Raw genomic sequence first — 72,089 nt, forward strand, 5'->3', positions numbered from 1 at the left:
ACACATATGTGTATAGATATGTGGACCTGAGATATATATATATATAGTCTACTACATAGTATCTAGTATATAGATACATATACCATATATATATATAGTACAGTAGACTATATTTATCTCAGATATATATATATATATATATATATATATATATATGAAAAACTCTGACATATGCACACCTGGAGGCCTAGAAAAGCAGCATATCTTATAACAGCAAAATAACACCAAAAAAAAAAAAAAAACCCACAAAAACAAAACAAAAACCTGGGAAAAACCTAAATACTCCAAAACAAAAGAACAGTTGAATAAATTGTGGCATATTCTCATAATAGGACATTTTATGCATTGGTGAAAATGAATAAGATTACATTCTATGCAATATCTATGGCTAATGATTGAGTGAAACTCATGTCTCAAAGAGTACATAGAGTGTAATTCCATATTTTGCCCCTAAAACAAGCAAAACTAAACATTTGCTTAGGACTGCTTATACACATCTAAAAAATATTTTTAAGAAAAGAAAAAGAGAATTTCATACCCCCAAATCAGAATTTTAATTGTTTCTTAAGAGAAAGAGACTGGATAGGAGAAACATATAGGTAGATACAACAGATTAGTAATATCCAGTTGAAGTGGACATAATAGTGAATTCATGGTGTCTTATTATTAAGACTTTCAAAAGAGAGACAAGATAAAGAAGGAAATTAATTCAATCTTGAAGGGCATGGGCAATCTGTAATAAATGTAAGCCAGACAGAGAGTCCATTTAAGGCCTTCCATGATTTCATAGGCTTTCTCCCAACCCCAAAACCCCTGTGCTCAGCCAGACTATTCCCCCCAGCTCCCAAGGAGAAAGAAAAATTAATATCTTTTAAAATGTAACTTCTTAAATGAGATTCATAGTCTCTACACAAACAACTAAAGTGTTATAGCTACTGATAAAAGTCTACACAGTCAAAATGGAGGCCAGACACAAGTAGTGGCCAGGATGGCCTTCTAAGTAGAAGGGTATATACCAATTCCACAGGTATGACAGTCTGATGTGACTGTGGAGCTTTTTGGTATTTTGATGACTGGACTGTGAAAAGCAGAGGGGATTCTGCTGAAATACAATCTGAAGGTTCACCAGATGGATCATTTCACTAATTGATAATTGGCCTTGCTTCCTTTCTAACACATGCATTAGAAATTATAATGTATGTTATTCATTCCCTTCTGGGACCAGCTTTACCTGCATCCCACAAGTCATGAAATGTGTTTTCATTATCTTTCAATTTCAAAATACATTCTAATTTCTATGAGTTAGTTTTTAAACTCTAAGTCATTTAGTAATATATTCATTGCTTTCAAACTGATGGGGATTTTCAAATTATTATGTTGCTATTAACTTCTAGCCTAATTCCATTATAGTCCAAGAATACGCTCTACATCATTTGAAATTTGACACTAATTGCTTAATGGTCAAGAAGATTTTTTTAAAAGATTTTATCTATTAATTTGACAGATCACAAGTAGGCAGAGAGTCAGGCAGAGAGAGAGAGGGGGAAGCAGGCTCCCTGCTGAGCAGAGAGCCCGATGCGGGGCTTGATCCCAGGACCCTGAGATCATGACCTGAGCCGAAGGCAGAGGCTTAACCCACTGAGCCACCCAGGTGCCCCACAAGATTTTTTAATGTTCAATGTGTACTTGAAAAGAATGTGTATTATGACATTATTTGCTACCGAGTTCAATATGTATAAATTACATCATTTTTATTATGTTGTTAAAATTTGTCTACTTATTAATTTTTGTCTTTTTTTTTCTAACATATACTGACAAAAGATGGGCTCAAATCTTCCACTATAGGTCCTAATTTTTTTGAAAATCCCCAAATCTCCCCCATGAGAATCCATGCATAAATTTGGATAATAAAACCAAAAATCTGGAGTGCCTGGGTGGCTCAGTTCTTAAGTGTCTGCCTTCAGCTCAGGTCATGGTCCAGAGTCCTGGGATCAAGTCCCACATCAGGCTCCTTGCTCAGCAGGAAGCCTGCTTCTCTCTCTCCCACTCCCTCTGCTTGTGTTCCTTCTCTCGCTGTGTCTGTCTCTGTCAAATAAATAAATAAAATCTTTAAAAAAAATCTATAGACAATATATTATGAAGCAAAATATGAGCCAGAATATAAAGTACCTATACAAACCTCCAAGTTTGAATGGTCAGAACAATCCGCAGACAACTGCAAGGCCTGTGCAGCATCAGTGATTGTAGAAGAGATAGCAGAGGGAAAAGAGAGCATTTGATATATGCAAAATTCACCAACATGTTTATTAGGGAATCTTACTAAAATTTGGAAAACAGATGAAACTGGCAGGGATTTGTGCCCCCTATCAGTAGGTGACTACAAGCTATCTGGAATTAGATCTGAAGGTGCCAATCAAAGCCTCTTCCAGGACAGAACTCCACACTGACTAAAAACTGCTGGGAATATAGGAATAGAATCCAAATTAGCCTGGCTGAAGGGGTTGGGGGTGGAGGGAGGCAGATTAAAAGGCAGGAAAAAATGTAGTATTTCACAAGACTAACAGAAGAGGGAGCTCAAGAGTCATAAAGTTAAAAATCTGTAAAATCGCGCCCTCCCCTGATCTTTTTATGCCTTATATGTTTCCAGGAGCACAGGACATATTATCAATAAAAGTAACAGATGACTCACAGAGCTTGGATTGATGAAGTCAAGATTTTTTTTCTATATAGTTTCCCTAGATAGATTATAGGATATAGCAACAAGACTTGGTCCAAGATACAAACTATAATATTAACCTTTCTTTTGGTACCTAGAGAATATTTACCCTGATTGTCAAGTTCCATATCACTGTTTCTTTTGGGGACAGATACCAAGTGTGGAAACCAATCAATGTCTGGATAACACAGCTAGAAAAGAGAATGGAAATTTTAAGTGACATGGTATGGGATGTAATCAGATAGTCCCTTATATTGCCAATAAAGAAATTAGAGTACATGATTTTGCTTGGAGGTTTCCAATCTTTTTAAAAAGATTTATTTATGAGAGAGAGAGAGTGAGCAGGGGGAGGGGCAGAGGGAGAGAATCTTCAAGTGGACTTCCCACCGAGCATGGAACCCAACTAGGGTGGGGCTCAATCCCAGTACCCAGGAGATCATGACCTGAGCCAAAACTAAGAGTTGGACACTTAGCTGACTGAGCCACCCAGGTATCCTGGATGTTTCCAATCTTGATGGCTTTATCACAGTGTTCCAATACCACCACATAAAAGACAACCAATTTTGGGAGTATAGCCCAGTGAAAATAACCTTATAGCATGTCAACAGAAATCAAAGGTAGATAAAGTCACTGGGGAGCCAAGAGCCTAGTGTCAGAGATTGCAAAGGAAGCCTGTCTAGAAGTGGCTTTTGCAAAATGTCTCTCTTCCAGGATGTTCTGAGACTAAATTTACAAAATAAATAAATAAGGATTGACTGGGCTACCTTAGGATACATTTCTCCCACATGCTTTTTTCCTCCCACATTCTTAAGTATCAAAATAATAAAAATAAAAATTAAAAAAAAACATAAAGGAAAAGTGCTTTCCTACTCTGTGGAATGTAAGGCTTTTCAGGAATTAAACACTTTGACCTTTTCTCTAGCTGTGAGCCAGCCTTCCTGTCCAAGGATATGAAACTATATGCTAGGGAAACTACACACTCATGCTCACAGTATTGAAAGAGGCTTTCATCTAGAATCACTATGAAAAATATTCAGACAGTGAACAATCAACAAAATGTGCTTTCTGGAAAGCTGCACCTTTTATGGTTTGCTCACATATCAGTTATTTTTGCTGAATGTGCTATCATAATAGTTTTCTAGGATGTTGTATCTGCCCTGATTAGAACAGGTGGCCAGTACTAAATGATGAGAAAGAACTGGAATCAGATTCAGTATCATTAAAAAAAATTTATAACAACTTAAACATTCATTTTAAAAGAATTTAAAGGAAATTAAATCAGAACTATGACATTATAACTTGTTATAGGATCAACTTTCCATATAGATTTTATAAACCTCAAAGGAGAAATATAACTGATTCCAATGACATTCATGTTGTTCTCATTTGTGATAATTTTAGATATTTTTCCATCCTTTAGGTGCTGAAAGTGAGCTGAAGAAAAACTGCTCTTTGCACATACTTACTTTCTTTCTGCATTAAGAAAAATTATGAAAAATATATATGAGTTTTTAGGCTGTTGAAATTGTCATTCCCAATTGCCTGCTGAAAAATGTAGGATGGATATAATGTTTGTTCTTAACTGAACAAGTTAGATATCTCAGTTGCTCTTGGGTCAACTAGCTTGTAAATTTTCACTACCCCTACCACATACACAGACATGCACAAAATTTCTTGCTACATTTTTAACTTCTTAACTTGATTCAACTGGTTATACTTAATATCCAACAGTCATACTACTATACTACAGACATTTTTTTCACAGCAAAAAATCTTTAGTTTTAGTTTATGGTTTCACTCAACAAGAGGCATGTAGAAGTGATTTCTTCTTTGGGTATTTTTAGATGACATATATGACAGTTTTTTGAAAACCTTGTTCACTCCATACTAAGCTGGGCTACATTGTTGAGTACATATTTAGATTAGAATGAATTATAATGAATTATTATGTTGATCTGTTGCCTTTTTAAAACATAACATTTGACTGAAAATGTGAAAATCTTTCTTCCAAAAGACATCTAAATCCTAATTCCTGTGAATGTTACTATACATGGAAATTAAGGATCTTGAGATGGGGTTATTATCTTGATTACTTTGGTGGACGTGAATTGCAAACACATGTATCTTTCTAGAAAGGAGGCTGAGGAAAAGGCCATGTGAAGATGGAGCAGAGAAAGATTTGAAGATGATAATTTTCAGAATAATATTATCTGACTACACCAAGGAATACCAGCAGCCATGATATGAAAGAGGTGAAGAGCTCCATTTAGAGCCTCCAGAAGGAATGTGGCTCTTGCCAACACCTTGATTTTGTGACCCCCCAGAACTCCTGAGAGAAAACATTTGTTGTGTTAAGCCATTAGATTTATAGTAATATGTTACAACAGCCACAGGAAACTAATATGATTACCTTGTAACTCTTTTTTTCTTTTTCTTTTCCCATACACTATTGCAATTTCTGTGCCTGCTTGGAAACTATATTCTCCAGTTTACCAGTAACCATTCTTATTTCTCAACTTTAATAGGGATCAGTCCCTATTGGGACCAACATAATTATGATCAACTATAAATGAAGGGATTAAATGCATTTTACACGTTCAGGTTCTGTGAATCAGAAAAATTAACCAGTTCGAGGACATACTGTAACTGTTATAACTGATTTAAATCTAGAGTCAGACAACACAGATGACATTGTTCTTTGCACTACAACTATAAAATATCACAAATTACAATCCATTTCCTGATGGTCATCTATATTTTATACATACTATATTCACAAATTCTTACCCAGCCAACTAATATACATATCTCTCATCCTCAAACCTAGTTGTAAATACAGTGGTGATGCCATTAATGATAAAGCTGCATGGATTCCATTCTCAATATGGTCATGAGTTACTTGAACTCCAACATTTTGAAGTCTTGAAACATACATAAGTCCATCATCCCTCACAAGATCATTTTGGCAAGTAAGAATATAGGTTCGTGGCAAATTCTGTAACCAGGAATCATTGGCTAACAAGGGAGAAACTCTGATATCCATAAGTCCTGGCAATGAATAATTGTATCTTCCAAGAATTGGTTCAGTATAAACATAATCCTTTCTAAACTTCTCAGGTAAGAGAGTACTCCAATTGACAAACTTAAACAGATGTCTTGATTCCAGAGGCATATGTTCATTTCTTCTCATTGCCTGGGGAAATGTTTCATCCTCAGTGAAATACAAACTCATCAATTTTAGGGCTAAGTCCCTTGTTAGGATTATACCATGCTCATTTTCTTGGTGAGATGGCAAATAAAAATCAAGTATCTGTAAGGAAGGGTAAATTAAAGCTTGTATCTTGACTTTATGTTTAAATTCAAGATCATTCTGCACCTGAGAAAACACAATAATGTCCTATAAGCAAAGACTTCCAAAATACCAGGAGGAAGAGATTTAATTATAATAATTTAAGCAATCCTTAATTAAAATGATATTTTAATTATTTTCACAATACTTACAATGGTTTTCAGTGATAGGAAAAAAGGCCAACCTCCTTTCAACAGTAATGTTTTAAAAATCCTGATGTGTGTGGGAGAAAGGGAGAGAGAGAGATACAAACTCCCAGTTATAACATCAATAAGTCATAGGGATGTAATGTGCAGCATGGTGACTATAGTTCAGTAACACTGTATTGTATATTAGAATGTTGCTAAGACAGTGAATCTTAAAAGTTCTCATCACAAGAAAAACAATTTGTAGTCATGTGTGGTGGTAGATGTTATCTAGATTTATTGGGCTGTCAATTTGCAATATGTACACATATCAAATTATCTTACTGCACATCTGAAACTAACATGATGTTCTATGTAAATTCTATATCTATATGCTTTTTTAAAAACAGACGTATGGCAGGAGGTGAGGCACTATTAGGTTGTACCCAAGAGCAATTTGAGAGACTGGGAGAAATGGACATATTGATCTCCTCAGTCTAAGGCAGTGACAAGAGAAGCAACCTTGCTTCATAACCACTCACAGAGCAAACTGTGCTAGATTTGCCTTAGCAGGCTGACGGTTTATCATCAGTTGGCTTAGGGCATAAAGTGAGTTCAGTACAGTGGGCAAAGGGAAACAAAGAGAGAGACAGGGGAACAGAGAAATACATGCAAGTAATGATGCTTTTGTCAAAAATCACCAATGCAAATAACCCAAATAGTATATTCCTGAGGGAAATTGACAGTACATATAAATTTGTAAAAATTCTGGACTGAAAACAGCCACAGTGAATGGAAGAAATAAATGTAATTATTAAAATAATATTTTACCTTTAATTTAAAAATAAAATTATAAATTAATATTAAAATAAAAATATTTAAAGTTTAAAGTAAGATTATTTGGCTATTAAGCAAGTTCCCAACATCATACCATAAATTTTAGGAAATGCATTTAAATGTAAAAGTACTCATAACCATGTACTGTATGTTGGCTAATTGAACATAATAAAATTAATTAATTAATTAATTAATTAATTAATACAATGTAGAAGTACACAGATAAAAAGAAAAAGAGAAAAAGCCAACTGATAGGTAACTTATTTTCTGAAAGAATGGTGATATTTGGACAACAAAGGGATGAAATTATTAAAACAAGACAACAACAACAAAAAACCTTGTTGATATTTACAGTTTGACATGCAAGGAGAAAAATGTGAAATAAGGAGCCCTTTTTTCTTTCCAGAGGTGAAGAGTGTCCTGAGGTTCACCTATGATCCAGTGGACCATAGGAGAGAACCTCAAAATAATCTCCAAGGAGCAAGTGTTTTAGCTAGAGCATGGCATCTGAGACAATGGTACCTGGACAAATGAAAAAAACCTGCTGCTCCCTAAGTGAAAAGCTCAGGACTAGAGGATGTACCTATAAGTCAATCTTTCACAACAATGGCAGGCTGAACGCAAGGAGGGAATAAACGGAATTCCAAGAGCTACCTCAGAAAGGCAAATAGTTTCCTACCACCTCCTTGATGGTCTCTGAAGGTGTCGAGGCTTCACAAGTTTAGAATGAAAATGAGCCAAAACAATGTTTCCTGACGAAAACTCCCAAATCTCTTCAAGAGCCCTCAGGTAGATGATTTATTGAGCAAAAGTCCACCATGAACATCCCACTGCCAAAATCCCAAACCTAGACAAAGAAATAAGCAGGACCACATACCCCGGGATAGGGCAAAAACGAACCCACTAACCTCCTTATCTGGCCCTAACTGTCCTTTCCGGAATGTCAGATGAAATAAATTGTTTCCCCACAAATATGTCACAAATACAAACTATTCCAAGTTCCCTATTACATCATTTGTTGGTTGGTCATTCAATGTCTCTTCCTATTTCTGAGTCATCCTTTGATGACTCATTTCAAGCTCATTTCAAAGTCAACCCCCTTCACAATATTGGAAGAGAACCTGCTGGTCAGGTTCTCCAAGTTTGGCAATTTTGCCCTAGTTTTAATAACTATGTTCTCTGTCTGGTATGAATCTTCTCAGATGTTTTCTACACACTATATATTTATAGCCATGTAAATGTGATTATGCATTGAGCACCTCAGCAAAGTTCACTTTTCTTTCTCCAAGCTCCTCTAAACTTCCAAAGCTCTCTACCTCTTTGTGGTCCATGATCATTTTCCCCTTATATTATAAAAATGTACATAATGGATCTTTCTACTGGATTTTGAGTTACAAAAATGCTGATAATATCTAAGTTATTATTGCATCTCTTACTGAGTCTAGGATAATGAAATGCTCAGTCTAGTATTAAGAAAACAAAGAAATGAATAAATCAATATTGCTGCTCACTTTATAATGCTCTTGAGAAGACACTATCAGGGACACCTGGGTGGCTCAGTGGGTTAAAACCTCTGCCTTTGGCTCAGGTCATGGTCTCAGGGTCCTGGGATCAAGTCCCACACCGGGCTCTCTACTCAGCAGGGAGCCTGCTTCTTCCTCTCTCTCTGCCTGCCTTTCTGACTACATGTAATCTCTGTCTATCAAATAAATAAATAAAATCTTAAAAAAAAAAAAAGAAGACACTATCATTTGAACCAGAAATCATAGGATGTAAGAAGCTGTAAGAGAATATATATAAATAAGGTCCCAGCAATAATACTGAATTATTGAATTATCTATAGCTTTGTTTTTTCCTTCTAGACCCACACATACAAATGTGCAAGTAAGCATTAATATTGATCCATAAACATTACTACTGAAAGACCTAGGTGGACCATCCTATAATATAAATGTGAATATCACATGAATGGATATATGACTCTCATTTTGTGGGCATCTCGTATGTACCTGACCATAAAAAAATGTATAAAACATTTATTTCAGGACATTATTCCTCTGAAAAGAACAAGAATGAAAATACAAAAAAAAAAAAAAAAAGTTGAGAGAATCTATCTTGCGGCTTAAACATAAGTAACTGTTCTTGAATTGTCTGTTTAAATTTTTCTTATTCTTATTTTTTTATTTTCTTATTCTTATTTTCTTATTCTAAATTTTTCTTATTTCTTTCCCAGTAAAAGGCCATGGAATATGTTCAACAAAACACGTCCTTATTCTTAATCCTCTTTAATCATTAACATTACTTCAATGAGAACACAGTGGATATGACTCATTTGAACTTCCCTTTTATACTTAAGTACCATTAATCCTAAATTCGTGAAATCTAAAATAGAATTCTCCCATATAAACTATCCCCTCTGCTTCTCTTTTATTAAACCATGTAATGTGAATCTCTAACTGATTTTTCAAGTTACAGGTCACACCACTGATACTATTGTTATCACGAGAGTAGTTTATTCACACCGTGGTAAAGATTGGTCTTTTAAATCTACATATGTGGGATCGAATTTGGAACCAGTTCATAAAAGGCTTCTGCATCATGCTAAAAAGCTTGGAGTGACATGTGGGTCAGAACTATTTTCACTCCTACATTAATTTCTTTGTTTAAACCATCCTCCATGAGTTGGGAATGGTAGCTAAGGAGTGGCTGATAGCAAAGTTAGAGAAAATATGCTTCATGACTTTATACCCTGTGCAGAGAGGCCTACATCAGTAGTTGTCTAAAGTAGCTGTCAAAGTAGTTGTCTCTCAAAGATACTTGTGCAAGACATAAAGCCTGCTCCAGACAGTCTGAAGCATTACCAAATCCTCTCCCATTCCCCAGATGTCCCAAGACCGTCTATTAGGGCACGGTGCTTTCCTAGAGAAAGGTAGGTTCTTCCTGTCAAGGTCCTATACTACAGTTCCCATACTGAGTTCCTCATTATCCACTGCCCCTTTAAAACCAGTCACTGGTTCCCAAGGATCCCTACCATCTAGCACCCTGGTTTGGATGTGTGTTACTCCAAGTTCTGCACATACATAGCATTGTATGTGTCCATTGACTGTCACCCACAGAAGGGTAGGTGTATGCAAAATATTAACTTATATGCAGTATTCCTACATCACTAGTGCTAAGACTTGTCCACCAAGTTTAGCACATGTGCGATGTTTAACCCAGCAATCCCAGCTCCACAGTAACTGGGGTTGTTCCTCCCACTAATTTTCCTTTTCACTCATCACCCCAGCCCACACCACACCCAATTTCACCAATATATAGATAGCCAATGCATATTTGGGTGAACTATGAACCATCATGAAGGAATTCCAGTATGAGAGGCCTTTGGCCTCGTCCTGGGGTATATGTTCTAGCTGCACTGGAAGCTGGAGAACTCCCACATGGAGCTCACTATACCCTGAACATTTATGTTCCTCCAAATCCTTATGTTGAAAATCTAATGATCAAGATGATGGTATCAGTCAGTGGGGTGTTTCGGAGATCACCAGAGTGATCTTCCTGAAGATTATTTCCTTCAAGATTCCTTCCTGAAGATTATTTCCCTCATTGAATAATCTTGAATAATCTTGAAGATCACCCCAACCTTCCTGAATGGGATAAATGCCCTTATGAAAAATGGCCCAGAGAGCTAGCTTTCTCCTTCTACCACCTGAGAATATCATGAGAAGCTTGTAACCTGGAAGAAGGCCCTCACCAGACTATCCTGACACCCTGGTGTCAGATTTCCAACCTCCAGAATGGTGAGAAATAAATTTCTGCTGTTTATAAGCCACCCAGTACCTACTATTATGCTATAGAAACCCAAACAGATGAAGACAGAGCCCTTCAAAAAGCCCAAGATGATCAACTTGCTCTCCTCCTTAAGGATTTACCTTGTTCTTCCCTGCACCTTATTCCTTCCTTGAAAATTGCACCTCCCATTCTATGTCTTAAAAATAGGAGTGAAACAGTGTATGACTCAGCAGTGCTGGATTCATGTGACACCATGTCCAGATACAAATCCAATCAACTGGGGAAGAAGGGCCTAAAATCAGTATTGCTTAATGGTTAAGTTTTTCCTACCCAAGTCTGAATCTTGGATTTATATTAACTCTATGAACTTGGACAAGACACTTAACTTTGTAAGGCTCCATTCCCTGATCTCTAAAACTGATATAAATTAATAGGTACCAGTTTTGTGGGGGTGAGATAAAGCATTGATAGATAGTACGTTTCTGGACATTCGGTAAGCACTTGGTAAATGATACCTATACTTATTGTCATGAAGACAAATATAATAGAAATCCAACAGCCTATCTTTGAGATGCTTCAGAAAATCTTTGTTAGGGCACTTGGGAGGCTCAGTTGGTTAAGCATCTGCCTTCAGCTGAGGTCATGATCCTGGGGTCCTGGGCTTAAACCCCAAGTTGGACTCTCTGCTATGCAGGGAGTCTGCTTCTTTCTCTCCCTCTGCCCTTCCCCTACTTATTTGCTCGCTTGCTCACTCTCTTTCAAATAAATAGATAAAATCTTTAAATAAAAAAGAAAAGAAAATGTTTGTTGATCTTCCACTGGGTAAACCGTAGGAAACACTGGCTCAGCTTCAGTCTTGTTTGAGGATGCACCAGTGGTGTCTCAAGGGGACAAACACCTTAATAATTCTTGGGCAAACCCATGGCTCAGACCACATAAGTCTTCTAAAAAACATACCTTCTGCCCAACCCTACTTAAGTATTACTATACAATAGAGGAGCATTGCCATAAACTGCTTCTTTTCGCCATTTCAGTCACTTGCTTAATCTAACCTATTAAATAATTCTCTTTTATTTTCATTTCTCTTCTTTTGAGTAGGTATTTTTTGACCAGCCCCACCTCTACTTTTAAACAAAAGCATAGCTCCCAAATATCAGAACCTATCAGAACCTGCTTTTTGAGAATTCATGATTGCTAATAGTCCTTGAGCATTTGCAACAAGCAAGATATTCTGGTTAGTGTTTTACATTGAATTTCTTCTTGTATACATCACAAAACATTAATATTCACTTCCCATCAACCATACTTGACTACTTTTTTTTATTAATTATCCCTAAAATCTAATAGTTCCCCAGGCCTGTTGATTTCACCTCTTTTTATTTCACCAATCTACCCACTATTCTCCATTCCATTGCCACTATCCTAGTCCACAATATTCTCTTTGGTCATCAAAGTTCTGCAATTCTTTATCATGTTCTCCTTCTCACCCTCTTAACTACTCTATTTTGAAACAGTATTTTTTTTTTTTTTTTTAGTTTTTACCTAAATTGCAGTTAGTTAACACACAGTATAATGTTTCAGGTGTACAATTCAGTGATTCAGTACTTCCATACAACACCCAGTGCTCATCACAACAAGTGCCTTCCTTAATCCCCATCTGCTATTTAACCCATCCCCCCTCCCCTCTGGTAACTATCCATTTGCACTTTATAGCAAAGAGTCTGTTTCTTGATCTGTCTCTCTCTTTTTTTCCCTTATGATGGTTTGTTTTGTTTCTTCAATTCCATCTGTGAGTGAAATCATACATACAATGGAATACTCAGCCATAAAAAAGGAATGAAATCTTGCCACTTAAAATGATGTGGATGGATCTAGAGTGTATTATGCTAAATGAAATAAGCCAAACAACAGTCATTTTTAAAATATAAATGTGATTAAAATTTTTCTGAGTTCACAATGCCCCTGGAGTCAAGTTAAAAAAAAAAAATTCCAAGGCCCTTGTATGATTTATCCCTGCCAAACTTTCTAACATCATTGTTCACCATACTTTCCTCTGATGTAATAGCTATGAATTTGGGGGGGGGTGTCAGATTCAAAGAGAGAAATAAACAGTGACTGCATAAATAGGGAAGGGACAAAAATGAATCTACTTGTGCTCTTCTTAGGCAAATAGCAAAATCGACTTGATTCCAAAGACAAATAATCAGTTACTGCTCATTTTAGCAGTGTGCAGACCAGTGTCTTTATTTAATCTCTAAATTTTTCCCACAAAAACTTGTTGAAGATAATCTGTAAGACTGTACTCTGTTACACAATAGGACAAGTTACAGAAAGCTGCTAAGCAGGTAAAACAGGCTGAAGAGAAGCAAAAGTCAAATCCTGGAGTATTCTGAATGGTAGAGGAAGAAGGCAGGAAGAGGACAGGTATGATGTCACAGTTTAGATCCATAAGGGTTTTTTAAAAATTGTTGTTCCCAGATTCTAAAACACTTAGAGTCTAGTTGGGAATACGCATATACCACAAATGATAGAATAATCATTAAAGAGTGACTGTGTAAAACCGCTTCAGGTAATAGAGAAGAGGTTTCCCTGTGGGAGTTTCTAGAGCTTATGAAATATCCAGGTGGGGAAAACTGTATATATAGTTTTTGAGCTCATGACAGTGGCCTTAGTGGAAGACATAACTTTAAGAACCTTCCCCAGATCAGTCAGAGCTGAATCCAGGAAGCCAAGTAGAGAGCATAAAAGACAGAAGGACCAACCAAAAGTTGAGTTTTAAGGAATCCAGACGTAAAGGAGTGTATATACCAACAGTTTGCCTCACATAAAACTGGAGGGAAGAGAAGTAAGATGAAAACAGAGAGAGTGCTATTGCAGACTTCATGGGAAAAAAGAAGTATTCTAAGGCAAAGGCTGGAAAGAGTTTTAAGTGATGAAAGGAAATTATATTAAAAAAAAAATAACAAATATGCCCTTAAATGGAGAAATAACGAGATCCTTGACAAATTCAGCCACAGGAAGTTGAAGAAACGGCCAGGGGAGAACACAAAGGTAATGAATTGAGAAAAGTATACATTATGAATATGTAGAAAAGGAGCATAATTTGCTTTTAATTCAACTGGGTGCAAAAGGGAAGACGAGTAATAGAATAGAAGTTTAGATAAAGGGTTAAGAAAGGTTTATTAGCTCTTTCTTTTGGTTTTGATTTGGCGATGAAAAGGCCCAGATGTGGTTATATGCTGAAGTAAAACAGCAAATAAGGTTTGAGATTTTGAAAATACTGGGAATGAATAACTTCCGGGTAAAGACACGTGAGGTGGCAGGAGGTGGGAAGGAAGTCATCCAGGAGAGGTGGTGGGATGATTCTGAGCGGGAAATACAGGCTTCTAGTTATAGAATGACTAAGTCACAGGAATAAAAGGCACAGCACAGGGGATATAGTCAATGATATTTCAATAGTGTTTTATGGTGAGAGATGGTAGCTACACCTGTGATGAGCATAGCACAATGTATAAGGAAGTTGAGTTATTATACTGCACACCTGAAGCTAATGTAACATTGCGCATTGACTATGCTCAAATTTGTTTTAAAATTAAAATAATTTAAAATAATTATAGAGACAACTAAATAAAGGTTTCAGTGGTGACCATCCAAACTGGAAGAAAGAAAAAAAGAAGGAAGAGAAATGATTAAAACATAAAAATAAACATCACTAGTAATAAAAAAATGGAAATTAAAATGCTGTTTTTAATCATAAAAAGACGGGGAGAAGACATGTAAACATATATTGAGGAATTTTTTTTTTTTTAATGTTTGGTTAGTCAATTTGTCAGTTGGTTCTGCAGACAATACAGACTCTAAAAGAAGAACATATCTGGTGGCCATTTTCTGATTATCTCATTAAGAAAATGTATTTCAATTCACAGATGAGAGACATAAAAATAAGCTTGTGAATCAAAACTGATTTCAAGCTGGATATCTCTTAGAGGACAGAAGGAAACCAGGGAAAGAGAGAGACACAGGGATAAGTAGAAATTCTTTTTATTACATAAGTATCTGGCTAACATAAATATCTCTTCCCCTTATACTTCCTTATTAAAATAATAATAAGAAAATAAATAAAAATAAATAAAAGCCTGGCTACTTAAGGAAACTAATGTCTCAGCAAAAGCATCTTCAATATAATCATGGACCAACTGGAATCTAAAATTCTACAACGTTGAAACAGATAAAGTTCCTTGATCTTTTATGAGTTCACATAAAAAAATAAGTATGTAAGTCATTGTCAAATTAATTAAATAATTTCAAACTGTTTTTCCTACTGATGAGGAAAACAATTAACCCAAATCTGAAAAAAACCAAAATTATGATAGTTGAATATGGGATGTTACGCTGAAGCAAAACAACTTTCTTATCTACCAAATGGACCACCATCTGTAACTCCAGAGTGAGGCAAATTCGTTCTTATACTGTCTTAGGCAAATAGCTTTCAAACATTGAAAGGAATAATTTCAAAGCCAGATTTCGGACTTAACTTGCACTATTAATAAAGACCTTTTAGTTCTACAGACCTAAAGAAGTTAGCCAATCTTTTATTTAATCTAGGCAAATTTACTGAGACATTTCTTTCCTTAAGATGAAGATTTGTATCCCAAGACAAGTTCCTTTTCCTAGACACATCTTCCACTTGACCAACACAGGGAGAGAAAGAGCTATTGTTAATTAACCCATAATAGAGGAATGGAGCAATTTCTTTAGGTCTTAAGTGAAGGATACTCCGTTCAAGATCTAATAAATGATGACAAAGACTCTCCTGAAACTACATAATGGCTTTTGCAATTTATCTTGATACTGCTAGCATAGATGGATAGAGGATTTCAGAGCAATGGTGATACAAAATTCAAGTTAGAAGAGGACAGGTATATCTGCTTTCAATGGATTTCAGGTACTCTGGGTGACAATGGATGTTGTGATTACATAGAGATAAATAAACATGGCAGAAACGAGTATACTCCACTACTGAAAATATCCCAGGTCCAGAGGTGCTGATGGTCAAGTTTTCTTTAAAGCATCATCATCAATTACAGTCTCTGATTAATATTTACTATTAAGGGGGCGCCTGGGTGGCTCAGTGGGTTAAAGCCTCTGCCTTAGGCTCAGGTCATGATCCCAAGACTCTGGGATCAAGTCCCATATCAGGCTCTCTGCTCAGTGGGGAGCCTGCTTCCTCCACCTCTTTCTGCCTGCCTGTCTGCCTACTTGTGATCTCTGTCTGTCAAATAAACAAATAAAAGCTTTAAAAAATAAAAAAAAATTACTATTAAGGCTATTTTGTAAAGAAAAATTTTTTAATATTTTTAAAGAGGGGTCAAACATACAAGACCATATGTGGCCATAGAAACATGATATAGGGATGTCACAGAAATATTGCTGTAAATTGGATCACAAGTCCACATGAATGACACCTTATGACAAATGACATAAATTAGGAATGGTGTATTTAGAAAGGCCAAAACTATAAACTTTATGAAATATAGATATACTACATATTCCTTGTTTTTAAAGATTTACTTATTTAAGAGAAAGAGAGAGAGCATGAGCAGGAAGGGCAGAGGGCAAGGGAGAGAGATATGCGAGGGAGAGAGGACCTCAAGCAGACTCCACATTGAGTGTGGAGCCGGATGCAGGGCTCAATCTCAGGACTCTGAGATCATGACCTGACCTGAAACCAAGAGTCAGGCACTTAACCAACTGAGAAAGGAATTTAGTAATTACTTCAAAGTATCAAATCAGTCCATATTATTTTCTAAAATTAAGAAGACACTTAATGATCTAAATAAACAAAAATAATGCATAAATTACTTTTTTTTTGGCATTTGAGCAGATTTTTATTTTTATTTATTTATTTATTTATTTATTTATATTTTTTATAAACATGTATTTTTATCCCCAGGGGTACAGGTCTGTGAATCACCAGGTTTACACACTTCACAGCACTCACCAAAGCACATACCCTCCCCAATGTCCATAATCCCACCCCCTTCTCCCAAACCCCTCCACCAGCAACCCTCAGTTTGTTTTGTGAGATTAAGAGTCACTTATGGTTTGTCTCCCTCCCAATCCCATCTTGTTTCATTTATTCTTCTCCTACCCACTTAAGCCCCCATGTTGCATCACCACTTCCTCATATCAGGGAGATCATATGATAGTTGTCTTTTTCTGCTTGACTTATTTCGCTAAGCATGATACGCTCTAGTTCCATCCATGTTGTCGCAAATGGCAAGATTTCATTTCTTTTGATGGATGCATAGTATTCCATTGTGTATATATACCACATCTTCTTGATCCATTCATCTGTTGATGGACATCTAGGTTCTTTCCATAGTTTGGCTATTGCGGACATTGCTGCTATAAACATTCGGGTGCACGTGCCCCTTTGGATCACTATGTTTGTATCTTTAGTGTAAATACCCAATAGTGCAATTGCTGGGTCATAGGGCAGTTCTATTTTCAACATTTTGAGGAACCTCCAGGCTGTTTTCCAGAGTGGTTGCACCAGCTTGCATTCCCACCAACAGTGTAGGAGGGTTCCCCTTTCTCCGCATCCTCGCCAGCATCTGTCATTTCCTGACTTGTTGATTTTAGCCATTCTGACTGGTGTGAGGTGATATCTCATTGTGGTTTTGATTTGTATTTCCCTGATGCCGAGTGATATGGAGCACTTTTTCATGTGTCTGTTGGCCATCTGGATGTCTTCTTTGCAGAAATGTCTGTTCATGTCCTCTGCCCATTTCTTGATTGGATTCTTTGTTCTTTGGATGTTGAGTTTGCTAAGTTCTTTATAGATTCTGGACACTAGTCCTTTATCTGATATGTCATTTGCAAATATCTTCTCCCATTCTGTCAGTTGTCTTTTGATTTTGTTCACTGTTTCCTTTGCTGTGCAAAAGCTTTTGATCTTGATGAAATCCCAATAGTTCATTTTTGCCCTTGCTTCCCTTGCCTTTGGCGTTGTTCCTAGGAAGATGTTGCTGCGGCTGAGGTCGAAGAGGTTGCTGCCTGTGTTCTCCTCAAGGATTTTGATGGATTCCTTTCGCACATTGAGGTCCTTCATCCATTTTGAGTCTATTGTTGTGTGTGGTGTAAGGAAATGGTCCAATTTAATTTTTCTGCATGTGGCTGTCCAATTTTCCCAGCACCATTTATTGAAGAGGCTGTCTTTTTTCCATTGGACATTCTTTCCTGCTTTGTCGAAGATTAGTTGACTGTAGAGTTGAGGGTCTATTTCTGGGCTCTCTAGTCTTTTCCATTGATCTATGTGTCTGTTTTTGTGCCAGTACCATGCTGTCTTGATGATGACAGCTTTGTAATAGAGCTTGAAGTCCGGAATTGTGATGCCACCAACGTTGGCTTTCTTTTTCAATATCCCTTTGGCTATTCGAGGTCTTTTCTGGTTCCATATAAATTTTAGAATTATTTGTTCCATTTCTTTGAAAAAGATGGATGGTACTTTGATAGGAATTGCATTAAATGTGTAGATTGCTTTAGGTAGCATAGACATTTTCACAATATTTATTCTTCCAATCCAGGAGCATGGAACATTTTTCCATTTCTTTGTGTCTTCCTCAATTTCTTTCATGAGAACTTTATAGTTTCTGAGTATAGATTCTGTGCCTCCTTGGTTAGGTTTATTCCTAGGTATCTTATGGTTTTGGGTGCAATTGTAAATGGGATTGACTCCTTAATTTCTCTTTCTTCTGTCTTGCTGTTGGTGTAGAGAAATGCAACTGATTTCTGTGCATTGATTTTATATCCTGACATTTTACTGAATTCCTGTATAAGTTCTAGCAGTTTTGGAGTGGAGTCTTTTGGGTTTTCCACATATAGTATCATATCATCTGTGAAGAGTGATAATTTGACTTCTTCTTTGCCGATTTGGATGCCTTTAATTTCCTTTTGTTGTCTGATTGCTGAGGCTAGGACCTCTAGTACTATGTTGAATAGCAGTGGTGATAATGGACATCCCTGCCGTGTTCCTGACCTTAGCAGAAAAGCTTTCAGTTTTTCTCCATTGAGAATGATATTTGCGGTGGGTTTTTCATAGATGGCTTTGATGATATTGAGGTATGTGCCCTCTATCCCTACACTTTGAAGAGTTTTGATCAGGAAGGGATGCTTCACTTTGTCAAATGCTTTTTCAGCATCTATTGAGAGTATCATATGGTTCTTGTTCTTTCTTTTATTGATGTGTTGTATCACATTGACTGATTTGCGGAAGTTGAACCAACCTTGCAGCCCTGGAATAAATCCCACTTGGTCGTGGTGAATAATCTTTTTAATGTACTGTTGAATCCTATTGGCTAGTATTTTGTTGAGTATTTTCGCATCTGTGTTCATCAAGGATATTGGTCTATAGCTCTCTTTTTTGATGGGATCCTTGTCTGGTTTGGGGATCAAGGTGATGCTGGCCTCATAAAATGAGTTTGGAAGTTTTCCTTCATTGCTATTTTTTGGAACAGTTTCAGGAGAATAGGAATTAGTTCTTCTTTAAATGTTTGGTAGAATTCCCCCGGGAAGCCGTCTGGCCCTGGGCTTTTGTTTGTTTGGAGATTTTTAATGACTGTTTCAATCTCCTTACTGGTTATGGGTCTGTTCAGGCTTTCTATTTCTTCCTGGTTCAGTTGTGGTAGTTTATATGTTTCTAGGAATGCATCCATTTCTTCCAGATTGTCAAATTTGTTGGCGTAGAGTTGCTCATAGTATGTTCTTATAATAGTTTGTATTTCTTTGGTGTTAGTTGTGATCTCTCCTCTTTCATTCATGATTTTATTTATTTGGGTCCTTTCTCTTTTCTTTTTGATAAGTCGGGCCAGGGGTTTATCAATTTTATTAATTCTTTCAAAGAACCAGTTCCTAGTTTTGTTGATTTGTTCTATTGTTTTTTGGGTTTCTATTTCATTGATTTCTGCTCTGATCTTTATGATTTCTCTTCTCCTGCTGGGCTTAGGGTTTCTTTCTTGTTCTTTCTCCAGCTCCTTTAGGTGTAGGGTTAGGTTGTGTACCTGAGACCTTTCTTGTTTCTTGAGAAAGGCTTGTACTGCTATATATTTTCCTCTCAGGACTGCCTTTGTTGTGTCCCACAGATTTTGAACCGTTGTATTTCATTATCGTTTGTTTCCATGATTTTTTTCAATTCTTCTTTAATTTCCCGGTTGACCCATTCATTCTTTAGAAGGATGCTGTTCAGTCTCCATGTATTTGGGTTCTTTCCAAACTTCCTTTTGTGGTTGAGTTCTAGCTTTAGAGCATTGTGGTCTGAAAATATGCAGGGAATGATCCCAATCTTTTGATACCGGTTGAGTCCTGATTTAGGACCAAGGATGTGATCTATTCTGGAGAATGTTCCATGTGCACTAGAGAAGAATGTGTATTCTGTTGCTTTGGATGAAATGTTCTGAATATATCTGTGATGTCCATCTGGTCCAGTGTGTCGTTTAAGGCCTTTATTTCCTTGCTGATCTTTTGCTTGGATGATCTGTCCATTTCAGTGAGGGGAGTGTTAAAGTCCCCTACTATTATTGCATTATTGTTTATGTGTTTCTTTGATTTTGTTATTAATTGGTTTATATAGTTGGCTGCTCCCACGTTGGGGGCATAGATATTTAAAATTGTTAAATCTTCTTGTTGGACAGACATTTTGAGTATCATATAGTGTCCTTCCTCATCTCTTATTATAGTCTTTGGCTTAAAATCTAATTGATCTGATATAAGGATTGCCACTCTTGCTTTCTTCTGATGTCCATTAGCATGGTAAATTCTTTTCCACCCCCTCACTTTAAATCTGGAGGTGTCTTCAGGCTTAAAATGAGTTTCTTGGAGGCAACATATAGATGGGTTTTTTTTTTTTTATCCATTCTGATACCCTGTGTCTTTTGACAGGGGCATTTAGCCCATTAACATTCAGGGTAACTATTGAGAGATATGAATTTAGTGCCATTGTATTGCCTGTAAGGTGACTGTTACTGTATATGGTCTCTGTTCCTTTCTGATCTACCACTTGTAGGCTCTCTCTTTGCTTAGAGGACCCCTTTCAATATTTCCTGTAGAGCTGGTTTGGTGTTTGCAAATTCTTTCAGTTTTCATTTGTCCTGGAAGCTTTTAATCTCTCCTTCTATTTTCAATGATAGCCTAGCTGGATATAGTATTCTTGGCTGCATGTTTTTCTCGTTTAGTGCTCTGAAAATATCATGCCAGCTCTTTCTGGCCTGCCAGGTCTCTGTGGATAAGTCAGCTGCCAATCTAATATTTTTACCATTGTATGTTACAGACTTCTTTTCCCGGGCTGTTTTCAGGATTTTCTCTTTGTCACTGAGACTTGTAAATTTTACTATTAGGTGACGGGGTGTGGGCCTATTCTTATTGATTTTGAGGGGCGTTCTCTGAACCTCCTGAATTTTGATGCTCATTCCCTTTGCCATATTGGGGAAATTCTCCCCAATAATTCTCTCCAGTATACCTTCTGCTCCCCTCTCTCTTTCTTCTTCTTCTGGAATCCCAATTATTCTAATGTTGTTTCATCTTATGGTGTCACTTATCTCTCGAATTCTCCCCTTGTGGTCCAGTAGCTGTTTGTCCCTCTTTTGCTCAGCTTCTTTATTCTCTATCATTTGGTCTTCTATATCACTAATTCTTTCTTCTGCCTCATTTATCCTAGCAGTGAGAGCCTCCATTTTTGATTGCACCTCATTAATAGCTTTTTTTATTTCAACTTGGTTAGATTTTAGTTCTTTTATTTCTCCAGAAAGGGCTTTTATATCTCTCGAGAGGGTTTCTCTAATATCTTCCATGCCTTTTTCGAGCCCGGCTAGAACCTTGAGAATTGTCATTCTGAACTCTAGATCTGACATATTACCAATGTCTGTATTGATTAGGTCCCTAGCCTTCGGTACTGCCTCTTTTTTTTTTTTTTGTGTTGAATTTTTCCGTCTTGTCATTTTGTCCAGATAAGAGTATATGAAGGAGCAAGTAAAATACTAAAAGGGTGGCAACAACCCTAGGAAAATATGCTTTAACCAAATTAGAAGAGATCCCAAATCGTGAGGGGGGAGAAAGGGGATAAAAAGAGGTTCAAAAAGGAAGAAAGAAAAAAAAAAGAAAAAAGGAAAAAAAGGAAAGAAAAGAATTAAAAAAAAACAAATAAGAAAAATATAAAAAAGAAAATATATATATATATTAGATAAACTAGTTAAAAAACGTTAAAAAAGAAAAAGGTAAAAGTTTAAAAAAAATAACTTAACCAGAAGGCAAGGAAAAAAAACAAAAAATGAAAAAGAAAAAAATTTAAATTAACTGCAAGACTAAAAAAAATCACAGGGAAAAAGCCATGAATTCCGTGCTTTGCTTTCTCCTCCTCTGGAATTCTGCTGCTCTCTTTGGTATTGAAACTGCACTCCTTGGTAGGTGAACTTGGTCTCGGCTGGATTTCTTGTTGATCTTCTGGGGGAGGGGCCTGTTGTAGTGAGTCTCAAGTGTCTTTGCCCCAGGCGGAATTGTACCGCCCTTATCAGGGGCCGGGGTGAGTAATCCGCTCGGGTTTGCTTTCAGGAGCTTTTGTTCCCTGAGCGCTTTCCGTAGAGTTCCGGAGGACGGGAATACAAATGGCGGCCTCCTGGTCTCCGGCCGGAGGAGCCGAGAGCCCAGGGCCGCACTCCTCAGTGCGCCCTCAGAGAACAGCGCCCAGTTACTCCCGTCTGCCTGACCTCCGGCCGCGCTCCGAGCTCACCGAGCCTGCGACCAGTTCAAGGTAACACCGAGCTGTGAGCTTACTGTTGGCTCTGTCTCTGTAGCCGGCTTTCCCGTTCCAATACCCGCAAGCTCTGCGACACTCAGACACCCCCGATCCTTCTGTGACCCTGCGGGACCTGAGGCCACACTGACCCCGCGTGGGCTTCGCCCCGGTTTAGCCTCTGGAGCGATGTCCCTCAGCGGAACTGACTTTTAAAAGTCCTGATTTTGTGCGCCGTTGCTCCGCCGCTTGCTGGGAGCCGGCCCCTCCCCCCGGGGTCTATCTTCCCATCGCTTTGGATTCACTTCTCCGCCGGTCCTACCTTTCAGAAAGTGGTTGTTTTTCTGTTTCCAGAATTGCTGTTCTTCTTCTCTTCGATCTGCCGATGGATTTTCAGGTGTTTGCAATCTTTAGATAAGCTATCTAGCTGATCTCCAGCTAGCTGAAGTAGTCTCAGCCTGCTACTTCTTCGCCATCTTGACTCCTCCCCCTCAACACCATGGATTTTTGAAGGCAGCAGATCTAAGAGACTATTCTAGGTGAAGTGTTATATTTTTTCAAGGTCATTTAGAAAAAATTTCTACATGCTTGCAATGTACATATTTCACCATGGATAATTCCCAGCAGTTGATTTTATTTTTATTTTTTTTAAATAAGTCCATATAAGTTTAATGTTTTATTTTTTTAAGATTATTTATTTATTGGGACACCTGGGTGGCTCAGTGGTTTAAAGCCTCTGCCTTTGGCTCAGGTCATGATCTGAGGGTCCTTGGATGGAGCCCCGCATTGGGCTCTTTGCTCAGTGGCGAGCCTGCTTCCCCCACCCCCTCTGTCTGCCTCTCTGCCTACTTGTGATCGCTGTCAAATAAATAAATGTCCATCAACAGATGAATGGATCAAGAAGATGTGGTATATATACACAATGGAATACTATGCAGCCATCAAAAGAAATGAAATCTTGCCATTTGCGACAACATGGATGGAACTTGAGTGTATCATGCTTAGCGAAATAAGTCAAGCGGAGAAAGACAACTATCATATGATCTCCCTGATATGAGGAAGTGGTGATGCAACATGGGGGCTTAAGTGGGTAGAAGAAGAATCAATGAAACAAGATGGAATTGGGAGGGAGACAAACCATAAGTGACTTAATCTCACAAAACAAACTGAGGGTTGCTGGGTGCAGGGAGGTTGGGAGAAGGGGGTGGGATTATGGACATTGGGGAGGGTATGTGCTTTGGTGAGTGCTGTGAAGTGTGTAAACCTGGTGATCCACAGACCTGTACCCCTGGGGATAAAAATATATGTTTATAAAAAATAAAAAATTTAAAAAAATAATAAATAAATAAATAAAGATTACTTATTTATTATCAGAGACAGAGAGAGCATGCACAAGCAGGGGGAGCAGCAGGCAGAGGGGAAAGTAGAGAGGGAAACTTAGCTCCCTGCTAAGCAAGGAGCCGAATGTGGGACTCAATCCCAGGACGCTGGGATCATGACCTGAGCTGATGGCAGATGCTTAACCAACTGAGCCAGCCAGGCATCCACCCAGCAGCTGATTTTAGATGGAAAATTTTATAGTATAAATAACTTTAAATATGCTAGGGAGTTTGCTTGTTTTTGATAAATTCATTTGTAAGGCAAACTATTACACCCTATTTATAATGGATATAAATGGATTTTTCCCCCTGTTTATGTGAGCCAGTAAAAATAGAATAATTCTATTAGCCTGTTATCTATCAGGGCTCTTTCTTTTTGCTCTTCAGAATAATAAAATTTGTAAATATCTGTACTTAACATTAAATGTTGGTGATATAATTACTTAAAATTTTACCATAAACCATGTTTAGAAAGCCCTAAACAAAGTATAGGTTAAACTCACTGCAAAGATATTGGTGTCTATTACTTTAAATCCATTAGATTTAAACTTTTTAGATGAAGGAATAACACAAATCATAAGGATTTGACAGGTTATATAAGCCAGACACAAACATATCACTATATTAAAACAGATTTAAAATGAGAAGGTTTAGATTACTTCAAAAGCTATGAAGGTAAGGAGTGTCTGGGTGGCTCATTTAGTCAAGTGGGTCAACCTGGGTCATGATCTCAGGGTCCTGGGATTGAGCTCAGCTTTGGGCTCCTGGCCCAGTGCAGAGTCTGCCTCTGTCCTTCTCCTGCTTATGCTCTCTCAGTTTCTCTCTTTCTCTCTCAAATAAATAAAAGAAATCTTAAAAAAAAAAAAAAAAGAAAAACTATGGAGTTAAAAAAAAGTAATGTCCTCATATTATATTTATTAGAAGCATCCTTGAAAATAGCAAGTTCTAGGTCCTGTAAGTAACCATAATGACAATATTGGCAATCACTCTTTAGATGATCAAATTGTCACTTTTGTTATCTAAGCTTTCATAGCTTCCTAGCTAAACAAACAAACAAACAAAAATGTATGTTACTATGTTCTCTAAGAAACTATTGGATTAGAACTCTCTAAGTATGTTTTTGTTACTACTATGGACTAGGGAAGAGGGGTTAAAAAAAATCCTCTTAGGGATGTCAGCTTCAGAAATATAGATTGTACCAATCTAAGAAAATATTGAACTGTCCTGGGACATTCTGATATTTTCGAGCAAAATCCACAATGTAAGATCACTTTACCTGAGATTAGCTTAAAATTCTTAGCTGATCCAACCTTTATCACCTACATTACACTAAACAAGAATTATCATAAAATGAAACATATTACCCTCTACCCAAACACAACCTAGTGTCCCAAATGCATAATAATTTATTTCTTCCTACCTAGTTGTGTTATCCAGGGCACAAAATGGGAACTGACTCTTATGTGTCTACAGCAAGTGTTTCCAAAAATACTCACTCAAAGATGTCACTCAGAGACTCACAGAACCACAGAAGAATATGAGATAATGGATTCTTCTGAGGAATGATTTTTGATGCAATGGTGACAGAGTGATTTTTAAGAAATTATATCTGAGAAATAGATGACTCGATTTGGAAATCAAACCTTTACTTAGTGAAGGCAAAATCATAGTAACCAAAGAAAATCATTTCTTACTCCACTCCGACGACAACAGCATCGAGTTTCTTTGCAGTCCATCTATTCAGGGCATCAATAGCTCTAAGTTCTGAAATGAAGAAATAAATGTCAATGTCCTCCCTGTAATGAGAAAAAGGTGACTTGTGAGTGTTATAAAGGAATCTATATTTCCTGTTCTATTTCTGTGAGGAGGGACCAGAATCAGCATGACACACTCTGCAGGGGTGCCTCCTCAGTCACCCATTGTCTTTAGGGATGAAAAGATGGCCTTGCAAATTGGTGGTTTTGAGGAAGAGAAAGGAGGCTCAGACTATTCTTATTTTTCTCTTTTCATCTGCTGCCTGTTCACAAGGATCTTCACTCCCAAGAACCTTCTGTGGCTTGTTGTATTTTGCTCTGCTTGTTCCTTCAGGCAGCAAGTTTTATAGGGAGGAAGTGTGTGATTGGTCTGCAGAGCCAGCCACTACAGATGAGTTGATTTAACTCAAGAGTGTCAAAGAGTGTCATAACAATACCTACATACTCATTCTCCAAAGCCTTCTTTAGAAATAATAGTTATGCTTTGACCATCATTTACTTTAATTTTGTGTATAATCTTCAATGGGTCCAGGAGAGAAAGTCAATAATAGATGTACTGACTCTCTAAAACCACAGCTCTCAATAATATGGTTCTTTGAACTTCCAAATTCTTTAAATATGCCACATTATAAAATGATGCAATAACCTTGGTATTTAAGAAAGAGTCTAAGGAAAAGCAACTAAATTTCGAGAGAGCCTCTAGAAAGTCAGTATGTGGACTTAGATGTACATATCTATTTTGGTAAACATGGCACACAAGTCATTGCCCCTCTTTCCAGTATACATACATATCTCATTCCAAATACCTCTAAATCCAATTTACCAGTGACCTGGCCCCAAAACTTTGGCAACCCTGTGACATCTGCTATTAATTTATCTACCACAGGATCCTAGAAATTCAGAGAATTCTAGAGCCATGATCAAATTCCAAACTTTTCCAAGATGTCTCCTGCACATTAACAAAATGTCAAATTAATAACTAATGAAATACTGTGTGTGTGACTACCCTGAAAACAGAAAAGTAAGTCAGGCAGTCTTTTATGTAGAAAAATAGTATTTTCATTAAAGATTGGGTTGATAATTCACAGTGCAAGGTAAGGGGGTAGATGAACACCAAAATGTGCAAGACATAAGAACCCTGTGACCCTCACGCTAAATACTCCTTAATGACATGTTTCAAACCTGTCTTCATTTTTATTTCCCAATACTTTTCACTTTTCTTACAACATAAGTTAGTTTAAATTTCTTGTTTTCCATTCTTTATCTCCAGCTGTCCTAACTCACGATCTTTGCTGATATAATCTGTTGACTCATGTTTTTCTCTATGTCCAATGACTGAATTTACATCACTTACAGAGCCCAGATAGAAACAAGAAGACATTAGGTTAGATGTCAGAAAACAACAACTACAGCTCTGTGTAAAAAAGTCTACCAGAGAAATATCTTCTTCTTCTATTTCTTAGTTCTCAAACCAACTGCAACAAATTTGAAGGAGAAAAAAAAAAGAAAAAATAGGAAGCCTAGGAAACAAAGTGAGGAAATTGAAATTAGTAAATACCAAAGAATAGCTAGTGTCTCTGTCCAGATTTGTTAAAAAAAGAAGAAGAAGAAGAAGAAGAAGAAGGTATCTAAGTCTTTTATAGTTTATTTTATAGTTTATTTATTTATATAAGTCCTGACAGATCTATGAACAAATAATGTGCAAATATAAAGCCAAGACACAAGAAGATGATACAAGTGAAATTTAGCTGAGCAAGAAATTGGAATGTGTGTCCTGAATAATAATTTGCACATTTTTAGGAATTACCGATTGTAATCATTGTACTTGCCAATGAAGGGGAAATCAATCTGATAATCAGGATTTTTCAAAGTGATATTTTCTCATCTGTGAGCATTTCACTTGGGCTGACTGAAGTCCCAGGTGATATGTATGTGGATACTTGGGTATTTCATAGACCTTATGAAAACTTTAATGGCATTAATAAATCTCTTTAGAGACAAATGAGGCCAAACTGCTATTTAATTTATCTTATATATATTATAATATATATTTATATTTATTATAATATTTTATAAAGGAAGAAAAGTATTCCAAACACCCTAATGCCTGATATAAATTAAATTATAGATGAAATCTAATTTATTGAAAAGACTAAGGAAGTTAAAAGACATAACAATACTGGAAAAACATTTTAACTAATAATCACTCTAGAGAACACCACAGAATTTCTTTTCAGTCATTCACTTTTTTTTTCCCTCAGAAGACATTTATTTGTTGAACATTCATTGAAGGGAAAATGCTTTGGTAGATGCTAAGAGGTGATTTTACTTCCTGAAGAGATAGTGAACCAAACATGCTACACAATTACAAAACAAAACAAGGATTGTTGCCGTCAGGTAAATATAAACTGCAATGGACCATATAGCAACATTACTAAAATTTTTTAAAGCCAGAGAAGACTACACACACACACACACACACACACACTCACCCATGAAATGTTGATGCTTTTCCTGAACATAAAAGGGTTAGCAGTAGTTTTCTTGAAGTAAGATGAGAAGGACATTCTACAGCACCATAGCCAGAGACAGAAATAAGAATTCATAGAGGGCTTGGAAACTAAATACAGCTATGTATGGTTGAAGCAAAATTATGAAGGGAAGCACTGGCAAGAAAAATTAAAAATGTAAGAATCTGGAAATCTGAACACTTTGCTAATGGATTTAGATTTACTTTATTATATGATGAAAGTCACTGAAGAGTTTAAACAAAGAAATCATATAACCAGATTTGCATGTTAGAAAGATCCAGTACACTAAGAGTGGAAGATGAAATCAAGTTGAACAGGACACACACAGAGACATCAGAAAGGAATATCTTTAAAATATCATGAAGTAGTAAATTGTATTAATGAAGTCAAAACTTCCAGAAGTATAATGAATGGGGTATAGTAATTTTACGTGAGCACTAAAGAACCGTAAATAATTTGCCATAATTGCTATTTACGGAGGACTTTCAGATGTTGGTTTAGACGGATGGTGGGTTTTATGCTTGTTTTCTAAGGCCATTTGGACACAAGACAAAAAATTGTATTTGGTCCTATTGAGCTCAAGATGTGTGTGGTTTGTCCAGTTATAAATGTCTAAATGGATCCAGAACTCAGGAATAGTGTCAGAGAAGCAGAGTCAGGACTGGGTGTCAGCAACATGTAGATATTTGGAAAAGAGAAGAGACTGGAAAACAGAGTGTGTGAATTCAAAACCCCAAGGTAGGGAGAGAATTTGTGGGGGGGGGGGCTTGAAGGCAAGAATATTTATGAAGAATAAATGTGGAAAATCTGTTATTTTCTTTGGTTTGTTTTTAAAGATTTAATTTATTAATTTATTAATTTATTTATGAGAGAAAGAGCATGAGAGAGGGGAGGGAGAGGAACAAGCAGACTCCAATCCAGGGCTTGATCTCATGACCCTAAGATCATGACCAGAGCCAAAACCAAGAGTCAGAAGCGTAACTGACTGAGCCATGCAGGTGGCCCTATTTTGTTTTTAAATGAGAGATGAGAGACAGAGATGAGAAAACAAGGAATGACAGGAAATCTAGGAGATACTTCGTCATAGAAACAGGGAGGAGCAGTACATGTCAGAGGAGAAAAGCCTAGTCTTTATCAAATGTAGTAGATTGTAGAGATCAAAGAGATAATTAAAGGTGGAAAAAGAAAGGCGTAGGGAAGGACTAGAGCCTGTAAGGGCAAAGAAATGCGTCTGAGAAGGAAGGGAAAATGGAAGGGACTGATTACACAAAGGAATTCATGGTCAAGCAGAAAACAATTCTTTAAAGATGAGAATAACCATGGTGTTCCTGGACATCAGAAAGCTAGGGAGGAGGTAACTAGAAAGGCAAAATTGTAGTACCATTTTAGCATTTTGTATATTAATCTGAGTTTTTATGCCTTATTAATTTTCCATGCTAATTTTCTCTATGACTAGTCCTCATAACTTATTTTTGGTTAAGTATAGCTTGCTATATATTTTTTTAAGATTTTATTTATTTGACAGATAGAGATCACAAGTAGGCAGAGAGGCAGGCAGAGAGAAAAGAGGAAGCAGGCTCCCTGCTGAGCAGAGAGTCCTATGTGGGGCTCGATCCCAGGACTCTGGGATCATGACCTGGGCTGAAGGCAGAGGCTTTAACCCACTGAGCCACCCAGGCACCCCATGCACATATCTTTTTAAGGTTCTCAAACTATTTAGAACCAAATGAGGCTTAGAGAAAGACAAAAGGTATAAAAAAATTATTTATTACCTTTTTATCTTTCCTCGATTATATTCATTTGTTTAACTAAATAGAACAGTGCCTCCTTCTTTTATACTAGTAGTACTGTATCATCAGGTTTTCCAAAGTTCTCATATAGAGAAATGTATTCATGTTTTTGTTTTGAATCTGCTATATATGCCTCTTAGAATCATTGCCAGTGATGGATAGGGAAACTAGACCTCATAGAAAGAGATTTGTTTGTTTGAAGATTTACTTGTTGGGCAAAGAGAGTGAAAGAGAGAGCACAAATAGGGGGAGCTTGAGGTAGGCAGAGGGAGAGGGAGAAGCAGGCTCCCCACTGAGCAGACAGGCTCCATCCCAAGACCCTTCGATCATGACCTGAGTCCAAAGCAGATGCTTAACCAACTGAGCCACCTAGGTGCCCCCAAAACAAAGAGTTTATTATAACATAGGTCTATTTTGTGATTTCTTTTACGAATTAAGACTAGGTGTCATTCTAAGCTTTATCACTGTTAGCGTTATTGTTATAGTGACTACAAACTTGAGCTTGTAGCCAACAACAACCTATGACTCTGATTTACCATTTAAAACTTCTGCATTGCCTCAATACTTCTGTTTCTGAGTATATTTTGATCCCAAAGAAAACAAGTTATACTAATTGATTCATTCATATCCTACTTTCATTTGATATGAATTCATTCACTGTAAAAGCTGAAAAGAAAATGTTTAGCAAAACCAAACTAAACAAAAACAAAAATAATGATCTCCATGATATTTTTTGCCAAACACATGTCTGTGGTTATCTCTCTACTAGATATCTAATATTTATAGCTACACTTATACCTATTATACATATAAGTATGCATATTTATATTAAATAGTTCTTATGTCAAAACTATATAGCCAGTTATAATTTTCTCTTATATGAGGAACTTACTGAAACTTCCAAGACAAAAAACACCACCATGAATATAGATTACAGCTCGTCTTGGGGTTTCTGACTTGCTCTTTGGCAATACAAACGTACTGGAATGTCAACAAATTCTGTATGCATCACTGTGACATACTCATCGGAAACGGGTTGGGTATAGTCCTGCCTCAGTATCATGGAAATAAACTTTTCATATTTTATGATACCTATAGTCTCAAGACACATAGCCTGTAAAAGTAAAACAAAATTGAACATTTTCATTTTTATCATCAAATGCATAGAAAGAGAAAATCTTAAATACACAAGCAAAATAAACAAATAATGTTTTGTAACAATTATTTCCAAATAATATTGCATAGATCTTAGTTTGTAACCTTGTTGAAAATCTCAAGTATTCTGTATTTCAGATTAGTAACTGTGTTATTCAATAGCTGTCAGTTTACCACATTTTTTTATGTCTGTCCTAATTATTTCTTAATTATAAATTCTTATCTGAAAAATGTGCATGTCTTATACCACCTTTTCTTTTTGTTTTGTAGGCATGCTGTCGTATTTTTCTTTTTTATGGTTCACTTTATTTAATCCAAATTTTTAAATGTTGTCTTGTGACCCACCATTAATTATTTAATTGCCCTGGTTTTCAACTCCAAATAGATTTAAGTCCTTCACTGCCCCCCACCATCCCCATGCCCCAAATCCCTGTTTGATATCACTGAAGAAAATTCTCTGGTATTTCTGACAACTTTTCTAGGATCTTTGTGACATTGCAAAGGACAGTTTACTCAAAAGAAGAACCTTAAAAATTACATGGTCAATAAATAATACATTAAACAGCTTTTATTCCTACAATTATTTCCAAGAGTTTGAGGTACTACAGGGTCATAAAGAGCATCTAACACCTATACTTTAACAACGAGGAAGCATGCAGAAGCTCTTAAATTGCAACCAGGAAATGTCAAAGTCAAATCTGCACCCATTTCTGTAGACCAGCCTCTTAGATGATCACTTACTGACTATAAGACTGGAAGCAAATTACTCTCTACTTCAATTTTTAAATCTTCATAATAATAATAATAATAATAAAATCCCTCGGCGTGTTGTTGTAGAATTTGAGTTAGGACTTTTAATGTACATGGAAGAGTGTCTAATGCATGTATGTATTCCATAAAGCTTGTCTTATTTAAGTATTCTTCACTAATAAAAATTCTTAAGTAATTTCATGCTAATTGAATATAATCAGGTAAGGTCTCCCTTAAACCAAGTTTTTGGTAAATGTGTAAATTACATGAATTTTTCACTTACTGAATTGAATTTGAAAAGATTTTTGGCAGATTGCCTTGTTTCTCATTTCTCAGGTATTTTCTGTTTCTGAGCAAATTCTTAAGTATATTTTGAACAATAATAAAAGTGCCGCTTTAGACATTATTTTGCTCTTCTACCACATGTGATCTGTAATCCACAAAGCAATCCTGAAAAGTGTTTATAATTAGTAACCCCATTTTCCAAGTATAAAAAAAGGTACAATGAAGGGTTAAGGAAATTTTCCAAGGTGGGACATGCTCTTCTACTAAACTCTCCCAAACTTTCCAATCTAACATGTGATCGACATAACAATGCATTTTATTTATGAAGTTTTCTTCCTCAAGAACTTTAATTTTCACTTCCCTTTCATATGTTAAAGAATTCATTTTTCTTCCTGGTATCTCAACTTTGATTTACAAAATTCAGCACTGGGAAGAATTAAACTGTTTTCCTTAAAACATCCAATGACTGTTAATTTTACCAGCATTAATCTTTAAGGTAAATACATGGATGCTTTTCTTATTATCTTTTGAAAAATAAAGAACAATCCTAATACAACATCAAATCTATAAAGGCTGTAATTTTTATTATAGATGGGCAATGGCAAAAATAATTTGTAGCTGGAAAAGAATAGCCTTTATGGAACTGGTAATTGCTTACCCACACCTGCGTTCATGTCATTTAACTCACGGGGTAAGAGCATTGCTGAAGAGATAGTTATAGTGAAGCTATGGCTCTAGAAGAAAACAGAGATAAATATCAGGACTTAGCAGACACAGGTAGGAGTTGGGCATGTTTTCACAGAGATACTGTCCGCTGGACGAATTACCAGGGGACAGCCTCTCCCTCTGATACCACACATTACTTTCTCTTCTCTAATCATTCATTGATGCCATTGTCTCCTTCACCTTCTTATTGCTTCTGTTATCAAAGAACGTCTCTGGGAGCCTCTTGGTTTGGCAGAAAGAGTATGAGCTTTGAAATGAGGTACATGAGGGCTCAAATTCTGAAGTTGTCTCTTTCTTGCTGCATGAGCTCCTCTGAACTTCTTTCCCCCCCTCTATAAAGTGATACAAATAATCAAAAGAAAGTGGGATGCATGGAGGTACATATTATAGAAAGCCTATGTATTCTAAAAGCTAAAAAATGCTAGTGTCTAACCATATCTGCCCTTTACCAAGGAGCTATTTTTGCTCAATTCATAATCAACCCTACATATTTCAAGTCAGACAATCTGAAACCTAGCAATTTAGAATTAAAAATAAGCAATGGAAACCACTGAGATAATGGTAGCCCTAAATTAACATCAAGTGGGTACAAACACCAATAATGTTTATCTGTATAATATATACAAGTAAAACCTAATTGAAAACTCAAACATGAAAAAAACAACAAGAACAACTCAAACATGTGAAATAGAACTCAAAGGTTAAGCTACCAAGTAAACAAAGCTTTTCCCTTTAGCAATACCACTTAATGTGTATCACAATAGATACAATCTTTACATTTAGATATAAACTCCTGGGAAGCAAGAATTCTACTCCACTCTATTTGCACAGATGAAGCTGCAGCAAGTTTTATTTACTTATTTTTATGTAATTGATCTATTCCAACAAACAAAGACGCAATGGTTATTTCAAAAGCAGTAACTACTAAAAAGTTCATAAGCACTGATTTTTAGTCAACAAGGCATTCCAATATCCAGAAGAAAAAAATGTGAATCTTACCATAAATGTGCCAGTTTTAGCAAATATATCTATGGCTGTTACTTTCCAGTATTCTTCAATGTTGCTGGGTATGGGGGTATATATACAAAAGGCAAAGAGAGCACAAAGCAGCCCCAAACAGAAAGCTTTGAATGCCATGATACCTCTTTCTCTGGCCTCTTCACGGCGTTGAGATTAAAACATTTCCACAAATACTGACTAGTAAGTAGCAGAACAACTGCAGACTGGGAACCCTTTCAGGTAATATATGATCATCTTACCAGTGTGAAGCTAATTTTTAATTCAAAAGTTATTGCATCAGTTGACTCATGCAATCAACTCATCAGGTGACTCTTTTTTTAAATATGCAGATTCAGAGAAAGATATTGTAGCACAACAGTTCATGCCTATCTGATAATAAACGAATTAATAATTCCCACAGTGTTTCTTCACCCTGCCATACTGTCCTCATCCTAAAGCAATTTGGCATGAAATTGGAGCCTACATGAGAGCTCTTAAGGCACCACAAAGTAAAATTTTGTACAAAGAGGCTTTACAAAAAATTAGCTGATATTTAGTCAAAATGCAGGCTTATGCAACTAGCATGGATTATTGTATTAATAAATCTCACTTGTTGTGGTGAAACGAAATTTAGGCCAAAAGATAAGGCGTGCAGCAACTTGTCCATACGCCATTATTCATCAAGCTGGAACTCTAACAGACTGAAGGACCACGAGGCTCAGTGTAAGTACCTTAGGAAACACTTTTAAAAAAAAAATGATTACACAGTGACTTTGTTCTTATGGTTAAATGGTAAATCTTTAAAACCAGTCTATACCAAGTAGCCTAGTGTGGCAATATCAAGTGCAGATATTAGACTTCTGCTTGCTGCGACCTGAGAGAGACCCTGTCCATAAAGCTGATCATTTTGATGTTCTTTAGAGATGCAGGGAACTGGAGATTTTCTGCCTGGCATGTCAGGACCTAGGAAATAAAAGAACAGTCACAAATCAATAAACCTGTAATTCTCAAGCTCATTGCCAGAGATTGGTACTTAAAGTAATTTTTAGTGACAGAATTCAATTCAATCAGACGTCTAGTGTAAGTCTATATTGGGCCTCTTGAAAGCCTAAGGATTAACTCCAAAGTCTATCCTAGATTGTATTACTAAAATGTTTATTTTTATTCACTTACATCGCAGTCTTCCCTGAATCTTTCAGGGTGTATTTTAGTGATATCACTTGTTATTAAACTGTTGCAAGTTAAAGAGGCACTAATAACAGTGCACATAAACTGGAACTGTCCTGGACAAACTGATACTAACAGACTTACCCTAATCATATAACTCTTTTATCAAATTTAATTTGCATGCCTGCCTTTCCTAGTGGACTACATTTTGTTTGTTTGTTTTTGCAACCTCTAAGTGCTCAGTGCTCTGCAGTTAAAGGTGCTAAATACATATTTTGAATAATTAATGGATAGCCAAGTTAATTGATTAAATAATGGTTAAGGATATTAGTAAGTGGGAAATCTCAAATCTCAAATCCACCATGAAGTTTGAGAACTAAAATAAGGAGTGGTCGTTGATGACAAATACTGAGAGAAAAACAGAATTAAGATAGTTTCTGTCTTCACATTGCATCTCTCTCTCTCTCTCTCTCTCTCTCACACACACACACAGAGAGAGAGAGAGAAAGAGAGAGAGAGAGAGAGAGAAAGGGACTGGAAAGAAAGAGAAATGTTATCAGACTGCAGTTGTGTGAAGATGAATGCCCTAATCAGAAGTGTTTAGGAAACGTCAAGTTAACATATGCCAAGAAGTTTAGAGAAAGTATTTGTAATATTTTGAATGCCAGATACCATGTGGCTGACATATTTGGAAACATAAGCAGAGGTATCTGATGTAATGACTGAATTTCTCTAATCAGATCATAGCAGTTTGCCTAACACGTGTTAAGAAATCACAAAATATTACCTGTCGCTTTTGTCATTATTACTAATAGTATTATTTTCAGCATTATTGCTGGGATCAAAGGAGAAAGGAAACTTAAGAGTAAGGAATCCTTCAAGACAATGCAGGTCCACGTAGTGAGGTTTGAGGGGGACATTAGATCTCTGACTGGAGTCAAAACATCTGAAGTTAGGTTCAGCCGTAGGTTTAGGAAGATCTCCAACTTTGATAATTTTTCATGTCCTTTGGGTCACCATTGTTAAGCACAGAAGGAAGACAGATCAGATACATGACATGAAAAAGGAATAAAACTGATACCATCTTCTCTCAGACTCAATGACTGTGGGTCTTCTCTTATTTTACAGAGCTGTCAACAGCATTGCTTTATGTCTACCTTAAACTTTTATCACATATTACTAAATGGGAGAAGGTGAAGCTTTTGTGCACACCACAGTTTGGTTTGCCAGTTTGAGGCATGGTTTGTTTGGCCTTTTGTGTACACCACAGCTTTGGTTTTGACATAGTTTGTTTGGCCTTTTGCTTGTGAGGTTTTAAAACACCATAGACTCATTTCAGAGCAATGTTTACTTATTTTCCCCACAGGTTTCCACCTGATATCACACGATATCATTATCAATTGACTAATATTTATAGACTCTTGTATGCCCCTTCCCACACATCAATTCTATCCAGATCAGACAACCTCAAACATTTTTATATTTTCCCATTCCCTTCAAGATAAAATCCAAATTTCTCAGTAGTGCAATGTATCTTTCCAGTCATCTTCAGAGTTCTCCTTTGACCCTACAATCCAGATCAACTTCAACTGCTAGAGGTTACCCTATAGCAAAAAGCCATATAAGCCCTCTGGACCTTTCTTCATATCTCTTTTCCTAGAATGAGCTCCTCAAGTTCTCTGATCCTACCTGCTTATCAAATACTCTTCCTGTTTTTAATTTCCAGCCCAACCACTTCTGCATTGCTTTTTGTGATTCCCGATACAGTAGGTGGATCAATTTCCCTTTCTTTACACCCTCCTACAGAAGTATTGACTTGTGCCATTGTTCCAGTAAGACAAACATAGTGAGCATAAATCTTGATCCCTTAATGGTATGTGCGTACAAATATTTCTTTAACTCTTATAATGGACTGAATGTTTGTTTTCTCCCCAAATTCATCTGTTGAGAGTTTAATGATCTAAGTGACTGTGTTAGGAAGTGAGCTCTGGGGAAGTGATTAGGGCATGAGAGTGGAGACCTCATGAGTGGGATGGTGCCCTTGAAAAAGAAACCTCAGATGGCTCCTTTGCCCCTCTGCCATATGAGGACACAGCAAGGAGATGGCTGGCTGTGAACAGAGAGAAGGCCCTCACCAGACAACAAATCTGATGAACCTTGATCTTAGACTTTGCCGAATCCAGTGTTTGTTGTTTAAACTACTCAGACTATAGTTTTTTTTTTTTTTTAATAGCAGATTAAGTCAAACCCCAAACAACATTAACATTAACGCATTATGCCAGTTAGGTATTACAATAAAACACAAATAAATCAGCAGCAAGACAAGGATCCTATTTTCACTGTTAGTGCCCAACATTGTACCTGAAGTTCTAGGTAGCACTATCAGAAAAGACATGACAATAAAAGTCATCCAGATTGGAAAGGAAGAGACAAAACTATCTTCATTTGCAATTGGCATGATCTGATGTATAGAAAACCCAATAAACCCACAAGATAGATACCAGAGCTAATAAAGTAATTCAGCAAAATTGCAGACTACAAGACCAAAATATAAAATAAAGTTGTGTTTCTGTTCACTACCAGTTATAATCTGAAAAGGAAGTTAAGAAAGGAATTCTATTTACCATAGCAACTAAAAAACTTATATACTTAGAAATAAATCTAACCAAGGAGGTAAAATACTTGCACGCTGAAAACTACAAAATATTGCTGAAAGAAATTAAAAAAGACATAAAAAAAATTGAAAGACGTCACATGCTTATGGATAGGAAAACTTAATATTGTAAAGATCTCAGTACTACCCAAAGTAATCTATAGATTTAATGCAATTCCCATCAAAATTCCAACAGCCTTTTCCACAAAAATGGAAAAGCCAATCTTTCAATTTCTCTGGAATTACGAGGGGCTCCAAATAGCCAGAACAATCTTGAAAAATAATAAAGTAGTTCCCAATTTCCTATCTGGGGCCAGCAGAAGTTATAGCAGAAGTTTTCAGAAAATTTCTGAAAACAAGCCATCTATTTTTTAACACTATATAAAAACTGAAGCAGGAACTCTGTGGTATTAGGAGAAAATATCTGAACTGTCTCTATAAGTAAAAAAAAATTTTTTTAATGGTCATAAGAAATGGTAAAGAAGAAAATTATTCAGGTTCAAGGCTCATACAAAGTAACTATACAACACAGACAAGAAAATTAAAATAGAAGAAATGGAAAAAATAAACAAAAGCCACTGACATTAAAAAATGCAATATGGAAAGGAATAAAATTTTTAAACATCAAAAAGAAAAGAAGAGATAAATGGTATTCAAGAGAAACTGACAAATATTAAATATAGGAAAAAAAGACAAATGTGGGCAATTGCGGTCATTTAAAAAATTAAAACAAGGTAACAAAAATATGTTAAAAATTGGGGAAGGTATGTGCTTTAGTGAGTGCTGTGAATTGTGTAAACCTGGTGATTCACAGACCTGTACCCCTGGGGATAAAAATATATGTTTATAAAAAATAAAAAATTATAAAAAATAAAAAATTATAATCGAAGAAACTTTTCTTAAAAAATTGAAAACACATATTTAAAGATTGCTCTGTGTACCTAAAATATTGAATCAGAATAATCAGCAGAAGACATATTCTTATAAATTACTATACTGTAAAGAACAAAGGAAAAGAAATTATATGTTTATGCAAAAAGTCATTTGGCTTATGAGGGAAATAATTAGATTATTTTCAGTATTTAATAGTCATTATTTATGTCAAAAGAAAATATAATACATATATAACATACTTAATGAAAGTAATTTGAGTAAATAATGTAATATCCAGATATATTACATTATATCTCAATATATAATAACTCAATGTATTGTGCCAAGAGTGCTTTCTAAGAAATCTTGTAGAGAATGAGCTTCATAAAACCAAAATTAATAGAAAGACAACATAAATACTGGTTAACGTGATGAAATATATTGTTATTATAGAATTAAAGTTCAGTGGGCATTACTATCTAACAGTGTAGATAAAGTGTAACCAGATAAAATGAAGAAAAGAAAGAGCAAAAATACAAAAGTAACTTTTTAGTAATCAAAATTAGTGATGATGGTGTTCCTGTTGTTATCTAAGACTGCTCAATTTGTAAGGTGAGTAAAAACAAAGAAATTATAAGATGTTCTTATTCTCTCATATACATGTTTCCCTAAATACTTAGATTCTTGGATTGTCAGTGTGGAAAAAGAGATGAGATATAAAAGAGATTTTGTAAAAACCCTGTGGTCTTGAATTTGGGCTGGGAATATCAGAATGAAAATATTATCAAGAATATCAAGCATTACTTCTTCTTTAAAATTGGGTATTTGTATAAAATTCCTAGTTTGGTCAAGTGAAGAAACCTAGTGCTCAGACTGTGGTACTGAAATATCACCACCATTATAATAAATCAGATATTAAAAGAAAACCAGGGATTTGCATAAATGACTGGTGCCAGATTTTTTTCAGGGACTATGTAAGGTGAGTCTGGAAAATATTGACAAACCAGACTGCAGGGAAGATCTCAATGACTTTCAGAGTCATATCAAGAGGTCTGAAAGGAGCTTCCACTGGCCCAGAATGGGACTATAGAACTACTTCAATAAGAAATTAATCAGGGCTCTTGGGTGGCTCAGTTGATTAAGTATCCAACTCTTGATTTCTGCTCAGGTCATGATCTCAGGGTGGTGAGATCAAGCCCATCACTGGGCTCGGTGCTGGCATGGAGCCTGCTTGACATTCCGTCACTCCTCCCTTGCCACTCCCCACAGTTGCTCATGTGTGTGTTCTCTCTAAAATAAATAAATAAATAACGAAAGAAATAATAAAATAGGCTTGAATTCTCAAGTCTGTACTGATATATTATTTCTTAACCAATCAGTTATATTCTGAAGATAATCAGGAATTAGTTCCTTAACTTGAAAAGTGGAATTAAATAAAAGAAAATAATAAACATTTTATTTTGTCTTTCTTATATGAAGTATGCCATTATTTAACTAAATGATATGTGAGGGTAACCATCTTGTATAAAATTTTCCAGGTAATATATAAAAGAAAAATTATCAAATTAAAATGTTATTTTGCAATCTCTATTGCATTAATGAATCTGTATTTACAGCCTCAATGGCTTTTAACCCAACGTAAAGTGACAAATGTGTGATTCATGATCAAATAAAGTCCCATCATGTATATTGTTGCCAAACAGATTGAACCTATGTCTGATCAAACTTCTGGATGCCAAATGGTAATTCACAGGAAGCACAGAGGACAGAGGAGTATGGTAAACTGCAAAGAAATGTGCAATCAGCAAAATCTTGATTTTAGGAAACCCTGCAGGCCCAGATCTTCAGCATGAATTATGAAGAAAGTGTATTAGAGATTAAAGGAAATTTTAAAGACATACCATGTTTAAATAGTGATGGAATAAACTAGAGTTTCAGGGATTCACAGTTGGGTGATAATATTATACAAAAATGCAGTGAAGTTATTACTACAAAATTCAGGACAATGGTTCTATTTGGAAAGAGAGGAAAGCTGTGATTTAATTTTGGCACAGGATGAGTACATGGATGACTTGGCAAAGTTGTATTTCTTAACCAGTGTGGTGGATAACATGACTCTTCAGAGTATCATATTTCATTAGCTATCCACTCATTTAGTACATTTATTATCTTTATGTTTGACTTTACAGTAAAAAGTTATTTTTAAATAACATAGTCTGATATCATATACAAAAGTTAACTCAAAAACCTAAATGTAAAACCTAAAACTATTAAACTAGAAGAAAACATAGTGGAAAAGCCTTAGGACATTGGATTTGGCAATGATTTCTTAGATATACACCATAAGCACCCTCAGTGAAAACAAAATAGACAAATGGGAATACTTCAAACTTAAAAATACCAGGGAATCAATGGAGACAGTCAACAGAGTGAAAAGGCAAACAATCAAATGGGAAAAAAAAAATTGCAAATCATATATCCGATAAGAGGTTAATATCTAGAATATATAAAGAACTTCTACAACTTAGCAACAAAAAACAACCTTGAAACACCAGGGTGACCAGTCAGTTAAGTGTCTGTCCTGGGATTCTGGGATTGAGCCCTACATTGACCTCCCTGACTGTCAAGGAGCCTGCTTCTCCCTCTGCTCCTTCTCCTACCCCCCGGCTTGTGCGTGCGCTCTCTCTCTCTCTCTCTCTTTAATAAATAAATAAAATCTTTAAAACAAGCAAAGAACCTCATTAAAAATTGGGCAAAGAACTCAAATAAAGAATTCTCCAAATAAGATACACAAATGGCCAAAAAGCACATGAAAAGATGTTCAACATCACTATTCATAAGACAAATGCCAATCAAAACCACAGTGAGATATCACCTTACACCATTAGGATGGTTACTCTTCAGAAAAGCAAAAAGTAGTAAGTGTTTGGGAGAATGTGAACAAACTAGAACCGCTGTAAATTTAAGATGATGAAACCATTGTGGATAATAGTATGAAGATTACTCACAAAATTAAAAGGTAGAAGCAACCCAAATGTCCAACAATAGATAAATGGATAATGAAAATATCATATATACAATACTTGAATATTATTCACCCTTTACAAAGAAGGAAATCCTGTCACATGCTACAACATGGACATAACTTAAAGACATTATGCTAAACAAAATAAGTCAGTCACAGAACAAATTTTTGCCAGATTGTACTCATATGGAGTATCTAAGACAGTGAAAATCATAGAAACAGAAAGTAGAAAGCTATTACCAAGGGCTGAGGAAAGGGAAAAGGATATTAGTATTTAGTTGGTATAGAATTTCACTGCTGCAAAAGAAAACAGTTCTAGTGCTCTATTGCACAACAGTGTAAAGATATTTAACACTACTCCTTACACTTAAAAATGGTTAAGATAAGAAATTTAAATTTCTATGTTTTTTTACCACATTTGAAAAAATGGGAAGTAGTTCTCACGAATATAACCACAATAAAAGTTGATTTAATACAGCTTCAAAATAAGGATGCCTGGGCAGCTCAGTCACCCACGTTAAGCATCTGACCCTTGATTTTGGCTGAGCTCATGATCTCGGGGTCAAGAGATCAAGCTGTGTGTCAGACTCCACAATGGGTGTGGATCCTACTAAGGTTCTCTCTCTCCTTCTGCCCCTGCCACCCTCTCCCCATGCTTGCAAGTGCTCTCTCTCTCTCTCTCTCTCTCAAAAAAAAAAAAAAATACAGCTAGTTAGCTATCTAGCTACATAGATAGATATAAATATAGATGTCTTCAAAATAAAATAAATATAGCTTGATAGGATTGTTAAATATCTATCCATATATTGGTCACAAAAATCAAATCTAAAATATAGTATAAAAATATTAGCATTCACTATAAGACAAAGATATTTCAAGAAATTACTAACTAAGCTGGCATGGCTATATTGTAGCTATTAATCAAAATAGGCTCAAGGCAAAAATCATTTCTATATATAAAATCACTAAATAATGATAAATTTTAGGCACTTAGAGGACAGATCAATTCCATACTCTAACAAGCTAGCCTCAAAATAGGAAAGAAAAACACAGAAACAAACTCAAAAAAAATTGACAAATTTATTGTTATTAACAGAATTTTAATACATCTTTCCTATAATTAAGGGATCAAGTTGAGAAAAGTCTCAGAAAAAATGTGGAAGATTTACAGAGGACACAAATAAGCTCAAGCTAATGGTATAGGTAGACTGTTTCATTCAACAATTAAAGAATATATATTCTTTTGTAGTGTATATAGACACGTATACAAATTGATCACATGCTATGCAATAACCCTAATCTCAAGAAATCTTATAGGATTATAACATATAGACCATATTCTCAGAACACATCACAATTAGGTTAAAAATTTAACAAAAGGATCTCTAAACAACTCAGATATCAAATAAGACTCAAATGAAATAGAAAATATCTATGAGACTGATGCTCTACCTACTGCATTAACGAGGTACCTGAAATATAAAATATTTAGAACTAAGACGATATTGACAGCTATAGAATGCCTTTCAAACAACAGGGGAAAATGAAAAAAAAAATCTTAAAACTTATGAGTTATATATATGCGGTAAACTCTCCCTTTTTCCTAGTCACTAACCATTAAGGCAATAAATAAAGAAACAACTATAAAGAGACAATCTATGCATATGAATGTACATGCATGTGCATTTGGATATGCTTTTTTCTCTTTATTTTAGTAGCAAATTCTACTGAGAAAGAGTCATAAAAATGTATCAAAAAGCAGTTGAGTATTTCTTAAGAAGTGAATTGAGGGACGCCTGGGTGGCTCAGGGGTTGGGCCACTGCCTTCAGCTTGGGTCAGAGTCTCAGGCTCCTGGGATCAAGTCCCCCTTAAGGCTCTTGGCTCGGCGGGGCGCCTGCTTCCCCCCTCTCTCTCTGCCTGCCTCTCTGCCTGCTTGTGACCTCTCTGTCAAATAAATAAATAAAATCTTAAAAAAAAAAAAAAAAAAAGAAGTGAATTGAAACCATAATATGTGCTTCTCTGGTGTTTGTTTTGGGAGGGTAAGAGGTAGCACCCTCCTGGCAGATAGAAATCAGGTATGTGAAAGATTTTTGGTTAGGTTGCCTAATTATAAATGCCAGCTAAGGATACTGAGAGAGATAGGGACTGAAGACAAAGACAGGCTTCATAAGCCAAATAGAGGAGTTCAAGCTTATCCTGAGGGAACTGGGGAAACACTCCATGCTATATAAGGTGATCCTATGTTCCTCTTGCTTGATAGCATCATGACTTATTTCCCTTCACCTTCACAATTACCTCGCTTTGTACAATAAATTATTTGGTCACCCATTTACAGAGGTGTTCAGGGTAAACACAAGTTAGACCTGGTACATAGGGGAAAGGTATTAGAAGAAACACCCAAACACCCACAGAAGATCTGATGACACAGAACTGTGTGTGATGCACACCTCAGCAAGTAAGACAATTACTTTCCTGTTGCTTCATAAACTTGAGACCAGAAGCAGAAATTCACAAACTAAACCTCCAAAGTCATGACCTTTCTTTTAAAAAAAGAATTGTATTTACTTATTTGACCGAGACAGAAAGAGAGAGAGAGCACAAGCAGGGGGAGCAGCAGGCAGAAGGAGAGGGAGAAGCAGACTTCCCGCTGAACAGGGAGCCCGATGTGGAGCTCAATTCCAGGACCCTGAGATCATGACCTGCTCCAAGGGCAGATGCCTAATCAACTAAGCCACCCAGGTACCCCAAGGCATGAACTTTTACTTGGAACTATAGAACTATACCTGGAAATTTTCACAAGGAGGAGAAACAATGAAAGCTAAAGCCTGATGAGAAAAAAATTCTCTGAAGTCCTGATATTTAAGGAAAAATGTTTTAGATTTCTTTCCAAATCAGCATGATTGCACATAAACTTTGTTCAAACTGAAAGCCTGATTTATGGTCATAAGCTTTGTGTATTTGCTTTGTAAATGAGTAACCTGAACAAAATCATCATGTCCTTAAGATATCGATCAATGCTCCAACTCCCTGCATTCCTTGATGTTAAAACTCATGATTTCTACCTATAGGTTTATATAAATTCTTTTGAACTTTTATAAAATGTACAAACTGTGCATTCTCTATAAAAACTGTTCATTCTTTGGAACAATTTCTTCCTTGTGAAGTCATATTTCTTGGGCAGCTGTCCTAACTGGTTCAGAGAAAACTCTCTTTTACAGATTCTAAAAAGTTTGTTCATTTTGCAACAACAAGCCCATCAGAAAGCAAAGTGGCAACAGTTTGTGCCAATAGGAAAAATGCTCCTACCCACTCAGTCTGGAATGAGGAGAGGTCTGCTCTATGCCTTTCTCTACAACTCGCAGAGGCTGCCTGAGAGACCAGAATAGCGTCCATAGGCTGAGCCCTGGGGAGCTACAAAGTTGAACTCCACAGGCATCTCCTGTCCCACTTTCTGCAGCCTCTTCCCCAGTCACCTTCAAAGGTCTGAATCCCCCCTGTGGCCACTCCTTCTCAGATCTTCCCTTCCCTGCATGGCTCACATGCTACCTAACTCACCTAACTCACCTCAAATTCTCTCCTTCTAATCACAACTTCCTTTTCTTTAGAGAAGCTGATTTGACGTGTTATGAAAACATTATTAACAATAACAATGTCAAATTAAAATCAAATGAACATGTACATGTAACAGGCAAAATGGCATGTTTGGATCAAAGAAAACACAATCATCACTTTGCACATCTCCCAGCCTTCTAAATATCTAATCATTAAGCCTCAAAAACATGGTATCTCATTTTTGAAATAGTACACACCTCGGTCTATGATCTCTGCAAAGAAGGTACACTTCAAAACAGGTTTTGATGGCCTCTTTCTCCAGATTCAGATAGCACAGGCTAAACAGAGAGCATGACATCTACAAAGGACTGAAAACAGTGGTTCACTGAACCTAAACACTTCATACAAGCTATATGTCTTATGCTGAACACCCAGTTTCCTTCTGGGAATCTAGGTTTTGGTACGTGTCAAGGCAGAGGATACCCAGTCACTAACCTCCAACAAAATCACTAGGAACTGAGTTTCTAATGAGTTTCCCTGGTAGACATTTGTAAGTGTTGTGACAGTTTGTTGTTGGAAGGATTAAGTGTGAGTTCATCAGGAGAGGACTCTTAGAAGCTTGTATCTAGACTCCTCGGAACTTTGCTCCATCCATGTGCTTTTTCTTTTGTTTATTTTGCCTTTTTATTTATTTTTTTTTAAGTCTGGGAAAAAGATGTGATGTTATCTGCCATCTGTTATCTGCCATCTTATATCAACATCAATTGATGCATTAGTTTTAAACTTTTATCCCTAACCCAGATGAGCCAAAATCACCATGTACTATCTCCTGAAACCATACTTTGAAGAAAAAAGCCTGCTTTTTTCTTAAGCCCTCAGGACTACATACAGTACTACAAGAATGATTTGTAATTGGCTCCAAGAATTCAGCAATATTTTAAAATTTTTGAATAAGAAACTGAATTCCTGTCCCTAATATCCACTTTCTCACTATGATTTTCCTCAGTTCAGAGTCTGTCATCTCTGCTCCCTCACTCCTAAATATAAGAGACCGAGAATTTACTTAGTACTGCTGAGCTGATAGCTTTCAGGGACTTTAAGCAAGGTATCCCCTCCTTCTGATGCAAGCTCTTAAACAGATCCTCTTATAAATACAGCCTGTGTCTTTGTAATAGACATTGCACTAATATCCTGGAAAGGTTCAATGACCTGAATGTTGAAAGAGACTTCCATCTCTGACACATTCTAAAAGTATAGTCAAACATGGCCAATCACCATTCATTCCCTATAGCATCAATTTTGATTTTGCTATTTAAACACTTCTGCTACTCAGATTCCTGAAACTTGCCATTGCTGGTGCTATTTCAGGCTAGAAACTCTAATATATGATTAGGGCATTGGTCTGACAGCGACAAACTCCAGCTGATGAACATTACTAGCCTGACTTGTCTTTCCCAGACCCTGAATTCCTCCCCAGGAGCCTAGGACAGGTGATTTACTAAGCAAAGTATGTCATTCATACTTGGTTTAGTGATGGGCCACCCTCAATGGTATAAGGGAAAAAACAATGATCAATTAAACCCCTAAAAACAAGAAGAGGACAGAAGATTTCTCCACACTTTTCTCAGGGTAATACTAGAAAGAGATACCCTTAAACCAAAGATGTATCAGCATGTTCTACCTGTTTTGAGGGAATGCAGAGTCCATAATTCAGCCTTCTTCTTTGTCAAATTATATTGAAAAACAAAAATTTGAAAACTAAATCCATAGCAGTGTTTTTTGTTGTTGTTATTTGTTCATTTGTTTTAAGCAACAACACTAGTTATCCTAGTAGGAGTTGCAAAATACCTCCCACCAAATTAGCTGGCATACCAAATGAGAAAATTAATTGAAATATCAGTGGTACCTCAAAAGAGGAAATGATATTCAGCCAACTATCAAATGTACACTCAAAATATAGTAGGTGCCATGAGCTCAAAGAGAAATTTCCCTAACAGAATCTCTCCTATGCTCTTGATCCTTCCCTAGTATCCTCAAACAGATAATTTGCCTGGACCAAAAAAAAAAAAGGTCATCTTACCAGATGAGTGGAAAAAACAACAGTGATCACATAAACAAAAATGAGACAGGGGCACCTGGATGGCTCAGTCAGTTATGCATCAGCCTTTGGCTTGGGTCATGATCCCAGGGTTCTGGTGTCACACCCCACTTTGGGCTCCCTGTTCTGTGGGGAGTCTGCTTCACCCTCTCTCTCTGACCCTACTTGTGCACTCTCTATCTCTTTCAAATAAATAAATAAAATCTTCTTTAAAAAAATGAAGCAGAGAGATTGAATGGATCTTTCTCAAGCTAGCAGAGGTGATCCCATAAAATGAGTTAGCAGTTTCTGTTGATTCTTAATGTATGTATCCCTCTGCTTATAATTTTATTCTATAAAGGAAAAATTGTGCACAAGGACAGTGGGCTGATTTTTTTATATTTGCCACTTCATAGTTTAAAACATAAAGCCAATAAAAATTTTCTAACTGAAATAAAACAGTTCTTTTGTGTTAGGATTATAGTATATATGTACTAGAAACATATCTAATTCATTGACCATACCATTTGAGTCACTTTTGTTGCTACTATACCTCCAGAATTATCACCTGAAATACAGATTTGGGGAGGATCCACTCCATATTTTGTAAGAATTTTATCCTGTAGAAGTAATTTTATCATAGAAATAGCATCTTCTTAGGAAACAGGGAATTGATATTAAGGAGCTAGTCTATAGCTTAAGAAAAAAAAAAGAGAGAAAGTGTCAAGGCATATGTGATTACACTTCAGTTACATGTATCCAAGTATTTCTCAATTTAGCCAACAGGTCCCATGAACTAAATTAGCCCTACTTGGAATCTTTCATTTCACCAATCAAACTTGGATTTACTACCAACTTCCGTCTTTAAAATAAAAAGTAGATTCTTGTATGAAGCTTTTAAGATGCTGATTCTGTGGGGAGATGAGAGAGATAAGGATTATGTCTCCATCCTTGTAATTTTTTTTTTTAAAGATTTTATTTATTTATTCGACAGAGAGACATCACAAGTAGGCAGAGAGGCAGGCAGAGAGAGAGAGAGGAGGAAGCAGGCTCCCTGCTGAGCAGAGAGCCCGATGCGGGGCTCGATCCCAGGACCCTGAGATCATGACCTGAGCCGAAGGCAGCGGCTTAACCCACTGAGCCACCCAGGCGCCCCATCCTTGTAATTTTATATGTAAATTTTTCAGCAAGAAAAGCAGTTAGTAAGGGAGATGCTCTGTAGTGTTCCTCAGATTCTTGTCAAAATTGGTGACTCAAATTTCTCACAACCGTTGTTGAAAGTGCACAAGAGATTTGTGGGTATCTTACATTAGAAATTTATTTACGTAGAAAATCTTCAAGATGGCATACCCTGTTTTATATCATGAGCACTACCTGAATTCTTGATTCAAAATAAAAGCTTTGAAATACAAATATAAAGTATGGCAAGGGATTTGGCTTATTGGTCGGAACAATATTTGTACATATCCCCAAAAGCAAAAAATGAACTTTTGGGACTTCATCAAGATCAGAAGTTTCTGCACAACAAAGGAAACAGTCAACAAAACAAAGAGGCAAACCACGGAATAGGAGATGATATTTGCAAATGACACCACAGGCAAAGGGCTGATATCCAAAATCTATAAAGAACTCCTTAAACTCAACACACACAAAACAGATAATCATGTCATAAAATGGGCAGAAGACATGAATAGACACTTCTCCAAAGAAGACATACAAATGACTCACACACATATGAAAAAATGTCCATCATCATTAGCCACCAGGGAGATCCAAATCAAAACCACATTGAGATACCACCTTACACCAGTTAGAATGGCCAAAATTAGCAAGACACTAAACAACATGTGTTGGAGAGGATGTGGAGAAAGGAGAACCCTCCTACACTGTTGGTGGGAATACAAATTGGTGCAGTCACTTTGGAAAACAGTGGGAGATTTGGAGAGCAGGGAAAGAAAAAATGAAATAAGATGGGATCAGAAGGGACACCAACCGTAAGAGACCCTTAATCTCACAAAACAAACTGAGGGTTGCTGGGGGGAGAGGGGTATGGAGAAGGTTGTTGCGTTATGGACATGGAGAGGGTATGTGATATGGTGAGTGCTATGAAGTGTGTAAGTCTGATGACTCACAGACCTGTACCTCTGGGGCAAATAATTATATGTTAATAAAAATAATTTTTAAAAAAGAAATAAAAAATAGAGCTACCCTATGACTCTGCAACTGCACTACTGGATATTTACCCCAAAGATACAGATGTAGTGAAAAGAAGTGCCATTTGTACCCCAGTGTTCATAGCAGCAATGATCACAGTCACCAAACTGTGGAAAGAACCAAGACACCCTTCAACAGACGAATGGATATGGTCAATATATATAATGGAGTATTATGCCTCCATCAGAAAGGATGAATCCCCAACTTTTGTATCAACATGGACAGGACTGGAAGAGATTATGCTGAATGAAATAAGTTAAGTAGAGAAATCCAATTGTCATATGGTTTCACTTACTTGTGAAGCATAAGGAATAATATGGAGGACATTGGGAGATAGAGTGAAGTGAGTTGGGGGAAGTTGGAGGGGGAGACAAACCATGTAAGTGGACTCTGAGAAACAAACGAAGGGTTTTGGAGGGGGAGGAGTGGGGTATTGGGTGAGCTTGGTGGTGGATATTAAAGAGGGCACATATTGCATGGAGCACTGGCTGTGGTGCATAAACAATGAATTTTGGAACACACACACAAAAAATAAAATTAAATTAAATTAAAAAAAGACATTTATAAAGCAAATTATAACATCTGTTAATGCATACATATATGTATATGTGTACAGATATATACATGTATATATGTATATATATATAGCTATCTTTTTTTCTTTGACTATAAGAACCACCTTATTGATTGTCTTACTTTTTTATTTCTACCTATACTAGTAATCTTACTCTCCATAAAAATTGGCAAATTAACCATGGCAATACTAAACATTCAATACTGACCAGATGGTCTTTGCATGTTTGTCATATTGTAATCTGTAGCTAAAACATCTGAAATATAGTAAAATATAAACAAAGTAACATATCAACATGTAACTGTTATTTTAAATGCTCTTCAGGGTAAAAAACAAACAGAATAAGTAATTGATAGAGTTCTCAAGCCAATACATACCACAATACATACCACCTTTTCAGAAGTATATCTAAAATGATAAAGTTGTCTATTAGGCTAAAATTATAATGTAAAAGGAAGGATATTCTTCCTTCCTTCAAGTCATAAACAGTAGGAATTCTTCTGGTTGCCCTAAAGCAGCAACTATGATGAGGGTAGCATTGGAGCCACTTGCTTAGGTTCTCACTTACCAAGAAACCCCACCATGTATTGGGTTAGAAGTCTCTAGGTATATTTCTGTACTATGTAATGGATAAGAGAGATGGGAAAAGAAAATCCTTCACACTGATGACAAAGTACAGAGTACCTCTGAATAGATCAGAAAGTACTTGACGTGTACTAGTCTTTCTGGTATATTGTTGAGAATTCAGGCAAAAATCACGAGCAGATAAGATTTCTCATTTTGACAATGACTTAAAGTTCTGAGATGGTCCCAACATTTGCCACCCAATGTTCCTCTAACAAAGAATATCTAATAAGATTAATCTTTTTATTACCAGCTCAAACAAAACCCAACACTCAAGTGCATAGTGGGTAATTAAGCACCTAGACATTTCTAGAATTATCACAGCTGTGTTGCCAAAGATGCTCACCCTGCAGTGCCTCTGAGAGGTCTCTATGCCAGCAGAGATAAGAGGCTGGGCCCCTTTGAGAAGGGATGGATAATATAATAATAATAAAAGATATTGACCTGAACCCAAATCGCTATCCCAGTTCTTTTGAGAGTTGGGTGCCTTCTCTGGAAATCAAATTTCTATGTCACAGGGGCAATAATAATAATATTTTTGAAAGAAATAATTCTGTTACTCTATTCCAAAACAACCCCGCATCAAGTTTATTATCTACCCTGTCAATAAAAAACAATGGAAAACCATCTACACTCGTGAAATGTGATCAAAATATGATTAACTGATGCAATCGCTATATTCTCACTTTTTCTGTTACCATATGGAGATATTCAAAGATAAAAGATTTGATGGCTGCCACCAAATGGCAGTCATTTGCAGAAGACAATATATTCAAAGACAAAGAGTCATGAAATGCAAAAAAAAGCTCAGGGAAATAAATGTTAAATACAATTGAAATAAGAATTTGAAGAGGAGTGGGGGCATAAAGCAAACCACAAAGATTGGTGTTAAAACTCTGGAGGTCCACAGTTGGGTGGAGGTGGTAGGGTTGAAAAGTTAAGAGCACTAAATAAAAGAGCATGAATGTCAAAAACTATAGAAAGTTACACTGAGAAACATGAACACTTACAAAGTGCAAAGACAGAGAACTTGTTTTGTGTGCTTGTGTTTGTGTTGTTTTGAAGAGGGAGGTACAGATGAAGGGAAAGGGGAGAGGCAAAAGGAAGTTTGAAGAAATGTGTTTCACAGAACCAAGGGAGCAGAGAGTTTCAGTCAAACAGTGGGGAATGGCCATTCTCAAATTACACAGCTTAAAGAATTATTCAGAAGAGGGAAACAGAGTCCACAGTGTATAGATGGGAGCCTGAGAAAGAAAAGAGAATCATCCAGAAAGACAGACTTGGGAGCAAAGTAGAACAGTTGGTAACATGTTAGGAGTCAATTAGGAGGACGTGTTTGTAGGCAGAAAAATAAAAGGGGAAAAACTGACAAAAACAAATAGTAAAAGGAAATAGCACAAGTGAAGTGGAGAAATTCAACTTTGCCCAAAGATAAAAATCCCTTTCCTTAGGACATAAATAGAAGTAAAGCTAAGGACTAATATGGTGCCAATGATTTTTTTAAAGATTATTTATTTATTTGAAAGAGAGAGAGCATGAGTGGCAGACAGGGGCAAAAGGAGAGGGAGAAGCAGACTTCCTGCAGAACTGGACTCGAGGTTCCACAATAGGCTTAGTCTCCGGACTCCAAGGTCATGACTTGAGTGGATGGCAGATGCTTAACCAACTAAGCCACCCAGGAACCCCTGGTGCTAATAATTTTAAAGGGTATGTGAGGTGGGTTGGGGAAAGGGAGCAGTGCCAGTTTATAGACATGCGTCCTTGATAGCTCAGGTAGGATGAATTGATGCTTGGAAAGAGGGCTGAATATTACGAAGAGTCATTGGCATGAAGGAGAGGAACCAACTACATGTAAGGTATAGTATCTTAAAACCACATGGAGACCACCGATAGGGCTGTTCACCAGGGGTGTGAGGGTGAGTCCTGTGAGTCCTGCTGACAAGGCTAGTTTTGGATACTGGTTCTACCACTTACTAATAGTAGGACTTTGAACAAGTTACTTAACCATTCTGTGTCTACTTTTATCTTTAAAATTATAATAATACCCACTCTAAGAATGTGCTTACCTAGCAAAATCGCCAAAAATGTAATAGAAAAACAAAATGGAATTTAAAAATATTCAAATAATCCAAAAGAAGGTAAGAAATGGAGGAACAAAAAGTAAAGGGGTTAAACAGAAAACAATGACACACTTTAGATCTTATTCCAACATAACAAAGATTATATCAACTACAAATGCATCAATTAGGAATTCTCAAAGGATTTTTAAAAACCTCAAATATAAGGGCACCTGGGTAGCTCAGTCAGTTGAATGTCCAGTGCTTGAGTTCAGCTCAGGTCATGATCTCAGGGTTTGGGATCAAGCCCTGCATCCAGCTCTGCACTCAGTGGAGAGTCTGCTTGAGATTCTCTCTCTCCACCTCCTTCTCCCCTCCCTCCACTTGCATGCTCTCTCCCTCTCTAAAATAAATAAATAAAATCTTTAAAATAAAACTCAAATATATACTATGTATAAGAAATTCACAAATATAAAAGTAAAATGGTATAGACAGTTGAAACTAAGGGACAAAAAAATATGTAGCATGCAAACAATAAGTAAGAGAAAACTATGGAATTATGATTATATTAGAAAAAGTGGGTTTCAGTCCAGGAAAAATTACTCAGGTTAAAGACATACATTCCACAATTATAAAAATCAAATCATCAAGACAATAATGAATAGCGAGTGTTTGTTAATAGACCTTGAAAATTCATGAAACAAAACTGATAGAAAGGTAAAGAGAAGTAGATAATCCAATTAATTAAAGCAGCAACACTCTTCACTTGGTAATCAATGGAAAAAATAGAGAGAAACTCATTAAAGGTATAAAAAACTTGAGTGACTTTATGTGACATTTATAGCACACACAAAAATGGAAGAACACACAATCTTGTTGAATGCATATGGAATTTTCACTAAAATATACCATATTCTGAGCCTTTAAACAAACTTGAAGAAATTAAAGTCACAGAAACTATCTTGTCTGACCGTAATAGAATTAAATTAGAAATCAAGAGCAGAAGATAAGAAAATTTCCAGGTAGTACAAAATTTAAAAATATGCATATTTTAATAAAAATCATATATATTTAAGGTGTACTAAATACTGATTTGATATGCATACACACAGTGAAATGATTACTACAGTCAAGCTAATTAACGTATCTATCTCCTTACAGTTATTTTTTCTTGTGTATGCAGTGAGAACACTTGAAATCTACCCTTTCAGCAAATTTCTGGTATCCAATACAGTTTTATTAACTATAGTCATCTCATGGAACATTAGATTCTACATAACTGACATCTCTTCACTTCTACCACTCCAACTCTAGTAACCACCATTCTACTCTGGGCTTCTATATCTTAGGCTTTGTTAACTTCCATATATAAGTGAATCCTGAACTACTTGTTTTCTTCTGTGTCTGGCTTATTTCACTTAGCATAACACTGTCTGGGTTCATCTATGTTGTTGCAAATGGCAGGATCTCCTTCTTTTTTTTTTTTAATTTTTTATTTTTTATAAACATATATTTTTATCCCCAGGGGTACAGGTCTGTGAATCGCCAGGTTTACACACTTCACAGCACTCACCAAAGCACATACCCTCCCCAATGTCCATAACCCCACCCCCCTTCTCCCAACCCCCCTCCCCCCAGCAGCCCTCAGTTTGTTTTGTGAGATTAAGAGTCACTTATGGTTTTTCTCCCTCCCAATCCCATCTTGTTAGGATCTCCTTCTTTAAGGCTCAATGATATTTCATTGTATATTTGCACATTTGATTATTCATTCATCCATTGATGGACATTTGTTTCCATATTTTGGCTAATGTGAATGATGCTGCAATCAACTTGAAAGGGCATATATATATTTCTTTTGTATTCTTTGGGTATATACACAGAATAGCGATTTCTGGCTCACAGGATAGTTCTATCTTTAGTTTCTTGAGGAAGCCCCATACTGTTTTCCATAGTGGCTATACCAATTTACATTCCCTCCCACAGTGCATAAGTGTTCCTTTTTCTCCACATCCTTGCCAAAACTTGCTATTTTTTTAATCTTTTTGATAACAGCTACCTTAACAGGTGTGAGGTGATAACTTTTTGTGGTTTTGATTTGCATTTCTCCAGTGATTAGTGATGTCAAGCACTTTTTCATACACCGGTTGACCATTTATATGTCTTCTTTGGGAAAAAAAAAAAAAGAGTCTATTCAGGCCCCTTTTCCTATTTTTAAATTAAAAAAATTTTTTTTCCATTGAGTTGTATGAGCTCTTTAATGTATTTTAGTTATTAGCTCTTATCAGATGCATAGTTTGCAAATATTTTCTTCCATTCTGTAGACTGCATTTTCATTTTGTTGTTTCTTTTGCTGCATACTTTTTGGTTTGATGTAATGCCACCCGTCTATTTTTGCTTTTTGTTAGTTATACTTTTGTGTCATCTCAAACTATCGTTGTCAATGCCAATGTCAAGGAGATTTTTTCTTATGTTTCTTTCCAGGATTTTTCATGGTTTCAGATCTTACATTTAAGTTTTTCATCCATTTGGAGTTAATTTTTGTGTATGGTATAAAATAGGAGTACAATCTCATTCTTTTGCATATGGATATCCAGTTTTCCCAACACCATTTATGGAAGAGGTTACCCTTTTTCCATTGTATATTCTTGGTGTCTTTATAAAAAATTAATAGACTATATATGCTTTGGCTTATTTCTGGGTTTTCTGTTCTGTTCCACTGGTCTATGTGTCTTTTTATGCCAATACTATATTATTTTTATAATTATACTTTGTAATACAGTTTAAACTCCAGAAAGGTGATGCCTCCAACTCTGGTTCTTCTTTACCAAGATTGCTTGGACTATTTAGGTTCTTTTGTGGTTAACTAATCTTAGAGTTGTTTCTTCTATCTCTGTGAACAATTTTGTTGGAATTTTGGTAGGGATTGCAATGAGTCTGTATAATGCTTTGGGTGGAAGTACTAGTCGGTTCAACCAAACAGAGAAAGAATAATTGATGCAGATCAGAAAGAAAGGAATAATGGTCTCTCTCTGTTTTCAGTCAACCTGATTATCTAAGTAAAATATATTATGGGATTTATTTTTTTAAAGTTCTTAAAATGAATAAGTTGGTTTAGCTAAACCAAAGGATACAAAGTCAATATAAAAAATCAATTTTATTTCAAATTCAGCAATGAGTAAATGGAAATCAGAATTTAAAAATACCAATTGTAACAGCATCAAAAATTGAAATACTTAGTTATAAATATAATAAAATACATCCAGTATCCACTTGCTGTAAAGCATAGAACACTGATGGAAGAAACCAAAGACCTAATTAAATTGAGAATTATACATTAATTGATCAAATATTATTTAAATGCTAATTCCTTCAAATTGGTTTATAGAGTCAATCTAATCCCAGTCAGAATCTCATCAGAATTTTTGGTCACCAATGAGATAAATTTAAATATTTTATGGAAAGGAAGATTAATTACAATAGCCAAAGTGATTTTGAAAATGAGAACAAAGTTGAAAGACTCACACAACTTGGTTTCAAGATTACTAAAAAGCTATCACAGTCAATACAGTGTAGTATTGGAAAATGCTGGGCTCACAGATCCAGGGAGGAAAATAGTATCAGTCCAGAAATAAACCAAAATCAATTTGTCCAAGTTATTTTTAACGTATCAGGACAAGACAATTCAATGAAGAAAGGTAGCTGTTTCAAGAAACTGGAACAACTGGACATATCCATATGCAAAAAGAATGTATCTTGACCTCAAACCTAATACAGAATTAAATCACAATAAGCTCAATACTTAAATGTAAAATGTAAAAGTACAAAACTTCTAGAAGACAACATAGAAGACCATCTTTGTGATATTAGGTTAAGTAAAAGTTCTTAGATATGATACTAAAAAATAATACATAAAGGCTTTTTTAAAAAAAGGTAAATTTCATTTTTTTAAAAGATTTTATTTATTTGAGAGAGAGAGAGAGAGAGAAAGTGAGAGAGGAACACAAGCAGAGGAAGTAGGAGAGGGAGAACCAGGCTTCCAGGTGAGCAGGGGGGCCTGATGCGGGGTTCTATCCCAGGACCCTGGGGTCATGACCCGACCTGAAGACAGATGCTTAATGATTGAGCCACCCCAGGTGCCTCGATAAATTGGATTTCAACAAAAAGCTTTTGTTGCATAACTTAAGACAATAAAAAGAGAAGCAACAGACTAAGAGAAAATGTTTACAAATCAAATACCTGCCAAATGACTCATCCAGAATCAGACAACTCTCAATATTCAACAAAAACAAAACAAAGAGTCAATTTTTCTTGAAATAAAAGTTTTGGACATATACATCACTACAAAAATATGAAATAGCAAACAAGTACATGCAAAGACACTTGTCATCTTTAGCAACTAAGGAAATGCAAATGTATATTAATGACATATTTCTAAACACTTATAAGTGTGGTTTCTAAAGAAGGGCACATGGGTGGCTCAGTTGCTTGAGCATCGGACTCCTTGTTTAGGTTCAGGTCATGACCTCACAGTTGTGAGACTGAGCCCTGAGTTGGGCTACACGCTCAAGGAGAGACTGCTTGAGACTCTCCCTCTGCCCGTGCCCCTCCCCCTAGCCACTCTATCTCTGTCTCTCTCTCACTCTTTTGCAAATAATAAATCTTAAAAAAAAAAAAAAAGTTGTTACAATGGGTTTTAAAGAAAAACAGAAAATACTAAATGATGATCAGGATGCAGAACTGCTGGAACTTTCATATACTGTTGATGTGAATCCATGACAAGCCAGGGTCTTTGGAAAACAACTTGGCAGTTTTATATAAAGCTAAATGCACACTATATAATATCACCCAATACATCTAGTTCTAGATATTAACCCAACAGAAATTGGAATTTTTGTTCACACAAAAGCTTATATATGAATGATTTATCGTGTTAGGAAGTATTTACTAAAAAGAGCAGCACAAAGGTGATTTTTGAATGGTTGTATTTCTTGATTGTTGTGGTGGTAGTTACTTGAATTGATACACATGTTAAACCTCATAAAACTGTATAACAGAACAAATTTTGCTACACACAAAGTTAAAATTAAATGTAAAATGTGGCACAATGATAAAAAACTAGATTCTGAATCAAGACAGTCTGGGTCTGATTTCCAATTCCACAAATAATTAACTGTAAGTCTATGACTTCCTTATTCCCTGTGCCTCATTTTCCTCATCTTTAAAATGAGAATAATGATAGTGACTTCTTCAAAATGCAGTTGTAAATGTTAAATAATACTTTAAGAAAAGTTAAAGCTGGTCAAGGTACATTGTAATTGTTCAACACATTTTAGCTTTTTTCAGTACTAACATTATTAAAAATATTCTTAAATATTTTCATTGCTAGTTGAAAATGATTATAGTTAAGATCCTTTCAATATAGTAAACATGTGGGGCGCCTGGGTGGCTCAGTGGGTTAAAGCCTCTGCCTTCGGCTCAGGTCATGATCTCAGGGTCCTGGGATCGAGCCCCGCATCAGGCTCTCTGCTTAGTGGGGAGCCTGCTTCCTCCTCTCTCTCTGCCTGCCTCTCTGCCTACTTGTGATCTGTCTGTCAAATAAATAAATAAAATCTTTAAAAATATATATATATAGTAAACATGTCATTTTAAAACTAACTTATTGAGTTTTGGTTCCTCATCTGTCACAGTTCCAAGGAGTAGATACTGACTAGCTCTCTAATGAATGACAATGAGCCACCATTTAGACATTACTGAGTGATGGCCACACATGGATTACATTTCTTATTTTGCAATGGAAGAAACAGAGCCACAAAAGGATTAAGTAGACTCCTTAAGATCTGATTGGCTTTAAAGCTCATGGTCTTTCTTCTACCTTATGCTGTCTATAATTTCGATGTGTAACTTCACAGTCTTACATTTATTCCACACCAATGTATCAAACGCTGTGAAATTTGTTTTCCTGGCATATATTAAAAAATTAAATTCTCTGGGAATCTCCTGAGTTACTATAATTCAGATATGACAGAGAAAACATGGTTATTCTTAAAAATTAGAAGCTGATTAATACTAGCATAATTCATATGTCTGTGTGTACATTATCTGTACTCAGTTCTATTTTAGATGTGCAATGCCTTAATTCTACAAAAGTTGAATTGTACAACTGCATGCTTTCAGAACGTGCTACCATTGATGAGGAAATAAACTTTAGTTCCCTTAAAGTTTAAAGAATATTTGAGCTATTTTGGAAGGTAACATAGTAGTTTCTCTATAGGTCTGGCACTTGCACATGTACCTACCCAGTGAATGGAAAGGTGAAGCATTAGCAATAAAAGAGGAAAAAATGGGGCCAAGGGTGACTCAGCATATTTTGGACTTCAAGCAGGAGGTACCTCAACTATCTGCACAGATCTCTCATTTCTTCCATGTGGCGCCAGAGGCAGCACATACCATCCATTGCTCTCCTCTGATCCCTTATTGCCTGTTGATGCATTCTCTCTAAAACTTCCTATTGTCACTGTCATCCACAAGCCTCAGGACCTCAGCATGTTTTAATAGGGAAACAAATATTTTTAATGAGGTAGATCTGAGTTCAAATCCTGTCATTGTCACACACACACACACACACACACACACACACACCCAAAATCCAGCAATTTAGGATTCAAGACAGACAAAAGAAGTGGTTTTCAGTGGGGTATCTGGGTGGCTCTGTCAGTAAGGGTCTGCCTTAGACTCATGTCATGTTCTGGAATCTCAGAGCAAGCCCTGCATCAGGTTCCCCACTTAGCAGGGAGTCTGCTTCTCCTTCTGACCTTCTCTTCCTCTTGTGCTTGCTCTCTCTTTCTCTCCCAAATAGATAAATAAAATCTTTAAAAAAAAAAAAAAAGGAAGAAAGAAAAAGTGGCTTTCAAGATGTGGTCTTGGAATCCCTGAGGTTCTCTAAAACATGTTCAGGGAGTGTGTATAATACTGATACTTCCTGACTTTTCTTTTCAATATGATTCCCTCACAAGTAAGTGGTGGGGTTTTCCAGAGGCTCTAAAATGTGTGATATTGCAACTGACTAAAATGTAAAAGCAGATATGAGAATCCAGCTATATTTCATAAAGTAAGACATTAAAAAGATTTGCAAAAATGGAAAACAATGTCACTATCATAACTAATTTTTTATATCTTAAAATGTACTTAATTTTAATAAAACTATTCTCTAAGTTAATGTTCAATGGCATTATTATCACCATTAAGTGAATCATTATTAAGTGAATTTTTAATGAGGTCAGTTTCTAATGAAGTAAATATTGATAAATATTATGGGTAGAGAAAAACTCTTTAGGGTCCACAATAATATATACAGTTCCTGCAATCAAAAAGTTCGAGAACCACTAAGAAAGAGAAAGACATTAAAACAGAAAAAGTACTACATTGCACCAAAATATAAACATAGTCAAGATACACATGTAAATGGTTCCCTCAGAAATGTCAAATATAATCAAGTTACTTGACAATCCCCCCAATTTTCCATTTAGACAATACCACTTTTTATTCTTATCATGACATAACAGCACATTTTTCTTTAGATATAGACTCTTATCAGCAAGAATTTTATCTCCCTCTGCTTTGTACTAGAGATTAAATTGGTTAATAATTAATTTAATTAAATTAGTATTATTTGGCTGATTTGTCCTAAAAGAAAACCAAAGTCTCTTTCAAAATGCTAGTTGAAAGAAAGTTTGCTTGTACTTATAACAAGGCATCCCAGTTCCCTGGGGAAAAAAATTCCCATACGTGAAGTTTTTATGAAAACATGCACAACCCCTACCTGCCTAGGTTTTTCATTGTTTTCTGGTACTGGTGTATAAGTACAATAAGCAAAGAGAATACAAGTCAGTCCAAAGCACTGAGATCTGTACCCCATGATATTCTTTTCACAATCTCATATACAAATAACTTAATGCCACTCTACATACTAAATGCTAAGTGATAGGACAAAAGGAGATGGCTCTCTCAAGTAATCTAACCTTTTTAGCAACATTCAGTTTCAACATTAACAGTGACAATAGCAACTGTTTTAACAATCACACACTGTAACTGAAACACAATTCACAATATATCCCATTAAGTATCCTGATAGAATAGTAAATAATTTAAAATTCTGGCTGAAGTTCTTTACAAGAATTAGTGAGAAGAGGCTTAAAAAAAAAAAAGAACTGTCAAGTAATATTTAGTCAACCTCATGGTTAATGCCTGTGGCGTAGCTCATTAACAAAGTTAAAATCCAAGATGAACCAACGGAGTTTACATAAGAAGAGAAGAACCTGGTGTTCTTGTCCAAGTTCCAAAATTAATTGAGCCAGTAGAGAAACATTTATGGAGTGTTTACCCAACGTTACATATGAAAAATTTCAATCTGTACTATTGTATAATCATGAGAAAGGTATTCATTATACAAATATTTATTGCATGCCTTATAAATACTAGATTCAGTATTAAACAAATGGATACAAAGTTGAGCAAAACCTGGTATTCGTCCATTCCTTTGTGGGGTTTTCTCTATCTTTCTGATTTCCATTTCCTGAGATAATTTTTGAAAGTTTTATCATAGAACAGCTTATTAGGGGCCCTTTCTGTTTCTCCACACATGTTGCAACTGAACTTGTTATTGTTACTATAGTTGCTGTATTATCCCCATGTCATAATTTCTTACTGCAACCCTACTCTATCCTATATCTCAGCACCAAACTAACAGGAAAAAGGTCATTCTAAAACATTTGAGCAATAAAAACCACATGGGTGGAAGAGGAAGAAAAGGCTGAAGATAGGCTAAAAGGAGGCACGGATTGCATGGAGCACTGGGTGTTATACATAAACAATGAATCTTGGAACACTACATCAAAAACTAATGGTGTATTATATGGTGACTAACATAACACAATAAAAAATAATAAATAGGCTAAAAATGAACAATCCAATATATGCATAATGAAAAACTCAAATTTTAAAATATCAACTTCATTTTGTATGCCTTCCTTCTTAGAAATGTTAAAAGAAACTTAGGCAGAGGGACACCATTTTATTAAATAAAAAACGATAGTAAGAAAGATAGATGATATTACATACCAAGCAACAGACACCAGAAGACCAAAAAAAAATGATATCTCTAGAATACTGAAGAAAAAAAAAGCTGCCAACAATAAAACTCTATACATCTAAAAAATATCCTTCAATGGAGAAAAAATAAAGGTAAGCAAAGCTATTTGTCACCAGTAGATTGACACTGCAAGAAATACTGATAAAAGAAAAACCAAAATAATACTAGAAAAATCCAAAAATAATACGAGAGAACAATACCAGCTGGCAAGAAACCACAATGGGTTCGAAACATGATAGGTATATTCATTCCCACTACTTCTATTGTACCTTATATTGGTTATTTATTCACTTAATATAGTGAAATAAATCAGGAAGAAGTAATATGAGGCATAAGGAGAGAAAACAATAAATCTTTCTTTGCTCTCAGGTGACACACTAATACATACAGAAAATCCTGAAGACTATACGTTAAACAAGCCATTAGAACTGAAATGTAAATTTGGCAACATCAATGAATAAAATGTAAATATTACAAATCCAATACATGTTCACATGCTAGTAACAAAGAATTCAAATATACATTTTAAAAGTAAACATTTAAAAATCTCTTAGTTCTCTGGCCAAAATACAGTAATAGGACGATCTACCCTCCCTAACACATATAGACAAAAACCTAACACACACAAAACAACTGAAAATATATGAAGCAATAGTTTTCAAGACACTGAACATCAGGAAAAGAAAGGGTATAATTCCTGAAAGGTGAAAAATTAGCCAAATGAGTCCAATTATTGCCCTAGCTTACTGTCTTGGGAGAATTTTCTGTCATACAGAAGGGAAACCAGGAGAAGTCTGGTGATTCCCTAAGATGAAGAAATGAAACTAGGTGTCCTTAGAAACCACTGTGGCTGTAGTTCATTATGACAGAAGACCACAGCAAAGAACTGCTGAAAGAATTCCTCAGAAAGAATTTCTGAGGTCTGCAGTAGGCCCTCCTCGAGTATTAACTGACACACGCATATGGGGAAAATATTTGGGGCAGAGGAAAGGACCACTTGAAAAAATTACAGTGAACAGTGATTAGTACTCACAGAGGGCAAGGAATCATGGCTGTTGTAAGAGTCCTATTGGAAAATCTGAGGATTCATGGGGGCAAAACTGGGTAGAAAACACAGAAGGGCCTTACCTCAGGAGTGGGAACTCATTAGCCCTATATTGAACATTGCTCTGGTTCAGCCCAACGAATCTCAAAAGCAAGAATTGAAGGAGCCAAATTTTTATATCCAGCACACAGAAAGGTAAAATTCATAATTCTTGGTATCCTATAAAAAACAACCTAGCATGCAAATATACTGAGGAAAGAAACCCATTATGAATAAATAAATCAATGAATAAAAACTTAAAAGACTGGCACAAATATCAGAATTAGCAGCTAAAGACATTAAGAGAGTATTCATAACTGTATACCAAAACCCTATATAGGTTATATAGAAACATAGAAGGTATAAAAATGAGCCAAACTACCGTTCTAGTCTGAACAAAATAGCATACACTCATTTACACCTGCTTCTTCTAAGTATAATAATAAAGTCCAAAACAATACAAAAGGTAAATAAAAGAGAACTCTAAAAGATAGAAAGAAGAGAGTGGACAGATTAGGAACCCCAAGACTAGAGAAAAAAACATAGCAGCCTGGCAACAAGGTGATGCAGGTAGTTTCATTCCAACCCCAGCTCAAGCAATACAACTTATAAACAATCTGCCCCCTCCTGCCTTTTCCTTTTTCCTTCCTTCCTTCCCTCTTTTCTTCTTCTTATCTGTAGGGAATACTTCTATGACTCTGAAAAGCATCTAAAAATATATTTTTATAAATGTGGAGGAAGTTGAGTTTCCTGGAATTGGGCCTCAGTCTTCCCAGCTGTGCTTTGGGTGTTGTGTGGATTTCCCCATATATGAAGTGGATCCTCAATCCAGGTCCCAGGGTGAAGGAAGCCCCAGGTCACCCAGCAAGGCGAGGGTACAGGTTGGTCTATGCCTCTGCAGGGTCCATTCATTCATGGCCCACTTTTTCCCTGTCCTATTTCCAGCAGAACACCTGATCAAAAACCACATCTTCAAACTTTTCCAGAGAAACCTGGATGATACATTCAAAAACTTTATCAATTTTATCAAGATGGAATCTTAAAAAAAAAAAAAATTAGAGTAACTCCAACATGTAAAGAACTTGTAAGTCATTACACAATCTTCGCAAAAAGACAAAATCCAAACAATCATAAAACCAATAACTTTTTTCTAAGATCCATCAGAGATTTGAGGTCACAGGGCAAAAACACCTCCCAAGATCTGAACAGACATGCAATTATTAAGAATCACAGGCAAGATCAGATTATCTGAAGAGAAGCCAACAGAGCCTGGAAGTGGTAGAAAGACTTTAATGATAATTTTGACAAATGGCTGGATGCTGAGTGTGGACAACCTGGGGAGTTAAAACCTTCTGGGGACCCAGATATAAGGGGTTCACCACACTTTCATTGGTGTTACATCCAGGACCTCCACTCAGTAGGTTGTCATGGTGAAGAATGGACAAAAAGCCTTCCTATCTTGAGTAGGGGGAGAGGAAAAAAATTTTTTTGAAATTTTCTTAGATTATTCTTTATAAGAAAGACCTGCTCTTCAGTGAAAAAGACATCTCTCACTTGGGGAAGAGTAATTAGCCAACTCCAGCCCCCTTTAATCTTCCTATCTCAAGTTAAGTATAAAGGAAGAAAAAAGAAAAGGGTAAGAAGTATTTTAAAATGTCATAGCTTAAAGACCCAGAGCCACTAAAACAAAAACAAACAAATGAAAAAACTCCAACACTACAGTCTATAAGAGACAAAGCAAGCATCAGAACCTGATTCAGATACAACACTATAACACTAATTTTGGAATTATCAGGAAATTTGAAATAACTATGATCAGTGTATTTAGGAATCTAAAGGAAAAGTAGGCAATACAAAAAAAAGGATGGGTAATATTAACAGAGAAATGGTAGCATTAAGAGAGAATTAAAAGGAAATTCAAGAAATAAAAAACAATATAAAAGGAATAGAAAAACATGGAGCTCCTGGGTGGCTCAGTTGGTTAAGCATTGCCTTCAGCTCAGGTCAGGATCACAGGGTCCTGGGATCAAGACTCACGTCAGGCTCCCTGCTCTTCAGGAAGCCTGCTTCTTCCTCTTCCCTCTGTCTGTCACTCCCCCTGCTTATGAGCTCTCTTTCTATCTCTCTCTGTCAAATAAGTAAATATTTGGTAGACTGTACAAGGCCAAAGAAAGAATCAGTAGGCCTGGTAATAGAAAGTTCTTAAAACTAAAATGTAAAGAAAACCAAGGAATTAGAAAAAATGGGAGATAGACATCTGGGTGGCTCAGTCAGTTAAGCATCTGCCTTCAGCTCAGGTCATGATTCCAGGCTCCTGGGACCAAGCCTAGTATTGGAATCCCTGCTCAGCAGGAAGTCTGCTTCTCCCTCCCCCTCTGCCTGCTGCTCTGCCTACTTGTGCTCTCTCTCTGTCAAATAAATAAATAAAATCTTAATAAATAAATAAATAAATAAATAACAAAAATGGAAGAGAATACCTAAGCCCTGTAAGACAATTATAAAAAGTGGAATATATACCTAATGGGAATACAAAGAGGAGAAAAAAAGGAGCAAAAATAAATAAATAAATAAATAAATAAATAAATAAATAAAATGTTTGAAGTAATAATGGCTGACAATTTTCCAAAATTAATAGGAGACACAAAACCACATATCGAGAGGCTCAGCAAACACCGAGGAGGAAAAATATTTTTAAAAATCTATTTAAAGAATAAATTCTGAAAGAAGCCAGAGGAAAAAACACCATACAAAGAGGAAGAACGTTAAGAATTCCATTAGACTTCTCTTCACAAACCAAGAAAGTTGTGTGAAATATTTAAAGCATTGAAAGACAAAACCAAAAAATTAGAATACTGTATTTAGCTAGTGTATCCTTCAAAAGTAAAGAAAAATTATCTTTAGATAATTTAGGAATTCATCAAACAAAAACTTGGGGTATTTATCATCTGTACCTTCGTTGAAAGAAATGTTCAAAGTTCTCCAAAGGTAAGAAAAATTATATAGGTGAGGAATGCAGATTTACATAAATAAAGGAAGAGTATCAGAGAAAGAATAAACAAAGTTAATGCCAAACTTTTTTCTTCTTATTCTTAGTTGATCAATAAATGACTGTCCAGATTAGTAAGAGCAACAATGTATTATATCATAATAACATTTGGATAAGTGAAATGAATGACATTAATGTTATGAGGGATAGGAGTGAATAATGGAGAACACTGTTAAAAGTGCTATACTAAGAGTGAAATGCTATCATGTTATTTGAAAACATAAATAGTTGTCAATATATATTCTAAGCAACCACTAAAACATTTTGTGGAAGAAGTGGGATTGATTTACCAAGAGAAGAGAGGAAAGGGAAAAACAACATGCTCGGTTAAATCGGAGAAGGGAGGAAAGAGGGAAAGACGTGAAGAAACAAAGAACAAGTGTAATGAATAGCAAAAGATTGCAAACATGGTAGATAGTTATACAACAATGCCAGTAATCATTTTAAATATCAATAGTCTAAATAACTAACAAAAGAGCTGTCGGAGTAGATAAAAAACAAGAGTGGGTCTTTGCTGTCTACAAGAAACCCACTTTAATTATAAAGACACAGATAGATTCAAAGTAAAGAGATTTACACCATGCTAACACTGAATCAAAGGAAACATGGACTTAGTACAATAATTTTAGACAAAGCAGATTTCAGAACAAAGAAACTTATTAGGGATAAGAGGCATTATGTAATAATAAAGGGGTCAGTTCCAAAAAAAATCAGAATCCTAAACATGTATATACCTAACAATAAACAGTTAAAATACGGGACGCCTGAGTGGCTCAGTCAGTTAAAGGTCTGCCTTCGGCTCGGTCATGATCCCAGGGTCCTGGGATCGAGACTCACATCAGGCTCCCTACTCAACAGAGAGCCCTGACTGTTTCCCTCTGCCTGTTTCTCTCCCTACTTGTACACTCTTTCTTTCTCCGCTAAGTAAATAAATAAATCTTGAAAAAAAAAATTAAAAAATAGTCAAAATATGTGATGTAAAAAATGATAGGAAAATAAGGTAAAATACACAAATCAACTATTATAAATGAAGCCTTTACATCTCTCTTAAAATTGACAGATCTGGGGTCCTTGGATTAAGCCTCTGCCTTCGGCTCAGGCCCTGATCTCAGGGTCCTGGGATCGAGCCCTGCATCAGGCTCTCTGCACAGCGGGGAGCCTGCTTCCTCCTCTCTCTCTGTCTGCCTCTCTGTCTACTTGTGATCTCTCTTTTTGTGTTGAATAAATAAATAAAATCTTAAAAAAAAATAATTGACAGATCTAGCCAGCGGAAAATCAGGTAAGATTGAAATGAACAGTTGAAATGAATTGATATTAATAGAATACTTCATCCAACAACAGCAAAATAAATTCTCCTCAAGCTCACATGGAATGAAACAGACCTTATGGTGACCATAAAACATCTTACCACACTTCAAAGAATAGGAATCATGCAAAATATGCTACTATGTTAAATAATACATAACTGAAGAGAATAAATTTAACATGAGATTCAAGTAATCTGTTCAGTGCAATATGTGTGCATGTGCTCATGTGCTCATGTAGGTGAGCTGCTCAGAACTTCTTAGATACCTTTTAAACTATTTTGTGTATCCTGGGTTGTGTATCCTGTACTCTGTTATGTCTGAACAGACATCCACCTGTCTCATTTTGAAGACCTTCCCTGGGATGCTAAACCAGTACACACTGACAAATATCAAATCCAAACAATTAGAGTAACTTGTATTTCATACCACAACAACCACCATTCATGCTTTAGCTGTATGGTGCCAAGTAAAGTAATTTGGAAGCCCCAACTCTACTTCCTAGGGTCCAGACAGCTCTGCTCTGCAACCTGCACTCCAAATTTTTGTGTCAATCAGACTGAAGCTACATTCTGAGGGTCCTAGCCAGATACCATATACTTACATGGCTTCATCACCTTCTTTTTCCTACTTCCTACATTATCTTACAGATTTCTCTGAAAACACTTCTTTAAGAAATTATTGGGACATGTCCCTTTGTCTGTGGTTCTTCTTCTGGACAACAGTACTTATGACACATGTGCCAACAACCAACATTTCAGTAAGAAAGAACAATAATGCTAAACTGATTCTTCCACGTGATATAATGAGAAAAAAATTCATTTTATGAGTTCAGTATAAACTTAATATGAAATCTCGACAATGATATTCCAAAGAATATTATAGAAAATTATCACTCGTGAACATAGACGCAAAAATGTTAAATTGTTGTCAATCAAACCAAGATGTATGTAAAATACACAAAATCATTGGATCTTGATCATGATGTTTTACTAGCTGGTTAAATCCACAAAAATTTTAAGGCCCCTTGGAAATATCTTGAGCAAGATTCAAATGTTTTCAAAACACTCATCTGTAGATGTTAATTCACATGCAATACAATTTGAAAGATAAAAAGGAATAAATGGCACACTCACCCTCCCTCTCTGCCACTAGAATTGAAAAATTTAATGAAACCCCAGATATAAACAGTCTGTGCTGATAAATATGTAAATTTGTGCATTTGTGTTCTTTCCCCTTTTATGATAGTGGTAGAACAAAAGAAGGAAGTGGCTAATTCTACCCAGAAAATACCACAAAAACGCATCACAGAGTTGGTAAGTACATCTTAGGATGCGAAATGAAAGCTGAGTTAAGTTGTCACATGTATTTGTAGGGGAAGAGGGTAAGAAGTAACACCTTCTACGTAGAAGGAAAAACCCAAACAAATGGACTTGATTGCCTAACTCTAGGCAATTACAAAGGTAATTCTGGATGCAGAGATAGATAAACTGGCCTGCGGCACAGCAGCTGTATAAGCCATTACGTAGAAGCTTACGTTTTATCTTGAGGGAACTGGGGGTACATGCTACACAGGGTGACATTATGTCTCTCTTTGTCTGAGGTCATCACAGTTTCTTCCTGTTGTGCTTGCTTCCATGTTCATAACAACTCTGCTTCTTCACAATTACGTTGGCTGGTATAATAAATTATTTGGTCATTCATCTATAGAGGTCTTTAGAATAACCACATGTTTGACTTCACATAGCTAGGCTGATGAGGGATATGTACTGAAAAAACAAAACAAAACACCCAAGTACCCACAGAAGATCTGATAACACTGAATTTTGTGTAATGCAAACCCTGGGATAGAGTGCAACAATTGTCCTGCTGTTGCTTCCTAAGCTTAAAGTCAGAAGGCAGAGATTCACAGACGAGGCTCCCAGAGTCATAAAAGCCTGATTTTTGTATTTAGAGTCATATCCTGATATTTCGCAAAAAGGAGAAACAATAAAAACTAAAGCCCATCAGAAAGCAAAGTGGCAACAGTTTGTGCCAATAGGAAAAATGCTCCTACCCTCTGAGTCTGGAATGAGGAGAGGTCTGCTCTATGCCTTTCTCTACAACTGGCATAGGCTGCCTGAGAGACCAGAATAGAGCCCAGGCGCTCCATAGGCTGAGCCCTGGGGAGCTACAAAGTTGAACTCCACAGGCATTTCCTGTCCCACTTTCTGCAGCCTCTTCCCCAGTCACCTTCAAAGGTCTGAATCCCCCCTGTGGCCACTCCTTCTCAGATCTTCCCTTCCCTGCTGGGCTCACATGCTACCTAACTCACCTAACTCACCTCGAATTCTCTCCTTCTAATCACAACTTCCTTTCCTTTAGAGAAGCTTATTTGACGTGTTATGAAAACATTACTAACAATAACAATGACAAACTGAAATCAAATGAACGAATGAATGAATCAGGCAAAACAACATGTTTGGATTAAAGAAAACACAATCTGGGAGCCTGGGTGGCTCAGTGGGTTAAAGCCTCTGCCTTCCGCTTGGGTCATGGTCTCAGGGTCCTGGGATGGAGCCCTGCATCAGGCTTTCTGCTCAGCGGGGAGCCTGCTTCCTCTTCTCTCTCTGTCTGCCTCTCTGCCTACTTGTGATCTCTGTCTGTCAAATGCATAAATAAAATCTTTTTTAAAAAATTAAAAAAAAAACCACAATCATCACTTTGCACATCTCCCAGCCTTCTAAATATCTAATCATTAAACCTCAAAAACATGATATCTCATTTTTGAAATAGTACACACCTCAGTCTATGATCTCTACAAAGAAGGTACACTTCAAAACAGGTTTTGATGGCCTCTTTCTCCAGATTTAGATAGCACAGGCCAAACAGAGAGTATGACATCTACAAAGGCAAGACAAGGTCACCTTGAAGTACAACTACTGATTCCCACTGGAGTAGACCTGCAACCATCTCATTCAGTTAAGTCATAAAAGCATTAGGATTTACCATTTCCGTAGTTCTATATACCAATTTAAAAAAAAAGAAAGAAAGGAAGGAAGGAAGGAAGGAAGGAAGGAAGGAAGGGAGGAAGAGGTTCCATTTAGAGCCTGAACCATATCTAGAGTACTTTACTATAACCAGATCTAACCACCCAGGCTGATACACCCAGCCTTCTGGTCTACCCAAGAACATAATGAAAGCCTTTACACTGAGAAATAAATAAGAAAACTCATTTTAACCAACCAAAAACAGATTTTTAGAGTCATGCCACCCTATTCAGGATGCAAGTTTCAAACCCCAATTAATGTAGCTGCAGGATGCATCTTTTTCCTGACACACAAAATTACACGATTTTTCTTCTCAATCCCTTAGCACGTGCACAGCATTTAGCTATATAGTTGGTTGTTGATCTAGCTGTGTTCCAACTAGATCAACATCCAACTCTTTTGAACAACTAGGAATGTGATCTAAGGATTAAGAAAACAATCTGCACAGTTGGAAGGAGAAGATGTGGCAGATGTGAACTTCAGAGCCATGAACCTGGGGAGAGGAAAGCCCCACAGCTGCAAAGGGGAAGGAAACCACTTTGCAGAGCAAAGTCCAGGAGAGGAAGACACCATAGTGGGTAGAGATCACACAATAGGCCCTGGTTGAGGAGATCCCCTGGGTTACACTAGGAGAGATCTCTCCCCTTCCTAGAGTACATTTAGAAGAGTGTATTTTGCCTTTCCAAGGACAAAAGGCCAGCTAGAGCCATTGAGCGGCACTGAACAGCAGGGACAGAGGTGTGCCCAGAGGGCAGATAACCTTGTAGCAACTTTTCACTGTGAGCCACAATAGACTTAAACCACCACATGCACGCCAAGCAGCTGCTTTTCTGGGACAGAACTGAGCAGAGAGCAGACTCTCTACACAGGCAGACTGCAGATAACCTGGCCACAATAGATCCAAGCCTCTGGGCCACGGCTTTTCTGGGACAAAATGGAGAAGGAGACTGAATTGAGCACAGATGTCTGATAACCTGATTGCAGCTTTTTGCTGAACTTTGCAATAAACTCCAGCCTCTGTGCACAAACTGTGCAACTGCTTTTCTGGTACAGGGTGGTGCTGGGCGAACCAGGAGGCTGGGGGAGGGGAGTCGGTCCACACCTTGCCAGGCCATTAAAAACTTGGAATTTTGAATCTCAGTCATTGGCCAGAGATAAAACACAGGAGGTCCATGGTACCAGGCATGCCGATGGCCCAGCCATAGATAGGTTACCGGCAAGGAAGTGAAGAAACCCCAGGACACAGGAGACTGTGTGCTTTCCTGAGAGGGTCTCCTGAACAGCAGTGGCCAACGGTTCCCCTCCCCAGGGACAAAAGGGTGGGGTGACACCATATTCTCCCTCCCCCGCCACTCCCCCCCACTCAGAACAGTTGGACTTTAGTGAGAAACACAGTGGCTCCGGAGGAGGCTGGAGTCCCCTACACTAAACCCCACACCCCCATCCCACCACCGTATCTAGTTGGGGCATCTTTACAAGGGCAAGTCAGTTTGTGAGCAGGCCTCTCCCTCAGATAAACACAGAAACCCCCACAGGTACAAAGTCTATTGATTAAAGAATGTTCCAAAATGACAGCTTGTGGTGGAAATAGGACCAGACTCACTTCTCTTTTTCTTTTTCTTTTTTTTCCCAAATTTTTTAGATTTTTAAATTTTTCATTTTTCTGTTTCTTATTTTTAATTTTTTCTTTT

General features: G+C 36.4%; 1 protein-coding gene across 1 annotated transcript; it reads right to left on the reverse strand.

Moving 5' to 3' along the window:
- Positions 1-4,225: 4,225 nt before the first annotated feature.
- AADACL2 (arylacetamide deacetylase like 2) lies at positions 4,226-34,284 on the reverse strand. The gene is given in 7 exon segments (XM_032343533.1): positions 4,226-6,092; positions 7,936-7,958; positions 10,957-11,012; positions 25,675-25,744; positions 30,948-31,025; positions 31,028-31,169; positions 33,971-34,284. Coding segments are annotated over 7 exon segments (1,110 nt in total). The 5' UTR covers positions 34,109-34,284; the 3' UTR covers positions 4,226-5,489.
- Between the last annotated feature and the right edge of the window lie 37,805 nt (positions 34,285-72,089).

This window comes from Mustela erminea, chromosome 1 (assembly GCF_009829155.1).
Source record: "Mustela erminea isolate mMusErm1 chromosome 1, mMusErm1.Pri, whole genome shotgun sequence".
Classification (NCBI taxonomy): domain Eukaryota; kingdom Metazoa; phylum Chordata; class Mammalia; order Carnivora; family Mustelidae; genus Mustela; species Mustela erminea.